The 72,089-nt window shown below is 35.9% G+C and overlaps 1 protein-coding gene and 2 long non-coding RNA genes across 5 annotated transcripts; 2 read left to right on the top strand and 1 right to left on the bottom strand.

Moving 5' to 3' along the window:
• Positions 1-40,489: 40,489 nt before the first annotated feature.
• Positions 40,490-42,399, bottom strand: LOC132277713 (uncharacterized). The gene is made up of 2 exons (XM_059779557.1): positions 41,572-42,399; positions 40,490-40,546 (listed from the first exon to the last, which is right to left on the bottom strand). Exons 1-2 carry the CDS (start codon positions 42,397-42,399, stop codon positions 40,490-40,492), a joined length of 885 nt encoding a protein of 294 aa, XP_059635540.1.
• Positions 42,400-47,825: 5,426 nt separating this feature from the next.
• Positions 47,826-53,350, top strand: LOC132277263 (uncharacterized). Of its 2 annotated transcripts, none has more exons than XR_009471001.1 (2): positions 47,826-48,181; positions 49,317-53,350. It is a non-coding gene; the product is annotated as an uncharacterized LOC132277263 (long non-coding RNA). The 2 variants fall into 2 exon arrangements; XR_009471000.1 differs by having other exon boundaries at positions 49,296-53,350.
• A 4,749-nt stretch (positions 53,351-58,099) lies between these two features.
• Positions 58,100-68,177, top strand: LOC132279512 (uncharacterized). 2 transcript variants are annotated; one of them, XR_009471338.1, is made up of 3 exons: positions 58,116-65,057; positions 67,110-67,349; positions 67,584-68,177. It is a non-coding gene; the product is annotated as an uncharacterized LOC132279512 (long non-coding RNA). The 2 variants fall into 2 exon arrangements; XR_009471339.1 differs by having other exon boundaries at positions 58,100-65,057; positions 67,110-68,177.
• Positions 68,178-72,089: the final 3,912 nt, after the last annotated feature.

Raw genomic sequence — 72,089 nt, 5'->3', positions numbered from 1 at the left:
AATTAATGTTTTTACACTAATGGATTTAATAGTATGAAAGTTTAAACAATCTTGCATGCTGTTAACGAATAAAAGATATAATTACTTAATTTTATTCTAGCAATTTAACGGACTGTAATATGATGTTTAAATCTGCATTGGTTGCATAATAGGGTCATATACTTATTAGATTTTTTTATGCTTATTATGGATTGTATGTATCAATTACATGGATGTTATTCGGGATTTTAATTGATGAACCATTAACTTTTGTTCTGTCAATTTCATGGATGTATTTTGGATTCTAATTGCTGAACTATTAAAATTGGTTCTGCCAATTACATGGATTAATGTTTTGGATTCTAGTTGCTGAACTATTAAACTCGGTTCTGTCAATTACATGGATTAATATTTTGGATTCTAATTGTTGAACTATTAAACTCGGTTCTGTCAATTACATGGATTAATGTTTCGGATTCTATTTGCTAAACTATTAAACTCTTATCTGTCAATTACATGGATTAATGTTTTGGATTTTAATTGCTGAACTAGTATAGTATGTTCTGTTAATTACATGGATGTTATGGATTGTATGCATCGGTATGGGATGGTGGCATACTAAGGATGGATTAGTTCAAAACGCTAAGTCCTACCTACTTTGGAATAAGGGAATGGATTATAAAATTAAATCTTACTTATATTTAAGTCAGATCAATTGAGTAAGTTGAGTGACTACCTGGATTAATTGTTATTGGTGGTTAAGTCAGATCAACTGAATAAGTTGAGTGACTAATTGGATTAGTTGTTAGCTATGTCAGATCAATGAACAAGTGAATGACATACTCTTGTTTTGGATGGATTTTAGATATATACTTATGGTACCACGATATGAGCTTGAGTCTTAGGATCGTTGGTAGGGAGCGTATATGCATTGGGATGCATAGCTGGATATGTTGGTAGAGGTATACCCTGTTAGGTCTTGGTACTCATGCCCACCTCTGGTGCGTTTTGTATGTTGTCTTCTATTCAGGTTGAGACCCCCTTTGTAGTCCAGTGAGAGTCCCTTAGTGTCGATATATATATGTATGGACTAGATAGATATTGTTGAGATATATAGGATGTATCTGCGTATCGAGTCTCTGTTTGGATTATAGTTAGAATAGAACTTGTTCGTGGGCCTGACCCACTATCATTTTTCAAGTATCGGACGGTTCCAGTTTTAGAGCTTGTTTGGGCTGAGCAGAGACGGTCATTCACTCTTCTGACGACGTAGGATTTCCTTTCATGTGTAGTTTTGGATGTTTTTTCATACTTTACTTTATATTAGGATATTTAGGGGTCCACTAGATGGATTCCCGAGTTGTACGTATTGAAGGTTTTGGGAAGTTTGGATTATATTAATCTTTAACGGTTGAGGATTTTATATTAGTAATTCTTTCAGCTTTATTATTTATTTCTTAAATCTTTTTGTATTTTGTGTTCAGTTAAATATTAATTGTCTAGTATCCCTCGCATCTGTGCTCGGACTTGATCACCCGTGGCTCTAGAATTGAGGGGTATCACATCATATTCTACTCAAAGTGTCTCCTATGAAATGAGTAATGCACTTTGGGAAGAAAGGGAAGTTGTCACTACGATTTATCGGTCCATTCATGATTACGGATCGAGTTGGAGCTGTACATATCGGTTAGCATTTTTGGATCATTTGGAGCGTGTACACAATGTGTTTTATGTGTCCATGTTACGGAACTTTCTGTGAGATGAGGATTGGTATTAGCATATCGATGTTGGGGAGATTGAGTTACAGTCGGATACAACATATTTGGAGAGTTACAGTCGGATACAACATATTTGGAGCCACCGTGTCGTATTGTCGATCGTCCGGATCAAATTCTTCGTAATAAGGTTATCCTTTTGGTGTGTGGTCAGTAGAGTCACCACAATGAGGCTGAGTCTACTTGGGAACGGGAGGATGTCATTCGCTCGCAATTTCTTGAAATAATGGAAGAAGGTAAAAGCAAATTTCAAGGACGAAATTCCTTTTGTTAGGGGGGGGGGGGGAAATGTAATACCCCTAATTTTAAAAGGACAGTCTCGGTATTTATTTTATTGTTTTATTACATTTTTATTTGATTAGCTGATTATTTGTCTAATTGTTTAATTGTTTATTTGCCTAATTGAATTCTTTGTTTTAATTGCATTATATGCTTATGTGGATGTTCATTAATGGTTTAAATTAATTTATTTGTTTAACTTGCCTTTTTGTTTAATTGAAATTATAAGATAGGTGACTTGAATTAAATGTTCATTATTTGTTTAAAGTAAAGTGTTTAATTTTATTAAAGGATGGGATTGGACGGGTTGGATTAAATGGGTACGGTTAATACCTATGATTTTATATACATGTATATATGGGTATATATGTATATGTGGATTAGTTTAATTATTATTAATTATTAATAATTGAATTAAAATTTTATCGTTATATAAGGTGTAGTATAAATTCTAGGGTTTTAGATAGTTTCACGGATTACCGACTTAGTGGTATTTTTTCTTTTATTTTTCTTTTCCTTCTTTTAATGTAATTAGGGTTAGAGTTGTATACGCCTATAAAAATAACCGTATATATCTGTCTAAGGTTAGAAAACCATATTCACGTATATAGCAACTTGAGAGGGAAAACAGAGGGAATATTGAAAAGAAAACAGAGCGAGACTTGAGAGAAAACCAGAGAGGCTCAAGGAGGAAGGAAGGGATTGTTTCTGGATTGAACCAAGAGCAACGGAAGTGTAGAACGGCGGTCTAGGAATTTGTCGGAAAACTCAGAGACAATGGTTTAAGGTTTTAAAACTGAAACTGAAGGCAAGTTTTTATTATAACTCCTCCCCTTAGACCTGTGTTCTGTGCATGCCTAAGTAGTCTCGAGGGTTTAAATTGATGTTAAAATATAACTTTTAAGCATGTTTGAACTGAGTTTAACTGCATTGAATTAATCTGTATTATGGTTGATTGATGTTCATAATTAAATCTTGTGTTCATTAATTATAAACTTGTTTTAGTTCATGTCGGTAATGCATGACACATTCTTCTAATTTATTTGGGACATAAATTGAATCCTAGGAACTGTATTAGACATTATAGAGGGTTTTGCAACATTGTCGGAGGTGAAGAAGACGAACAGAATCGGAATACGGCTCTTAAGGGAGAGGAGCCGGCTCCCTAAAGGAGGGAGCCAGCTCCCTCATGGACAGAGCCGGCTCCTACATGGAGGGAGCCGGCTCCCAGTACCTTAGAACTGGCTCCCAAGAGTGGGGAGCCAGCTCCCAAGAGGGGAGAGCTGGCTCTCAAAGTCCGAGAGCTTGCTCTCGACTTGGACCACACAGAAATTGATTTTTAGGCTTCTGTTTGGCCGTCTGGGGTATTTTTAAGTTGTTTAAGTTGAAAAAGATGATTTAAATAACTGTTATGGACCTATAAGAATACTGGGAAGCATTATTACATTAATGTACTAAGGAATAGAATATCATGAAGTTAAACAGTAAACTTGCATGTGGAGTATTGGATAGTTGATTTAATTGCTTACTGAAATTTAGCAATTCTTCTATACATGATTTGATAGCGTTTAATCATGTTTCAACAGTGTTATAAGTGTAGTTGATTATCTGGAAATAACTATGCTTAGACTGGATTTATTGATATTTTAATTTATTGTATATTGTATCAATTATTGGATTATTTGAAGGATTTAAATGTTTAGTCTTTATTTAACAATTTAAAGGACTGGAACATGTTTTGTAAATCTTATAATGGATACATAATATGGTCATATACATATTATACTTTATTTGTGCTTATTTTGGAGTATGGTTGATGATTAAATTTATCATTTACTGCATCAATCATTTGATTTGTGAATTTTATGCACCGGTATGGGACGGTGGCATACTAGGGACAGATTAGTTCAAAATACTAAGTCTTACCTATTCTGAAATAAGTTGGATTAACTATTAAAGTTAAGTCCTTCTTATATATATGTATATGCACCGGTATGGGACGGTGGCATATTAGGGATGGATTGGTTCAAAACACTAAGTTCTACTTATTCTGGGGATGGATTAGTTCAAAACACTAAGTCCTACCTATTTTGAAATAAGTTGGATTAATTATAAAAGTTAAGTCCTGCTTATATTTATGTCAGGTCAATAAACAGTTGAATGACATACCTTACTTTTGATAAATTATTTGTATATATACTTATTGTACCGTGATATGAGTTTGAGTGTCAGGATCATAGTTAGGGTGCATATATTGCCTAGGATAGATAACTGGACCTAGTTGTTGTTCCCTGGTAGGTCTAGGTATACATGCCCACCATGATGTGTAATTTGCATGTTACTTTCTACTCAGGCTGAGATAGACCTGTGGGCTAGTGAGCGTCCTATAGTATGTATTTATATCTATATGGACTACTTTAGTTATTACTGAGTTATCTAGGATGTATCTGCGTATCGGGTCTCTGTATGAATTGTAGTAGAGTAGAACTTGCTAGTGGGCCTGACGCACTCTTATTTTTCAGGTGTTCGTCAGTTTCAGGCTTAGAGTTTGATCATGCTGAGTAGATATAGTCACTTACTCCTCTGACTACGTAGGATTTCCTTTTATGTTTTAGTTTTGGATTTTGATTCTGTATTTTATCTTCATTTGGGATTATTAGGGGTCCACTAGATGGATTCCCAAGTTGTACGGATATTGGAAAGTTTGGATTTTATTAGTTTTAACTTTTGAGGATTTAATATTTAGAATTCTTTTCAGCCATTATTATTTTATTCTTAATTCTTTTTGTATTCCTGTTTCTTTACATATTAATTGTCTGGTATCCCTCGGATCTGTGCTCGGATTTGATCACCCGTGGCTCTAGAATCGAGGGGTATGATTGAATTCTAGTGGGATTGATTATTGGAGTTTGGTCCCCTTGGGGTTCTTATTTCCAACCCTGCACCAGCTCCGTTCTGGCTCGAGGAGCCATCTATATATAACTCCCATCAGGGGTTTTTTGTGATTGGTTGTTCTTCTCCTGGATCAATATCCAAGAGGAAATGTACAACCACTTGTCCCTTTTTTACAGTGCGTAATTCATACTGAATGTCAAAGGAGCTTAACTCAATTACCCATTTTGTAATCTGGCCTAAAATGTCTGGCTTACTAAGAATTACTCTGATCGGATATGTCGTGGGGACTATTATTGATGAGTTTCGAAGTAATGCCGGAGCTTTTTTTTTGCTTGAACCAAAGCAAGGATGACTTTCTCTGCCATCGAGTACCTGTTTTCTGCTTCAGTTAGGGTTTTGCTGGAATAGAAGACTAGGTGTTGCCTCTTACCCACTTCTCTTACTAGTGCCGAACTGGTTGCTGATTGAGATACTACCAGATAAAGGTACAATGGTTCTTCAGGTTCAGGGGTAAATAAAATTGAGGGGTTCGTGATATACTCCTTGAGTTTTTTAAGAGTTTCTTGCTGCTTTGTCCCCCAAATGTTTCCCTTTCGTGCCTTGATTGCACTAAAGAAAGGCTTGCATTTGTCTGTCAGCCTGGATATGAAATGGCTAAGAGCCGGTTGTAATGTTTCTGATTTTTTTTATCATTTTTCATTTTCTGGAATTTTTCTGAACTTTGAGGGTATTTTCGTCTTTTCTCGTTTTGCATATCGGAAACCGTGGGGTGTGTCCGAGAGTTGGTTGGGGGTATTTCATTGAGTTCAGGACTTTTTGAAATGCAATGGTTATCATTTCAACATTTTTTCATTGTTTGGGTCGGACAGTTCCAGGTGGGACCCGCTACTGGAATTGTTATGTACAGGAATTGTGTCACGGGTCCATTGCATATCATGTATATTTATTTTGTGTATAATTTTAATGTTGTGAATTGATTTATGTGGTTGCAATAATTAGAGTATGTATATATATATATATTGTGGTGTAAATTAAAAATGGTGGATTTTTCTTAGTGGTGCGACCCACCATTAAGACTTTTATTGGCCAAGAGGCCAATTTTGGCCTCTTTTTCTCTCCTTCCCCGGCTAGCTCTTTGTCCCTCTTTTTTTTTTTCTTTTTTTTTTTCTTTGCTTTAAAGCTTCAAGCTTTGATCTTTCTCGCACCAATTGGAATTTGATAGCACTTCCTTCGGCAAAGTTGTAGAGCTCATCGAGGCCGTCATTTTGATAGGAGCCAAGCACCATTTTGGCCAACCTTTGGATTTCAAAGTTAGGGATTGATTTTGGGAATTTTGGGGGTTTTCACTTCCATTGAGGTGTTTTAATCCACTCAATCTTTGATTTTTGTGACTTATCTTCTTATATTTGATATATAACATGCTAAATTGGGGCAGTCCTTTCAGTAATTACTATAATGTTATATATATTTTGTATATCCATGTGAGCTTTCATGTAAAAGTGACTTGTGAGTTTATGGTTGTTAAATTTAATTGAGAATCATGCTTAAATGGTTGTGTTTTTAATTACATATGTTTAGTTGCTGAAATTTGAGTGTTCGTAAGCATGTTATATTCTATTTGAAATTTCCTTGTTAAAAGGAGGAAAAGTGTTTTAAAAACAAATGAAATTGTTTTGGGGAAAGGTTTTGAAAAGTGTTTGTGAAAACCGGACGTCTAGGAGGGAGGTAGAGAGAGACTCTAATGAGGTTGAGCTACCTAGGCCCAGACGACGCCAAGAGGTGCCATGTGGTTAGGGAAAGCTAGCCAATCCTTCCCTCGTGGCGCCATAAAGGTGCTATGGGCCAGATTACATTAATGGTTTGGAACAGCAAAAAGGAATTGTTTTGGAAAAATGGGGAGCGACATTGGCATGACATTGCACCTCATTAGCATATTTGGTATATTTGTGTTTTGATGACATTATTATATACTTGTTGTGGCTATTGATGTGTATCCCGTATAGCACGATCCCGTATACGTTTTCCCCTATTCTTTGTATGGATTCATGGGGTCATAAGAAGTCTGTCTTAGACACTTCCTACTGAGCTTATGCTCACCTCTTTATTCTTAACATTTTTTAGGTTTAAGAAAAGAAATGGCGGACAACAATCCACCACAAGCCTAGTTGGGTTAAAAGAGACTTGGACTTCTTTTGTGCTTGATGTGTATATTACCCTTTTGTTGTAAATTGTATTAGGTGCCATTTTGTATCTCATGGTCTAATTAAAATTTTTGAAACCCATGTAAGGCTTTTAGGCCATATTTTGATGTATTACGGACTTATTTAAGTTTAGACAATATAATGGACTCATGTATGGTTTCATTTGAATGTATTGATATCTAGTTGTGTTAATTTCATCGTTATATATATGATTTGGGGACAAGTTTAGACTTACCGGTTCAAGAGGCGTTTTGGTTCATGTTTGGGAATTCTGCCCATGTGGAACCAGTACCAAGATTTGGGAACTGGTTCAAGTCCTCCATTGGACTTTTTGCCCTTCACAGTTTTGTCAGCTTGGATCACCTGACTTCATTTAGTCATAACTTCTTCGTTCCAAACCCAAATAGGGTCATTCTTGAGTCCATTTTCAAGGATTTTGAGTTAAATTTCCAATAAGACCAACCTCATCTTCAAATTTCATTCATATTGAGAGTTATGATTGTTTTAGTGGAACAGTGTCGGAATTGCCCTTAAACCGGTAAGGGCACTTTTGGGAAACCATAACCAATGACCGTAGAACCCCATCAAACATTATGGAACGATTAGAATGGTTGATTTAAACTTCAATTAATGAGTTTAAAACAAATTAACCTCTTATATTGTAAAATGACCATTTTACCCCTAGTGTGTCCTCGGGTTTGGTTAAGGACCCGGTTAACGATTCGGACCCCCGGTTCGGGTTGTTACATTGCTATTTTCTCGATGAGGATTTGGACTTCCTTCAGGGTTGGGTTCTTTATTCTATAGCAGTTTTGTCAATTGAGCAGAGCTTGCCTCTATTCCTCTCTTATTCACCAAATGGCCGACGAACTGACCTAAGGATACCCCGAATGAACACTTTGCTGGATTTAGCCTCATTTTATTTTCCCTAGGAGTGTCAAATACATCTTGCAGAAGTTATAGATAATCTTTCTTGTCTTTGCTTTTTACAACCATGTCGTCTATGTAAGCCTCAACTGTTCGGTCGATTTGCTTTTCGAACACTTTATTGATTAGCCGTCGGTAAGTTGCCCCTACGTTCTTCAATCCAAAGGGCATTACTTTATAGCAGTAGGTCCCACGTTCGGTAATAAAAGAAGTCTTCTCTTCATCCAAATGATCCATCGGGATCTGGTTGTAACCTGAATAAACATCAAGAAAAGTTAGTTTCTCATACCCAGTCGTAGCGTCCACCATCTGATCGATTTTGGGTAGTGGGAAGCTATCTTTCAGGCAGGCCTTGTTCAGGTTAGTGAAGTCAATGCATACCCTCCACTTGCCATTTTTCTTCTAGATAACAACTACGTTAGATATCCACTAGGGGTATTGGACTTCTCGGATGAATCCCGCTCCCAGAAATCAGTCGACCTCTTTAGCAATGATTTTATTTCTTTTAGGGGAAATCTTCTTTGTTTTACTTCATTGGGTGGTGGCTTAGGTCCACGTTTAGGCTATGACATGCTATCCAAGGGTCAATTCCTGGCATGTCCCAGTGAATCCAGGAGAACATATCATCATTCAGCCTTAAGATTTTTGTCAGCTCTTTCTTTTCCTAGGCTGATTGGAGCGTCCCCATGTAGGTTAGCTTGTGTTTATCCCTTGCGACTATCTATACAGCTTCTAGGGGTTTTTCGGTTGGATGTTCTTCTTCTGGCTCCTTATTCTTTTCGGGAGAGAAGGAGCCTGGCAATTGCTATTTAGTAATTACTTTCCTTTAGTTTAAATAGTTGTGTGGTAGCACTCCTTTGTCGCCACCTGATCCCCCCATATATCGATAACTTCTTGACCGTTGGGGCTAACGCATATCATGACCTGATGTAGAGTCGATGGGACTCCTTTCATACGGTGGAACCATCCTCGACCCATTAAGAGGTTATAGGTCGGGTGGATATTCACAATCACAAAGTTCTCTTTTAAGGATCTTTTAGCTGCAGTGACTGATAGCGTGATTATGCCTATGGGTTCCACTCTCCTTCCATCAAACCTTACCAAGGGGTTTCTGGTGGGGCTGATCTAATCCGTAGCCAACTTCAGTTGTTCGAATGTTGTGATACCCCTCGTTTCTAGAGCCACGGGTGATCAAGTCCGAGCACAGATCCGAGAGATACCAAACAATTAATATTTAACCGAACACATAATACAAAATGAATTTAATAAATAAAAGATTAAAAGCTGGAAAGAATACTAAACATAATCCTTGAAATTAAAATACTTGAGATCCAATTATCCAAAACCTTCTTAAAAAGAATTCTTCAATAATTTTACAACTCGGGAATCCATCTCTGGTGGACCCCTAATCCCAATCCCAAACTGAATGTAATAAAATAACTGAAGATAAAAACCCAAATCTAACATAAGGAATAAAGTCCTACATCGTCGGTAGAACGGGAGATCGTCTCTACTCAGCCCGAACAAGCCCTAGACTGGAAACGTCTGATACCTTGAAAAAATGATAAGTGGGTCAGGCCCACTAGTAAGTTCTATATTACTACAATCCAAGCAGAGACCCGATACGCATGTATATCCTAACCCATCCAACAATAACTAAATAGTCCGCAGATATATATATATATATATATATATATATATATATATTCACACTACAGGACTCTCACTGGATTACAAGCCCGTCTCAACCTGACTAGTAGGCACTATGCAAAACGCACCTGAGGTGGGCATGACTACCTAGACCTAGCAGGGTACACATCCAACCATCATAGCCAGCTATGCATCCCAATGCATATACGCTCCCTAGCCAACGACTCTGAGACTCAGGCTCATATCGTGGCACCATAAAAATATATTTAAATTCCGTTCCAAACCAAAGTGTCACTCAACTATTTAGTGATCTGACACAAAATACAAGTATGACTTAACTTTTGTAGTTAATCCATCCATTAATCCAGAGTAGGTAGGACTTAGCGTTCTGTTTGAGCTAATCCCCCTAGTATGTCACCGTCCCGTACCGGTCCATACAAACCATCCATCCAGTATTGATAATATAAATGACAATATACATTTCAATATCAACATCTCCAATATAAGCATAACAACATTTATCTAATTATTGATAATACATATATGACAGTATAACATATCAATATTAACATGTCCAATCATAAGCATAACAAGAATGTTTAACTAGCATGCTTGTTCAATACATCTAGTACTTTATTCTCTAACAAATTTATTATGCAGAGAATAAATATAACTATTCTGTATCTCACAATAAGCATATTATTAACATTAACAGAATTAACATGCTTACATATAACCACTCCACAACATCCCATAAGTTGATATATATAGTTCTTTAAATAAAATATCAACTATCTTCTTATTATGCATTAACTGAATTCATATTAGTTAACACGCTTAATCTCATACCACTGATACATGATTTAAATATCAAACTCCTAATTCAATTGCTAATTTAAAATTAAACAACTTGAACCATCCACCACAAAGTTAAACCTGAAAACTTCTCTAAGGAGTAGACTGTGACCCTATTTAGCTTCCTATGGTATCTTATGAATTACCATTGTAATGACCCGGATTTTTTGGATAAATTTTTTTCCTTTATCTTTTCCCTTCTGAATTTGGTTTCTTGTCGATTAGTGTCGTCTTGAGTGCTCTGGAGTGATTTTTGAGACTCTTTTCTGTGGATTGACAACTTCCTTTGAGGACCAAGTCATTCCCACATTTTTCGTTTTTCGACACTATTCACTTTTTGTCTTTTTCCCTATTCCGTATTTTCCTCATTTGTCACTCTGTTTGCGTAACCACACTTCTTGTGTTTGGAGTTGGTTTCTAACTTCACATATCTTTATTCCCAATGATTTCTATGAGATACGTATCTTTATTTCGTGATAAAGTACTCTGGTTGCTCCCGGTGTCCATAAGGGCATAAATACAAAGTTCTTTGGAAACTTTTTCTTTTCTTGGGGTGTTTTTCATAAATATCTTTTGAAGATATTTTATTTCAGTGGTATCTAAGAAAATACCTTTTGGAAAATATTTTCATTCTGGGGCAGTTTCGCAGTTTTCACTTTTTGGAAGGGTCATTGTGCAATTAATGAAAGTTATTGCTCAATGCCTTGTATTGAGTCTGGATTCTCGAATGCGATTCATTTTCACATTTCGTCGAGTCGTAGACTCTTAGAATTTCCTCCTGGACGATGTTTTCCAGTTTCAAGGTTTCTGGCCCCGGTTTGCGCCAAACTTGTTTTAGGTATAACTCTCTGCTCGGGACTTGGTTTTCGACGCCGTTTCTTCCGTTATTCATATTTTCTCATTTGGAATCTTTTTTGTTCACAGAGTTTTACCATTTGAGAGCGTCTGCTCAGATTTCACTTTTTCGGACCCAGCGGGTTCGGGACACTTTTTGAGTTTTTCTATAAATGGGGGCCTTTAAGTGAAAAATCAGATTTTTGCTCTCTCTCTCCTCTCTCTTGGCCGGATCTAGAGGCAGCCGTCTTCTCTCTCTTCTTTTGAGCTTCTTCCCTTCAATGAAATACCTTAATGCCTTAGTGTTTATTGTCCCCCTCGGCGAGGCCTTCGATTCCAACAGATTGGAATCTCGTTTTGGCCATTTCTTGAGTTTGGGTTTGAAGTCAAGTTGTGTTTTTGATGGGGTTTCCTTGGGATTCACGTTCGTGGTATTGTCCCCGACAAAACCTAAGAGTTTCGTCGGATTCGGAGCCGATTTATTTTGGTGGGGATTTGAGATTTCATCTCAAATGGAGGTAAGGAATGTTTTAGGCTTTTGTGTGTGTTGTATTGAGTGTTTAACATAATTATACAACTTATATATGTGCCTTGTATCAAATCTAAAAAGTTAGTAATTTTTAATTCTTTGTATAAAATTTAAAATTCATGATGATATATAACTTTGATTTGAATTGTGGCATGGTAGAAAATCTTGTTTTAACATGTTGGTTAACATATATTAAATTTGGATTAATTAAATAAGAATTGTTCTTTTTAATTAATATTTATCTTTTGTGAAAGATTAAAGTTCATGGCCGTACCTTGCATGAAATTGAGTTGTAATATGCTTTTAAATTAAGTCATGACATGTTCTTTAACATACTTTAATTTGAGAGCATTTGGTTGAGTTTGGAAATCTAGAGACTTTAATTAAGAGAATTAATTAAAATATATTTTTGTAGTTTCGTGGGCCTAATTAAGCTTTTGTGTGAATATATGTAATGACCATGATATGTCTTTTATCATATATTAAATTGAGGCCATTTGGAAATGATTTGAAATCTAAAGAGTTTAATTATTTTGATGTAATTAAATTCTATCTTGTTTATTCATATATCTTATCATGTTTTAGAAGTTGTTTCTATTTTAAGAGTATGGATTTAGACTTATGAAGTATTCACTTGATTGTGTTATATGCATTGAAGGGCATTGTTGTTAAATTTATATTCATGAGATTATGTTTCTATATGAATATATTGTTGGCTGGTGATTTCGTAGCATTATGGATATGAAATGCTTATTATGCACAATTGAGAGTTATATTGTTAACTTGTTACTATGTAGTAGTAATATGTATAAGTTATGAACTTATTTGGCTTATTTTGGAATCTTGGAACATTGTTGAGTTGAGATGGCTCTAGTACGGGGACGTGAGTCCTCTAAGTCATTGAGATAGTGCGCATTTAGGGTGGTCTTCCCTGCGGGTTAGTGCCCAGAATAACCATTGAGGTCTCGGCAGAATTCCGAGCATGATGTCCAAGTCTTCCACTTTTTGTTTTTGCATTCAATTCCAAGTTGACAATCATGTTTACCTTGTTGACTTGTGGTTTTGGCTATTGGCAATTTTGATGTTGTTAAGTACATCCATACTAAATTGCTATATTTAGTTGATTTCACACTTTTAGATTTCTAGTTGATAACCTGGAGAATCTATGTCTTGATGTGTGGTATTAGATATTCTAATTATGCTAAATTGTTATATTTAGTTGATGTTGCATTTTAGACTTCAAGTTGATTACCTTGAGAATCTATATGTTATTGCTTTGTGTAAGCATGCTCCTGTGTTGTTGCTTTGTGTAAGCATGACCTTATGTTGCTAAAATTGCATGAATGAGGTGATTGATACTAGAAATGATCTTAGGTAGCTAGGATGCTCCTTGAGTCTCACCTTTGACATAAACGTTAGGTGGAATGAACCGCATAATTAAATCATGCAAACTTATAAAACGTAGGTCGATGCATGCTCATTTTAGGTACTCACCCCTACGATATTGGGGCATATTTCAGGTACAAGAATCAAAGTTGAGGTTCTCATTACGCTTGGATGGTTTGTGGACTTTGAGACTTCCATTTTTGTGAAAGTTGGCTTGGAATGCCAATTGTAGTCTTATATGTCAACATGTGTACATTTGATTCCATATATGTAGTGTGTACATGAGTACACTCTCTACAATGTATTTGACATGTATGAGATGGGGCCGAAGGCCAATGACATGTAATTTGTATCATGTGTAATTTTTGACTTCATGGAATATTATGAAAGTATTGAAAAATATTGAGTTTTTACTTCACCATGTTTGCATTTGGTGTGGGAATTCCATTTTGATTCTTTCATTAGCATTCATTAATCATGTATGAAGTGTGGCCAAGGGACAAACGGCATTTTGAAACCATCTCATGATTTTAAATTCCAAGTGTTTGTTCCAAACTTTGTTTTTGGCATTTTGGCCGTTGGAGGGTCATATTTTGTATCGGCCATATTTTTGAGCCACGGACCATTGTAGCACATCTTATTAGGTAAGTTACGTTTGCGTGCATGATCGTTTCCGGGCAAAACTTCTTCTTTGGTGAAATGAGCCTCCTACGGACTCATTTTTACACTTTTGTTGCATATTCTGACCTAAGGGTATTTTGGAAATTTTCTTTGGGAAATAAATTCCGTTCTTCATATAGTCACTTAGAAAATGTGATTTAAGGGGGGGTTTCTTCTTTGTGTTTTTCCAGAAAATGCCATCTTGGTATCGGAAATCGATCGCAAAGTTCAGCTTCTGTTTTTCCACTTAGCAGCTTTTTGGACCCTCTGGACCAGTTTTCTTGGGAGGGCATTTTGGGCATTTTATAGTGCGTATTTTTTAATTTTTCTAACATGTTTGTAGAAAACTCAATTTTGATGGGGGTTTCTTCTTTGTGTTTTTCCAGAAAATGTCATCTAGGGCCTCAAAATCCTATTTTTTCCGGAAAAACCCCTGCTGCCAAGTTTTCCTTGCTGAGTATTCTGCCCCCTTTACATCTAAACGGTTACGAGAAGTTTGGTAACCGGTTACATGTGCTTGGGCAGTGTTTTGGTCAAGTTTTTTGGTCTCCTAACCGGTTAGGAAGGCTTGGTAACCGGTTAGATGACCTAGGGTTTGCACTTTTGACCGTTTTGCCCATTTTTCTTCCGTTAGCCATATCTTTTTCATCCGGACTCCGAATCAAGCGATTTTTGATTCTAAATTGATTAATTTTTTGTTGTCTTTCCAATGGTGTGCTCGGTGGCACCCACTTTTAAGCTGGAAATAACGTTTTTGCCCCTAGGTTCATTTTTGTTCATTTTTGAAACGTTGCTTCCGCATTTGATTCCTTTGGGTTCCGTGACCTCGTTGAGGATCACATTGGCGTCTTAGAGTTATGTTGTATCTCTAGAGACCATTTTTTATCTTTTGCTTCCGCATTTCAGATCCGTTATCGGGTTATCTTTCGGTTCATCACTGACGCACCGAGTTAAAAAACTTGGGCCATCACAACCATGGCTTCTGCCCATTTAACAAGGGTTTATACCTTACTGAATAACTTTAAAAACACTATATTTTCAGCCTAGAATATAAAGAATTCAATCCCCGTAGCCCAGGTTTCGCAGAAAATCAAACCTGGAAGCAAAATCGAAGGAGCCAGCTCCACATAAAGTGGAGCCGCCTCCATCACTTAGTAGAGCCGGCTCCACACAAGGTGGAGCAGCCTTTAGAGCCCAAAGAGTAGGCTCTACCCTTTTGTTGAGCCTGCTCTACTCAAATTAAAGCAGGCTCTTCCCCTGTGCGTCTTTTTCTGTAATTCCGGCGGTGTCCGGCAACTGTGTTCCTCCAACCAAGTTTATTACTGATTAAAACTAAGTCCTAAGGAGTTCCAAAGTTGATTAAATTCATTACTTATTATTCGAAACCATATGGAACAAGAATTATGCAAAACAGTTTCTAAGTGGATTAAAACCCATACAAGAACACATTCTGTTCAAGTATCTAACCCTGCGCTCCAGATTAATTTTAAGATTTCCTAATATGTTTTAGAACTAAGAAAATTCTTAATCCATCAATTGACATCCTTTGAATCATGAATTATGTAAAACAAAACTGTAAAACAAACAAAACTGTAAAACGAACAATTTAACAATTCATGAACATATGTTTATTAAACAATGCAAACATGCGAACTAGATTGATTTTAAACCTTTATCTGTTCCTGGAATTGAGTTAGAGATGCAAAGAACACAAGTCAAAGGGATAGAGTTAGTTATAAAACTTGCCTGCGAAATTTTGAATTAAAATTTCTACGTCTTTCTCCTAAGCTCTTCCGGTGATCCTTCAGTTTTGTCCCAAACCTCTCTATACGTTTCTTGTTTTCAGTATGCCGTGAATAGGGTTTTTGATCTCTAAACCCTAAGTAGTCATCTAATGCTATATTTATAAGCTTAAGTAAAACGTAAACCCTAATTCTAATCGGAAGAAAATTATACAATCGATAATATAATTAATCCTATACTAAGTCGGCTATATCGTGAAAGAAAATTGAAACCAAACCCTAAATTTTAATTAACCATTCACCTTATCCACACAATTATACCCCGGAAAAAATATACATCCAATTAACGTAATGACAGAAAATATAACACAATCTAATAATTAAATAAATTAACAATAAAAAACTAATCAAATAACAATTAACTAAAATAATTAACCAATTAAATAAATCAATTAAAACAAAACAATTAAATAAACAAGTCATTAAATAATTCACAACAATTCACAATTAAATAAATTAAAACGCAATTAAATAATTAACTAAATACCAGGACTATCCTTTTAAAATTAGGGGTATTACATTCTTCCCCCCTAACAAAAGGAATTCCGTCCTCGGAAGTCGCTCTTACCTTCTTCCCATAATTAAGGAAACTGCAAGCGATTGACATCCTCCCGTTCCCAAGTAGACTCAACCTCAGTGTAATGACTCCACCAAACCCGAACCAAAGCAATAACCTTGTTACGAAGGATTTGATCCCGACGGTCGACAATACAACACGGTGGCTCCAAATAAGTTGCATCCGGCCGCAACGCAATCTCCCCAACATCGATATATTGTTATCGACACAGAAATTTTTCACGACATGGAAACATGGAACGCATTATGTACGTAATTCTAAAGGATCCGGAAGTGCTAACCGATAAGCAACAGCACCAACTCGATCTGTTATCAGGAATAGACCGACAAACTGCGGAGACCACTTCCCTTTCTTCCCAAAGCGCATTACACCCTTCATAAGCAACACTTTGAGGAGAATCTGATCCCCAACCCAAAACTCCAAAGCACGTGTGCGACGATCAGCATAGCTCTTCTGCCTACTCTGGGCAGTGCGCATCCGATCCGTAATAAGAGTGATCTTCTTAGAAGTATCCTTGATAAACTCAGGACCCAAGAATCTGCTCTCACCAAACTTCATCCAACAAATAGGCGATCGACGCGGGCGGCCGTATAACGCCTCAAAGGGTGTTATCCCAATAGTCTTTTGGAAACTATTGTTATAAGCAAACTCCACAAGCGGTAAGTAATCCTTCCAGTGGCCCTTGAAATCAAGAACACACAATCTAGGCATATTATCCATGATCTGAGAAATGAGCTGATTTCACCAATCTGTCCACAATGACCTAAAAGAATTTTGATCATTGAAAAAATTAGGCAATCCCTCCACAAAATCCATAGAAATGCTCTCTCATTTCCACCCCGGTATCAGTAGTGGCTGTAGAGTTCCTGGCGGCCTTTGATGATTAATTTTGACCATCTGACAAGTACTACACTGCGCAACAAAAAGAGCAATGTCCTTTTTCATACCTGCCCACTAAACTACTGCTTCATATCCTGATACATCTTGTCTCATCCTGGATGAACAGAGAACTCATAATAGTGAGTCTCAGTCGTCACATCCTTCCTCAAACCATCAGCAGAAGGTTCCACCAAACGACCTTTGTACCTCAAACCTCCATCAGTCCCAACATAGTAGAATGGAACCTCTCCAGAAACTATCTCTGTAATTTTGTCAATGCACTGCTAATCTGTTAGTTGTGCCTTCAAAACCTTGTGAATAACAAAAGGTGTAACTACTATGCAAGCCATGAAAGCTGTAATGACCCGGTCATTTGCCTCCCTTTTCTTTTTCTTGAAATTTTACGAATGAATTTTTTTCGTTTAATTTTCTATTCTGAGCTCTGTTTCGTGTCGCTTAGTGTCATCTCGAGTGCTCAGAATTGGTTTCTGAGACTCTTTCATGTGAATTGACAACTTCCTTTGAGGACCGAGTCATTTCTGTATTTTCACTTTTCGGACACTATGCACCTTTCGTCCTTTTCCCTATTTTGTCTTTTCCCCATATGTCACATTGTTGGCACAACCTCACTTCTCATGCTTGGAGTTGGTTTTTGATTTCACGTGCCTTTATCTTGAGTAGTTTCCTCGAAATACGTATCTTTACTTTTGCAAGAAAGTACTCTGGTTGCTCCCGATATCCATAGGGGCATGGATGCAAAGTTCTTTGAAATTATTTTCTTTTCTTGGGGTGTTTTTCGTAAATATCTTTTGAAGATATTTTATTTCAGGGGTTTTTAAGAAAATATTTTTGGAAGATATTTTCATTCTGGGCCATAAGTGCAGTTTTTACTTTTTGGAGGGGCCATTGTGCAATTAATGAAAGTTATTGCAAAATGTCTTGTTTTGAGCCTGGATCCTCGTACGGGATTCGTTTTCACATTTCGTCGAGTTGTGTACTCTTGGAATTTCCTCCTGGTCGATGTTTTCCAGTTTCAGGGTTTCTGGCCCCGGTTTTTGCCAAACTTGTTTTGGGCATAACTTTCTGTTCGGGACTCAGTTTTTGACTCTATTTCTTCCATTGTTCATATTTTATCATTTTGAATCTTTTTCGTTCACAAAGTTTTGCCATTTGAGCGCGTCTGCTAAAATTTTACTTTTTTGGACCCGGCGGGGCCCGTTCGGGGCACTTTTTGAGATTTCTATAAAAGGGGGGTGAGATATTTCATTTTTCATCTTCTCCCCTCTTCATGCACGACCTGGAGCTCCTATGGAAGCCCAAGGGGTGTTGCCATCTTCTCTCTCCTCTTTTGGTTCACTTTTCCTTGATGGAAAGTCTTCGGCCTTAACGTTTGTTGTTCCCCTCGCCGTGCTCTACCTTTCCCCTTATTAGAATTCAGTTTTGACCATTTCTTGAGTTTGGTTTTGAGGTCAAGTTATGATTTTGATGGGGCTTTCATGGGGGTTATGTTCATGGCGTTGTCCCCGATAAAACCTAGTAGTTTCGTCGGATTCGGAGCCATTCCATTTTGGTGGGCCTTTGGGATTTTCATCTCAAATTGAGGTAGGGGATGTTTTAGATTTAAATTCTTGTTACATAGCATGCTTGTGATGCTTATACTACTTGTTTGCACGATTAAATATAAAATCTAGAGATTTTATTATTTATTTTTCTTATATCTAATTTTTCCGGTTGCTCATGACTTGGTTTAAATATGTAGCATGATTTTATATTGCCCCTTGATATGCTCATTGTCGTGTATTAAAATTGGAACATTTGAATAAGTATTAAAGATTTTATTTAATATTTATCTTAGGTGAAAGATTAATTCACATGGCCTTAACTAGCTTAAAATCAATATGTGTTAGCATATTAAATTAGGCCTTAGCATGCTCTCCAACATAGTTGAATTTGAAAGTGTTTGGAAGTGTTTTGAAAATTAGTAATTATTAATTAATTTGATTAATTAATTTGCCCCGAGTGCACTATTCACTCTATTTAAATTCCGACTTGATATTCTTGATTTACATGCCATATAGTTTCACATATATTTGATTTAGAATATTCGGTTAGGTTTTGAAATCTTTTATTTAATTATATTCCATGTTTAAGATTTAATCCTCATGGTGATATACAACTTGGAATTGTATTGTGGCATGCTAGACAATTAAGTTTTGGTATGGTTGTTCACATGTATTAAATTGGGATTTATTGCATGAGAATTGCAACTTTTGTTTTATATTTAACTTTAGTGAAAGTTTAATTCACATGGTCTTAAATTGAATGAAATAAACTTGTAATATGATATTACATTAGTCCTTGGCATATTCTCTAAGATATGTTAAATTGAGAGCATTTGGTTAAGTTTAAAAATCTAGAGATTTTAATTAAAAGAATTAATTTAAATCTATTTTGTGGTCCCATTAGCTTAATTAAGGTTTTAACTTGATGTTTATATTGGCCATGACTTGTTTACTAGTATATATTAATTGTGGACCATTTGAAGTTGCTTTAGAACCTTAGTAATTAAATTAGCATGATTTAATTAGAGTTCTACTTTGTTGTTCCAATAACCTAATTGAGTTTTAGAATGGATATAGGTAATGACCATGCCATGTTCTTTAATATGTATTAATTTGAGGTTATTTGGAATTGAATTAGAATTTAGGGAATTTAATTATTTTTATTTAATTAAATTCTATCGAATTGAGCCATGGATTTAATTGTGTTTGAAAGTCGTTTCTATATCAAAATAATGGACTTGGACTTGCTGTATATTCATTTGATTATGTTTTGAACATTGGATAACATAGTTGCTATGTTTGTATTCATGAGAATATGTTTTCCTTATTGAATATATTGTTGCCTTGTGTAATGATTTGCACACTTCGTGTTTAACATCTTTCATGCATAGCGTGTAACGAATCGCACACTGAAGATTCGACATTTATCATATCATATTAGTTGTGGATTTAGAGCATGTATTGTATATGTTTCCAAATTTTGGTTGTGCTTAGTAGATAGTTGATTATCTTGCATATTCTTGTTGATATATGCGTTGTTGCACAACTTGTTGATTTTGGAAACTTGGGGATGTCGTTGTTTGACTATGGCTAGGACGTGGTTCTAGTACGGGGAATAGTCCCTCTAAATATGGTCTAGTGCGCACATAGGGAGGTTACCCATGGGCTAGTAACCCTAAAGTAACTATGTTGTCGGTCTGATCCGGCGTGACGTCCGAGTATCCACTTTGTTTGATTTCGCATTTCATTTTTCAAGTTGATAACTAGATGATGTTGTAACTTGTTGTTTCTTATTTGTTGTTCCATTTTAAGTTACAGGATGTTAACTTTGCGAAATTGTGCTTTATGCTTTGTATTGGAAGTTCCAATGTTAGTTAAATTGCATCGATATTGAAAATCGTGTTTTGACGTTCTAATAAAGCTTAGGATTGATCCTATTGATTCATTTATAACATAGACGTTAGGTGGCATGAACCACTACTGTTATTTTGTGCTTTAGATTCTAAGTTGATGGCTTTGAGAACTTAAACCTTGTTGCATTGTATAACATGCTCTTTTGTTGTCGAATTACATGGATAATGTGATTCTTGTTAACTTGTATTCAAATATGTTTTTGTTATGTTGTATGGATTACTCTAGACCTAGTTTAATTGTATTGAAAATGCAATTCATGTTAATCTATGCTCAAGCATTCTTCTTGTCGTGTTCTTTGGATTATCCCAACCATGATTCGTTTCATACACGTATGTATATCATGATTCTTGTTGCTTAGACTCTAAGGTAGCTTAGGATGCTCCCCGAGTCTCACTTGGACATAGACGTTAGGTGGCATGAGCCCCTTTAACATGTTTCACCTTAAGGTGATAAATTTGTAAAATGCTAGGTCGATGCATGCTCATCTTCTACAAGTAGCTTTATGTTACTCACCCCTACGATACTGGGGCATATTTCAGGTACAAAGACTTAGTTCGTGAAGCCTAGCATTCCTTGAATGTCGAGTAGCTTTCAAGTTTCCATTTCATGCAAATGTTAGCATGAAATGTCATTTTGTAGACTTATATGTCAAAATATGTATGTTTGATTCTATGTATGTAATGTGTACTTAAGTACACTCCTTTCAATGTATTTGATATGTATGAGATGAGGCCGGAGGCCAATGACATGTATATTGTATTTTATGCAACTTTTTAATTTCATGAAATGTTATGAAAAACTTGAAAAATTGCAAGTCATTCCTTCACCACGGTTGCATCGGGTGTGGGAATTTCATTTTCATTCTTTTATAGGGTCTTATTAATCTTGTATGAAATGTGACCAAGGGCCAAATGGTCATTTGACTCCATTTTACATTTTTGGATTCCATGTTTTCCATTCCAAGTCCATTTTTGCCTTTTTGCCCGTTGGGAGGTCGGATTTTGTATCGGCTATATTTTTAAGCCATGGACCATTGTAGCGCGTCTAAATAGGTAAGTTACGTTTGCGTGCATGGTCGTTTCCAGGCAAAACCTTATCGTTTGTGTTTTGAGCCTCTTGTGAATTCATTTCGCATTTTTTTTGCATATTTTGATCTAGGGGCATTATGGACCTTTCACATCAGTTTTATTTTCTTCTTTTAACATGGTTGAATAGAAAACATGATTTTAGGGGGGGTTTCTTCTTCGTGTTTTTCCAGAAAATGTCGTTTTGGTACCGGAAATCCCTCGTGAAGTTTCAGTTTCCAGTTTTCATTTAGCAGCTTTATGACCCTCTTGTTCAGTTCTGATCTAGGGGCATTTTGGGGATTTCACAGTGAGTTTTTTTCGATTCCGTCCACAATGTCGGGTAGAAAACTCGATTTTAGGGGGGGTTTCTTTTTCGTGTTTTTCCAGAAAAACTCGTCTTGACCTCCGTTTCAAGCCTCAGTTCTGGGCAGATCAAAAAAAATGTAACAGCAGCCAAGGGCTGCCACCAGCCATGTCTTTGGGCGCCTGCGTGCACACCAGTGGGCTCGCGCATGGGCGCTGTGTGCGCCACCCCTCGTCGGGCCGCCGCGACGTCAATTCTTCTTTTGGGCTTTTCTCCTTCGTCCGGACTCCGATTCAAGTGAAGTTTTTTTTTAACTTGACTTATTTTTCGCTGTCTTTCCAACGGTGTGCTCGGTTGCACCCGGTTCTTCCTGAATAATTACCAGTTTACCCTTTTTGCTTTAAGTGCTCATTTTTCTTCGTCATGCCGTTTCTCCTTCATTCGGACTCCGAATCATGCGATTCTTGAGTCCATATTGATTAGTTTTTCGTTGTCCTTCTAGCGGTGTGCTCGGTGGCACCCGAATCTATAGTTTTTCAGAAATGACTATTTTACCCTTAGGGCCTTATTTGTCATATTTTCGATATTTTGCTTCCGCATCAATTCTTGTTGAGTTCCACGACCTCATGAAAGGTCACTTTGACTTCTTAGAATCTTGTTTTCTGTTTTCGCTTTTGCATTCGGATCCGTTATCGGATCATCCTTACGATTCATCACAGGACACGCTGGCCTAAAAACCAGGGTCGTCACAAAAGCATCTGACAATTCTTCCACCTTCTTCAACGCTTTCCACTCAGTAGTGAATAGAGCGGAAAGACTACCAATAGGTTAGCGAATGGGTGCATCCGCCACCACATTCGCTTTCCCTGGATGATACTGTATAGTGATAGTCCTTTATAAACTTCAACCATCTGCGCTGTCTCATATTCAGCTCCCGCTGAGTGAACAAGTACTGCAAACACTTGTGATCGCTAAATAATCTGAAGGACTCGCCCAACAGATAATGCCTCCAAATACGTAAGGCAAAGGCCACAGCTGCCAACTTCAAATCATGTGTTGGATAATTAAGCTCGTGAGGCTTAAGCTTCTGAGATCCATACGAAATCGGTCGCTCCTCCTGCATCAAAACACATCCAAGACCCTGCAAAGAAGCATCCGTGTAAACCAGATACTCTATTCCACTCTATAGGGTAGACAAAACCGGTGCAGAAGTCAACTTAGTCTTCAGCTCATCAAAAGTGATGTTTCCCGAATGTGTGCACAAAATAGTGCACAACACTTTGAGTTTGGAAATTAGTGTCAAGTGGACATCATACTTAAATTTATAAATCGCTTAACACTTATACTATGTAGTATGAGTGAGAAGGGGTTATCCCAAGGGATTATGAGGATCGAGCAATGTTGTGGAATCACAATTAGGACTAGTAGGTCGAATGATCAAACAATTGGTTGATTGGTTGATTAAAAAGCAATTAAATTAAACTAAGTGATAGCAAAATAATGCAATTAAGAGTAAGTAAAAGAGAGAGAGATCTTGGGGTTTAGAGATCACCACCAAGCAATGCATTTCTATATCATTGACAAATGATTAATGAAGGCAAATGGTGTGTTACAATATTGGTGTGTGTGTGTTTGGTTGATTTAACAAGCAAGGATGATTAGTTAAGCATGTATTGTCTAAACATCATGTGAAAGGCACAATATATCTAAGCAATGAAGCATATATTGTCTAAACAACATGTGAAAGACATAATAAATCAAAACAAGTCATTAATCCTATCATTAAGCTCACAATCCAAATACAACACAAGGATAGAGACATATGCTACTTGCACTCAAAAGCTTGGATCATCAAACAACAAGCATAGATTGTTCTCCCATTTAACATTACACTACAACTACACTACATCTATACTACTAGCATGAAAATAAACTAGGGGAGAGGCACAATCCATCAAGGTATAAGCATGAACCATCAAGAGAATCACAAGAGCATTCCTTTAAGCACTATGTTTTGACAATCTCCAAATATATAGCATCAGTACACATAGACATGCATCAATAACACAAAATCTAGAGACAAGCACATGAACATCTATTCTAACATACATAGACATATGGATAGAATGAAATGATCAATTGGAAGCATTAAACCACATAAATCATTGAATAAACAAGATCTATATATATCAAAGTGTCAAAACATCAATTACAACACTAATCCCTCAATAATACACAAGATTAAGATATAGAAAGCATGCTTGGGGCTAACTCTAGCCCCAAGAGGATGTCTAGCCACTCATGGTGATGATGCTCCAACCCTCAAGGGCTAACTCCATGGTTGAAATCTGCTCCTTGTTGATGAAGAACTCTAATGATGTCTCTAGCCTCCTCTTTCTCTAAGCTTCCTCTCCAAGAGATGATATGAAAACATTGTTTTCTCCTTTGTAAAAAGTAATCCTTATCCTTATATAGGTAGGTCAAAATGACACCCAAAATGAGCTGGGGTCGTGCACACAATATTCCCTAATGATTGGATAAAGGACAACTTTCAATGAGGTGGAATTTTAACCTTTTTGCACTGGAGGAAGTTCGATCGATCAAACCTTGAACTTGGATCAATCGAACCTATCGAACTTAGGCTGGATCGATCCAACTGGCTGAGTTTTTTTGGAAAAAGACAAATCCGAGATATTTTTGGGAGATATTTATGGGAAAAGGACGAAAGTGGTTAGTGGGTGGCACAGCTGTGGATAAGATCAATCGTTTGAATAAGGATAAAAGTGTTTGATCGATCGAAGGATGGTGTTAGATCGATCGAACTTTTGGAACTTTATGCTTTTGGGTTAAGGCTTGGATCTATCTTGAAGTGCTGAGATCGATCATTGTTCGATCGATCGAACCTTGAACTTGGATCGATTGAACTTTGCTGCTTATCACCTTTGGCTTCATTTGCTTCCCTCTTTCTCCACTTTGCTCCTTTCTTTGTTTAATCTCATAATTGCTTCAATTAAGCTCTTATTTGGCTGAGTTAGCTTATTTTCGGGATAAGTGCCTGAAAAAGGAAATAATACGAAATCAATCTAAAATGGTAAAGTAAGATAGATAAAGGTATTAGAATGCCTAAGCTTAAAGGGTTTAAATACGCACTTTTCAGTGCTCATCACACCCCCAAACTTAAATATTGCTAGTCCCAGTCCCTAGCAATGAACTAGAAAGTAAAGTAATGAAATAAACAACTATACAAGTATGAATCTAGAAAACAATAAATGGAAAATGCCACTTTCGTAGGGAACACGATTGCACTTAGCATATGCAACAAGCATTTTAAACCCCTAGGTTACCCCTAGTAGACGAGTGAAGTCTCGTGAGGGTTTCCAAAAATGGTACCCACAAACATTAAGCTCATTATTTCAAAAGAGGCACCAATATTGCAAACAAGCATCGGGAGAAAACTACCTCAAGTATGCAATTTTTCAAACATTTCCAAGCAATCTCTCAAAATTTCAACATCAAGCAAGCAAGTATGGTCCTCCACACATCAAGAAAATGATCGTGAAAATAAAAACAACTCTAGAATCCTTTTTGAGTGGATCGGCATCAAATGTGTTGCTATCTAAACCAACTAAAGAATTAATCACATCCTTACCCTCAAACTAGCACACAAATCTACTACCGATCATTAAGACAAAAAGTGGATCTTTTATTAAAGCTTTATTCATCTAGGTGCGCTTATTCTTTTCACTCATTTTTTTTTTTTTTTGAATAGGATCAAAGATGGAAGCATGGTGCAATGTGTTGATCGATTAAGCTTTCTAGCGATTCATGAGGTCGAGCGTTAAGTCAATGACTCCCAAACTAGACGGCTTTAGGGCATTAGGCATTCAAATACCCCTATGGACTTACAAGCTCAAATCAACTAGGCTACAAATCAAGATAATAACCATCTAATCATTTCCCACTTCTCACCTTTTGGGAGAAGTCCTCACTTTTTTATTACTTTTGCATTTCTTTTTTTTTTTTTTTTTTTTTTAAAGCAAGTTCAATTATTAACCTAGAGTTTGGGCCCTCCACCTTTCGGCGCGAGAAGTTCAGTGCTTGATGAGGCTAGAATCCCGACTACTTAGTGAAAAAGGGTTGTTATCCACCTTTATCAAGAATGAAAGTTTTCAATGCACTATTAGCTCAATTGGGATATAACCAATTCAATAATTAATAAAGTATGTACCCCACAAATGAATGCTAGTGTGCGCCTGTGCTAGTGTAGAAGACTAGAGTGAATCTCAAAACAATCACAAAATCAAGATGATGTGGACCACAAGTGCAAGCATGATATTCATTTTTCGAAAAATTTACTCATAAATGGCATTCATAAGGCATACAAGGAGTATTAGACTCTCAAGTCAAGCAATTTTTAAATTTTAAGCAATATAGTCCTCAAAAGATCAAAATCATAGCTAGAAATGGACCAATAATAGAAATATCCCTCAAGTACACAAGTCATGCTCAAAATTTGAATTTAAAAGTAACACTGTAAAACACTAGTCACCCCAAACTTAAATTGCACAATGTCCTCAATGTGCAAAGAGAACAAAAGAAATAGTATACCAGTGCAACTAAGCAAGAATGATCGGGACTGAAGTATCCGAAGTGGGTGGCATGCCCCCCCCCCCCCCCCCCCAAACTTGGGATGAACTGTGGTCCTGAAAATTGGCACTTGGATAAACTTATCAGATAATAAAATGGGATAATCAGTGCACAGTGGACATGCAAGTGTAAGTGGGACAAACAGATAAAGAAATGAGAGAGGTATAAGGGTGGTCCTGGAAATTGGGTAGCACTCTCTCACTGAAGTCACTGTAATGCACCTGATGGAGTCAAACATATAGATTTGAGAATACAATCATATGACATCCATAACAAAAATAGATATATATATATAACGGATAAAGTGCAGGTACAACAAAAATATCAAAGCCAACAGACCGGCTGTAAAAATAATAATGTACAGTGACAATAGTAAAGTATCAAAAGGAGAGAGGGATCATAAGATAAAAAAGACTTGGAGCTCAGGAGGATGAGGTAGGACGGGCAGGTCTGGCTCCGCGGATGTCTCTAGATAGATCTCTGAACATGGTCACAACATCTATGCGGAAGGCAGCAAAATCAGCTCTGTGGGCTGTGAGGTCAGCTCGGATGGAAACAACAGCATCTTCAAGCGTCTGCAGACGTACTCCAAAGCCAGGGGTCATATCTAGAGTCTCAGACATAGATGAATCAGAAGAAAGCTCCTGAGTCTACTCCTGCTCATGAATGGGCGACTTGGCTGGAGAGTCATGCTCTGCATTGTCTGCAGGGCGCTTTAAGTCTATGTCTAAATGCTCGGCAGCTGGATCGACTGGGGCGTCATCCTCTACGGGATGTGCTGCTGCTGCCTCTGCCTGGGCCAGGGCCTGTGCCTGTGCCTCCTCCAGCTCCAACTCCGCTGCAGCCAGTACCGCGTGGTCCTGAAGCCTGGTAATAATAGAGCGGTAGGTCTTGTTCCAGTCCTTCTTGAGGTAGTGACAGGAACCTCTCTCGGGGTGCTCCCGAGGATGGATGGGGTAGCGCTGATCGATGAGGATCTGGGTGATGAGGTGGCTGAAAGGAAGAGACTTAGCCCGTCTGGGCGTCTCCTTGCTGATGTACTCGTCATACAGCTTCCTCATCACTCTTCAGATGAGCGCGAGAATGGACACCCAGTGCCCGGTGTAGAAAGAGTAAAGGGCTATCAGATAATCGACCCTCTTTTGAATCTTGTGCCCTACCATGTATATATTCCAATAGAGAACGGAATCAATAAACCATAGGTCGTCTGGAAGGAATGTCCGGTTGGCGAAGGTCTCGCCACTGGCATGGTGACCTGTAAGGAAAACTGCCATGTCAGCATATGAAGGCCTGAATAGCCTCGGATATGTGTCCTGAAGCTCTGGGGGACATCTGTGTGGACAGCTGCAAGAGCGGGCTAAAGTGTCCACTGTAATGGTGATCGGATGGCCATCGATAGAAATGACCATCTCGGTTGTGGTACGCGGCGATGTTCGGAGGTTCTGGTAGAACAACCGAACCAGCCGTGGGTAGACCAGCTCTGTAACGGGGGCAAGAATAGCGGCTAGGCCCCTCTGAATAATATCCTGGTAGGCGGATTGGGTCAGCACCGATCAAGAGAAGAAGGCCGTGTCAAACTCTGACTCATGGTCGAGCATCATGTGCGCATATCGAGGCGTGGGCCTATCACGCCCAGATGAACTGGCAGAGTAGGCTAAGCTGGCTGAGGTGGTTTATGTGAATGCTCAGCTCCAGTCTGCGGTGGAGATGGTGATGGAGTGAAAGCAAGATGAGCCGCAGAAGTGGATGGTATGTGGTCATCCTCAGGCTCATGAGATGGGGACTAAGGCGGGGTAGCCTGTGCTGGCTCCCGCTGTGCATAAGAGGGCTCTGCTGGCTCCTCTATCCGTGGTCTAATACGTCGGGTAGGCCCGTGTTGCTTGTTGGTAACGGTCTTCCTTTTTACCATGGCCTGCAAAAAGAAAAATAAAAACTTGCAATAGGAGTTAGTGCCAGAATAAGAAATTTAAAAGCACGAAATAGAATCATATATGTCAAGTAAAATAGACAAAACAAATATGACATGAATCTATGCAAGTGGTAGAATATGAAACATGTTAAACAATGTAAGTATGAAATACATCCAATGTGGAATATCATAGGCATTAGGCATAGATATGATAGCATGAACATAAGATATGATAAATGAAGTGTGTGAGATCTGTGAAATTCGATCGATCATAAAAAGAAGTGAGATCGATCTCAAAAGTTGGATTGATCGAAAGTAAGTGAGATCGATCGAAGACATGAGTTCGATCGATCTCTCAAGATCGATCGGAGATACTAGTTCGATCGATCGAACTGTGCGACGTTGAAAACTCAAAGGTCACAGATCTATGACTTTGGAAGCATGGGGCCTATACGAACGTGTTCGTGGGCCCAACAACACATCAAATCAACAAGTATCCATCACAAATCGAGGCCCAAACTCCCAAAGATAGATAAAAAAACGCATATATATACATAGAAGCATACACATATATATACATATAAAAACTCGGGGCTTCAAAGCTTTAAAAATGGAGATTCAACCATCTAAGCAACCTAAATTGAGTATGTAAATCATTGAATCATCAAATCGAAGATCAAATCTCAAAGTGGAATTCGGTTCTTACCTTGAACGAGTGAGAGAAGTGGATGCGAGAGGGGAAGATGGAATCTGAGATGAGAGAGAGATGTGAAGCTTGGAAACTCGCCGGAGAGCTTCGCCGGAGATGGTAAAGTGGTTGGACAGTGACGACAACGAAGAGAGGTTAAGGTTTTGAGGATGAGGGTGAGTTAGATCGGATCTTTGTAATCGATCTTGCAAACCCTCGGTTCTATTTTTAAAAATATTCCTGACAGAGTTCGATCGATCGAACTCAACTGTGATCGATCGAACTTTGATGAACTCTCTTCAAAGTATTTTTCGATTTTTTAAATTTTTGAAAATTGCAAAATGAAAATTAAAAATTGGGATTAAAATTAAAAAAAAAATTGGAAAAAAAAATAAAATATTTTTGTTTTTTTTTTTTTGTTTTGATTAAATTAAATTGAATAAACACTAATAATTAAAAATTAATTAAAATAGAATATTTTTGAATTTTTGAAAACTTTTTGAAAAATAAAATAAAATGAAATACAAATGCAAATATTTTTGGATTTTTTGAAATTTGAAAAGTCAAAACAAAGTCAAAATAATGAAATGAAGATTGAGATCGATCAAAACAAGAGTTTGATCGATCAGACAGAGAGCAAAAATATGCAGGTTTTTGGCTCAGAAAATTGGCTAAGTGTTAGAACTTGAGATCGATCGAACTGGGAAGTTAGATCGATCAAAGAACTTTCAGATCGATCTTGGAATGTTTCGAACGATCAGACAGAGAGCTGAAATATGCAGGTTGATACAGGCTCAAAATTTTTCTAAGTGTTGAGTCATGAGATCGATCAAACTTGGAAGTTGGATCGATCGAAGGTCTTTTGATCGATCTAAGAGTTAGTTTGAACGATGGGACAGAGAGGTGATTTGGATGCAGGTTTCTGCAGGTCGAAAATTTTTCTAAGTGTTGGATGCAAAATGGAGTTCGATCGATCGAACTCAAGTTTGAGATCGATCGAACTATGCAGAATGCTCAATAATGACATGAAAGCTTATGCAATCCTCACCAAAGTTCCTTGAAATGCATATGAACCAAAAACAAGTATCTAGACTTCGCAAGAAATGAAATGAAAGATAGAAATGGGGGAGGAATAGGGTTTTGATACCCTACGAATGCTTTTACTAGTCTTTAACGTCTCTAGCAACACATTGGGCTCTTTTAGCCCGGATCAAAGATCTTATAATGCATCCCCTTCTTGTTGGTGTGATAGATGGTTTGAACTCCACCCAACAAATGGTTCTTTGAAGAACTTATTGGATTAAGCTCAAAAGAAATCTTTAGTCCCTTGTCTATGCAATTACAACCTTTGGGCTTCCATGCCCTTTCAAAGCAAGAATTTGAAACAAGATTTTGAGAATGCAAGGTTAAAGATGATCCTTTAGAAGTTTTGGTTTTACACAAAAGCTCATTTCCTTGACATTAAAGATCATGGTATTCATCTACAACATTAACCTCTCCTTCATATTTGTCAAATGAATTGGGTGTGGGATTAAAGATATTCAACTTCACCTTCATGTGGCCAAATGAGATCTTCATTATCCCCGTCCTACAATTGATGTTGGCATTAGCGGTTGCCAAGAAAGGACGACCAAGGATAACGGGAATTTGGCTCTTAGGATTGGGAACCGGTTCCGTGTCTATGATAACGAAATCAACCGGGAAGAAGAATTTGTCAATCTTTATCAAAACATCCTTAATTATACCCCTAGGCTTCTTAATGGATCGGTCGGCAAGTTGCAAAACTACCGACATCGATTTCAATTCACCTAAGCCCAATTTGACATAAACCGAGTATGGAAGAAGGTTAACACTTGCTCCTAAGTCAAGAAGTGCTCGATTAATGACATGATCACCAATAATGCTTGATGTAGTGGGTGAACCGGGGTCCTTAAACTTTGAAAGAGTGTTATGTTGCAAAATTGAGCTTACTTGCTCGGTCAAAACCACTTTTCTTGGTGCTTGGCTCTTGTTCTTCCACTTTTGGGTGCACAAGTCCTTCAAGAATTTGGCATAAGCCGAAATTTGCTTGATTGCATCCAACAGTGGAAGATTAACTTTCACTTACCTAAACATTTTCATGATTTCATTGGGTTTTACCTTTTGCTTGTCTTTTGAAATGGATCCTTTTAAGGCATCCGGAAATGGAACATTTGGTTCAAACACTTTTTCAAAATTCTCTTTTGAACTCTTTTCAACACAAGAAAATTTTAAATCATTTTTCAACAAAACCTTTTCAACATTATTTTTCAAAACTTCTTTTTCAAACACATCTTTCAAAACTATCTCATTTACAAGGTCATGTATATGCAATGAAGGAGGAATGGGATGTGAAACGGGACGGGTGACAACTTGAGGTTGCACTGGTTCACTCTCTTCATTGGACATTCCAACTTGATTGTCCACAATCCTACCACTCCGTAAGGTAGTCACCGCATTAACATGTTCAATGGTGTGGCCTTCCGATGAGGAATAGGTTTCCATAACACATTGTTGCTTAGGTGGGGCATTTATAGGCATTTTTCCCTTCTCTCTTGCATTGAGAGTGCTTGTTATTTGCCCTACTTGGGTTTTTAACTTTGCAATAAATTGAGAGTGAGAATGAAGCAATTGAGTGTTAGCCTCTAAAGTGCCCAAAGCATTCAAAACTTTCTCTTTAAAGGCGGGACTTCTAGTATTACCTTGGGAATAAGATTGGTTGGGAAAATGAGAATTAGTAAATTGATTCCCTTGTCATTGATAAGGTCTATAACCTTGGGATCCTTGGTTTTGAAGTGGAGGTGGAATGTACTTCCCTTCAAAACCACCTTGGGAAGGGTTTGAGCCCTCTCTTTGGTTTTTTCAAGAGAAATTCGGATGATTCCTCCAACTTGGATTATAATGAGTGCCATAAGGATTGTTCCCTTGGTTCACAAAAGCCGCATTGACTTGTTCATTAGGTTCACTTTACATTTGTCCGTGAGGACAATGAGAAGTAGAATGAAGAATACTAGAACAAGTCATACATGTTTCATTTGATGCACAATGAGAATGGTTAGGGAAGGAAGATACTTGGTTCGCCGAGTTTTGGTTAATCAAAAATTGATTAAACCTTTGAGATATAGACTTCATTTCGGCGGCTATTTCATTTGAATGGTCGACTTGATGTAAGCCAACACTCTTCCTACCTTGTGAATTTCTACCATTCTTGGATGATAGTGTTCTATGCAAAGAATTTTCACTCATGCTCTCATAGAGACGCCACACGTCATCCTCACGCCTATCAATGTATGAGCCACATATGGAAGCATCAACCATGCCCATATAGTTGTCCGATAAGCTCTCAAAGAAGTATTGAACCAATTGCCATTTGAGCTTGTCATGATGTAGACACTTCCTAAGCAATTCATTGAAGCGTTCCTATGCCTCATGAAACGTTTCTCCATCCCCATGTGAAAATTCTCGAATTGAGGTTCTCATAACATTGGTCTTAGAAATTGGATAGTACTTCTTCAAGAACTCTTGTTGTATTTCTACCCAAGAAGTGATTGAAAAAGGCCTAAAATTGTTAAACCAATACTTTGCCTTGTCTTTTAAGGTGAATGGAAAAATTTTGAGTCTTAAAACCTCTTCCGGCATGTCCGTATATTTTACGGTGGAACATATTTCAAGAAACTCATCTAAATGCTTGTAAGGTTCTTCACTTGGAAGTCCATGATAGTTAGGAAGCATTTGAATGGTTTGTGGCTTAATTTCATAATGATGTGCTCTAAATGGAGGCAATTGGATGCATGTAGGTGCATTATACTCATTAGGCACATAATGGTCTCTTAAAGCAAGAGGTGGATTTGCTACTTGAGGTGCAGCATGAACACCTTGGTGTTGAATTCCTTGATTGTTGATGGGAGGTTGTGGAGTATACATTGGCCTTGGCATTCTATATGGAACTTGGCCTTGTTGTGGTGGTGGTTGGTGAATGAATGGTCTAGGCATGCCTAATAGTACTTGTATGTTCTCATTGTGCACATTGGGATGAATGATACCTTGTTGGTCTATGTGACCAAGGTCTTCAACATGATTGTCGTTATGGTCATCCATTGATAGATTGGCTCTATTTGAACTTCCTCTTCCCCTAGGATTTCTAACGATAGATTCAAGATGCAAATCAATAGGGACGAGAATTGGTCTCAATGAACGACATCCATGCATGCACAATGCAAAACACAACAAACACAAAGAATGACAAACATTATGCCTTCACAACAATGCAATTAGACTTCTTCCACAAACATTTAATTCATACTCCCATGCTTTAACAACAATGATGCAAGACAATTAAAAATAAGCCTCCATGCGGGCCGACGATTTAATTAGGGGATTGAGTAAAGAAAGTCTCACAAAGGTCCTTTAGCACTTCAACTCCAAATTTAAAGCTTAGCTTAGCAAATTTTTAGAATTTTTAGCTTTTTACTTTCTTTGCTTGCTTGAATGCTTGATTGCTCTTTTGTTTGCTTCCTCTCCAACAATGCACCTAGTTAAGTAAGAACAACACAATAAGTAACCAAAAAGAAAAATAGAAATAAAGTAAAGACACACATGATCAAAAGAGTTCTAATCTTAATCAATTCCACAAATCCGACGTTGCCTAATCTAATCAATCAATCCCCGGCAACGGCGCCAAAAGCTATGATGTGTCCTGAATGTGTGTACAAAATAATGCACAACACTTTGAGTTTGGAAATTAGTGTCAAGTGGACATCATACTTAAATTTATAAACCGCTTAACACCTATACTATGTAGTATGAGTGAGAAGAGGTCGTCCCAAGGGATTATGAGGATCGAGCAATGTCGTGGAATCACAATTAGGGCTAGTAGGTCGAATGATCAAACAATTGGTTGGTTGGTTGATTAAAGAACAACTAAATTAAACTAAGTGATAGCAAAAGAATGCAATTAAGAGTAAGTAAGAGAGAGAGAGATCTTGGGGTTTAGAGATCACCATCAACAATACATTTCTATATCATTGACAAGTGATTAATGAAGGCAAATGGTGTGTTGCAATATTGGTGTGTTGCAATATTGGTGTGTGTGTGTGTTTAGATTCAATCTTTACTCATTAAAACACTCTTCGCGACTTCATAGAGAACTCGAATAAGTTTAACTCAAAACTCTTATTTTCTTTCAAAGATGTAATCTTTATACATTTAAAAGGTCTAGTGACATAATAGATACCCTTATTAAGGTAATTTCATTCAAAGATTCAATCTTTACTCATTAAAACACTCTTCGTGACGTCAAAGGGAACTCGAATAAGTTTATTGTCTAAACATCATGTGAAAGGCACAATATATCTAATCAATGAAGCATATATTGTCTAAACAACATGTGAAAGACACAATAAATCAAAACAAGTCATTAATCCTATCATTAAGCTCACAATCTAAATACAACACAAGGATGGAGACATATGTTACTTGCACTCAAAAGCTTGGATCATCAAACAACAAGCATAGATTGTCCTCCCATTTAACACTACACTACAACTACACTACATCTACACTACTAACATGAAAATAAAGTAGGGGAGAGGCACAATCCATCAAGGTATAAGCATGAACCATCAAGAGAATCACAAGAGCATTCATTTAAGCACTATGTTTTGACAATCTCCAAATATATAGCATCAATACACATAAACATGCATCAATAACATAAAATCTAGAGACAAGCACATGACCAACTATTCTAGCATACACAGACATATGGATAGAATGAAATGATCAATTAGAAGCATTAAACCACATAAATCATTGAATAAACAAGATCTATATATATCAAAGTGTCAAAACATCAATTACAACACTAATCCCTTAATAATACACAAAATTAAGATATAGAAAGCATGCTTGGGGCTAACTCTAGCCCCAAGAGGATGTCTAGCCACTCATGGTGATGATGCTCCAACCCCCAAAGGCTAACTTCATAGTTGAAATCTGATCCTTGTTGATGAAGAACTCCAATGGTGTCTCTAGCCTCCTCTTCCTCTAAGCTTCCTCTCCAAGAGATGATATGAAAACAACGTTTTCTCCTTTGTAAAAAGTAATCCTTATCCTTATATAGGTAGGTCAAAATGACACCCAAAATGAGCTGGGGTCGTGCACACAATATTCCCTAATGATTGGATAAAGGACAACTTTCAATGAGGTGGAATTTTAACTTTTTCGCACTGGAGGAAGTTCGATCGATCGAACCTTGAACTTGGATCGATCGAACCTATCGAACCCTGGCTAGATCGATCTAACTGGCTGAGCTTTTTAGAAAAAGACAAATTCGAGATATTTTTAGGAGATATTTATGAGAAAAGGACAAAAGTGGTTAGTAGGTGGTACAGCTGTGGATAGGATCAATCATTTGAATAAGGACAAAAGTGTTCGATCGATCGAAGGATGGTGTTGGATCGATAGAACTTTTGGAACTTTATGCTTTTGGGTCAAGGCTTGGATCTATCTTGAAGTGCTGAGATCGATCATTGTTCGATCAATCGAACCTTGAACTTGGATTGATCGAACTTTGCTACTTGTCACATTTGGCTTCATTTACTTCCCTCTTTCTCCACTTTGCTCATTTCTTTGTTTAATCTCAGAATTGCTTCAATTAAGCTCTTATTTGGCTGAGTTAGCTTATTTTTGGGATGAGTGCCTGAAAAAGGAAATAATACGAAATCAATCTAAAACGGTAAAGTAAGATAGATAAAGGTACTAGAATGCCTAAGCTTAAGGGGTTTAAATGCACACTTTTCAGTGCTCATCAAAAAGCTTTATGACAATGTTTATCCCACACGAACCGTACACCCTTCTTAGTCAGATGAGTGAGTGGTCCTGCTACCTTTGAGAACCCCTGGATGAACCTCCTGTAATATCCTGCCTAACCGAGGAAACTTCAAATCTCAGTAGGTGAAGTAGACTGTCCCCACTCAACCACCGCTGAAATCTTGGCTGGATCCACCGCTATTCCCCTCTCTGACACCATGTGCCCAGAAATTTCACCTCCCGCTACCAAAATTCACACTTCTCGAACTTGGCATACAACTGGTGCTCACGAAGCGTCTGCAAAACTATCCGAAGATGTCTAGCATAATAGTCATTAGACCTAGAATAGATCAAGATATCATCGATGAAAACAATGACAAAATGATCAAAATAGGCTTTTAAGACCATGTTCATCAAATCTATGAAGACCGCTGGTGTATTAGTCAACCCCGAACGGCATCACCCGAAACTCATAAGATCCATATCTAGTGAGAAACGCTGTCCTCAGAACATCCTACTCCCTAACTCGAAGTTAATAATATCCAGACCACAGATCAATCTTAGGGAAATAAGTAGCTCCCTTCAACTGATCAAACAAGTCATCAATCCTGGGCAAAGGATACTTGTTACAAATAGTAACCTTGTTCAACTCCTTGTAATCTATACACAGGCAGAGCGAACCATCCTTCTTCTTCATAAATATAACTGGTGTTCCCCAGGGTGAAGTACTCCTACGAATGAAAACCTGGCTGAGTAGCTGCTGAATCTGATCCCTCAGCTCGCGCATCTCTACTGGTGCCATCCTATACGGTGCTCTAGCAATAGGCGTAGTGCCTGGAGCTAAGTTGATCACAAAGTCGATCTCGCAACTAGGTGGCAATCCCTGGAATCTCCTGAAATACATCCGGGAAGTCCTGTACAACTGGTATGCTATCCAATGATACAGTAGTCCCCACCTCCGTTTCCTACTCTATCCGAAACAAATAGGTGCTAATGTCTCAGTTAAAATGTGGCATAATAATGGTATAAACATCCGGACTAGGTATGGTAACCACAATAGACCCATCCAAAAACAAATAACTTGAGCATGGTAGTGATAACCAATCCATCCCAAGTATCCCGTCATAAGTGTGCATGTCCAGGACAAAAGATTGGCTAGAAATTCGAGTCTACCAATATTTAGTGTCACAGTGTAATACCCCGGCACATCACTCTCATGAAAATTGGCAATATTGCCCAACAATATAGAAATATCCTGAGGTCTACTGCATACGTGTGTCACCAACCAATCCGTGAGAATCCCATGTTTCGAAATACTCCGTAGTGCAAAACACATAAGGTAAAACGAAATGCTCCGCAATCGTCCCATTTTTTAGATTATGGTTCTATCCTGGGAATGCCTCCTTCTAAACCAAACATATCATATTGATTTACACAAGTTCTCTTATAAATTTCTTGGTAATCAACCTGTCTCCATACCATGTATTTACAAGCAACTATTTGTTTGCCTGTTCCACAAACCCCAATCACTCCACTGGGATAATCATCTATTAATACAACATAATCATCCCAACATAATTTAATAAAAACCATATATACCACAAAAATACTATCACACAACACAATTCAAAAATAGCTAAAATCGCTAGTTTACTTTATTAAGAACTTTTTCAAACCATAAACTGTCAAACGAATAATCGAAAATATTCTTTAACATAATCCTAGTGTATGTGATTAAATCCGTACTACATTCTTCTTAAAATCTCCTCTACTACTAATAACCAAAAAATCATTCTTAAAAGAGCCATCCTCCTTGTGGTTTGATAACCCTCTACTGGTACGGTCCGATACCTCTTCGTCTAGGACACTGCCTAGCAGTGTGACCGTACTCTCCACAAGTATAGCAAGTACCCCTAAAAGTACCAAATGGCCTCCTCTGCTGGTTAGACCGTAATTGATCCCGTTCTGCCCGTGGTACCCCATTCTGCTATCTCTGGGCTAACTCAGGACATTGGTTGGATGTATGCCCATCTTCTCCTTAGCCAGAACAATGAACTTTAACCACATTCTGCACCACTGGTACTGCTTCAAGTGTTTGTTGCACATGTAGCTGACTCTGAAGTGCCGCTATTACGCCTGCAGCTACAGCATGAGCAATGATGTAAACTAACTGAGGAGAATCCTCTAGATCCCAGCCCTGATTGTAGGCCTGATGCTGAGACTCCTGAGTATGTTGAACTTCCTCATGCTCTATCTGCAACTGGCCATCTTCCTCCTGAAACCTAGGCACTTGCTGCTCTTCCCCCACTTGCCGACGCCGCAGGCGTTCTTGCTGCCTACGTGCCAGTCTCCTCAGTCGACTGTTCATGTTCTATCCTCTTCTAGCGTTAACCATACTGTTAACATAGAAAGACAGACATCAGTACGATTGTAAACGGACCGTAAAGGAATTCAACGAATCCTAATCTTAAAACTCTAACCAAGAGAAAACGCTACGCGGAAGACTTAATACGAAACGCCCTATAGACACTTGAACCTGGAGTGCTCTGATACCAACTATGATACCCCTCGTTTCTAGAGCAACGGGTGATCAAATCCGAGCACAGATCCGAGGGATACCAAACAATTAATATTTAACCGAACACAAAATACAAAATGAATTTAATAAATAAAAGATTAAAAGCTGAAAAGAATACTAAACATAATCCTTGAAATTAAAATACTTGAGATCCAATTATCCAAAACCTTCTTAAAAATAATTCTTCAATAATTTTACAACTCGGGAATCCATCTCTAGTGGACCCCTAATCCCAATCCCAAACTGAATGTAATAAAATAACTGAAGATAAAAACCCAAATCTAACATAAGGAATAAAGTCTTACATCGTCGGTAGAATGGAAGATCGTCTCTACTCAGCCCGAACAAGCCCTAGACTGGAAATGTCTGATACCTTGAAAAAATGATAAGTGGGTCAGGCCCACTAGCAAGTTCTATACTACTACAATCCAAGCAGAGACTCGATACACATGTACATCCTAACCAATCCAACAATAACTAAATAGTCCGTAGATATATATATATATATATATATATATATATATATATATATATTCACACTGCAGGACTCTCACTGGACTACAGGCCCGTCTCAACCTGACTAGTAGGAACCATGGAAAATGCACCTGAGGTGGGCATGACTACCTAGACCTAGCAGGGTACACATCTAACCATCATAGACAGCTATGCATCCCAATGCATATACACTCCTTAGCCAATGACTCTGAAACTCAGGCTCATATCGTGACACCATAAAAATATATTTAAATTCCGTTCCAAACCAAAGTGTCACTTAACTATTTAGTGATCTGACACAAAATACAGGTAGGACTTAACTTTTGTAGTTAATCCATCCCTTAATCCAGAGTAGGTAGGATTTAGCGTTCTGTTTGAGCTAATCCCCCTAGTATGTCACCGTCCCATACCGATCCATACAAACCATCCATCCAGTATTGATAATATAAATGACAGTATACATTTCAATATCAACATCTCCAGTATAAGCATAACAACATCTATCCAATTATTGATAATACATATATGACAGTATAACATATCAATATTAACATGTCCAATCATAAGCATAACAAGAATGTTTAACTAGCATGCTTGTTCAATACATTCAGTACTTGATTCTCTAACAAATTTAAAATGCAGAGAATAAATATAACCATTATGTATCTCACAATAAGCATATTATTAACATTAACAAAATTAACATGCTTACATATAACCACTCCACAACATCCCATAAGTTGATATATATAGTTCTTTAAATAAAATATCAACTATCTTCTTATTATGCATTAACTGAATTCATATTAGTTAACATGCTTAATCTCATACCACTGATACATGATTTCAATATCAAACTCCTAATTCAATTGCTAATTTAAAATTAAACAACTTGAACCATCCACCACAAAGTTAAACCTGAAAACTTCTCTAAGGAGTAGACTGTGACCCTATTTAGCTTCCTATGGTATCTTATGAATTACCATGGCTTCTGCCCATTTAACAAGGGTTTATACCTTACTGAATAACTTTAAAAACACTCTGTTTTCAGCCTAGAATGTAAAGAATTCAATCCCCGTAGCCTTGGTTTCGCAGAAAATCAAAACTAGAAGCAAAATCGAAGGAACCTGCTCCACACAAAGTGGAGCCGCCTCCACCACTTAGTAGAGCCGGCTCCACACAAAGTGGAGCTGCCTTTAGAGCCCAAAGAGCCGGCTCTACCTAAGGTAGAGCCGGCTCTACCCTTTTGTTCAGCCTGCTCTACTCAAATTAGAGCAGGCTCTTCCCCTGTGCGTCTTCTTCTGTAATTCCGGTGGTGTCCGGCAACTGTGTTCCTCCAACCAAGTTTATTACTGATTAAAACTAAGTCCTAAGGAGTTTCAAATTTGATTAAATTCATTACTTATTATTTGAAACCATATGGAACCAGAATTACGTAAAACAGTTTCTAAGTGGATTAAAACCCATACAAGAACACATTCTGTTCAAGTATCTAACCCTGCGCTCCAGATTAATTTTAAGATTTCCTAATATGTTTTAGAACTAATAAAATTCTTAATCCATCAATTGACATCCTTTGAATCATGAATTACGTAAAACAAAACTGTAAAACAAACAAAACTATAAAACGAACAATTTAACAGTTCATGAACATATGTTTATTAAACAATGCAAACATGCGAACCAGATTGATTTTAAACCTTTATCTGTTCCTAGAATTGAGTTAGAGATGCAAAGAACACAAGTCAAAGGGATAGAGTTAGTTATAAAACTTGCCTGCGAGATTTTGAATTAAAATTTCTACGTCTTTCTCCTAAGCTCTTCCGGTGATCCTTCGGTTTTGTCCCAAACCTCTCTATACGTTTCTTGTTTTCAGTATGCTGTGAATAGGGTTTTTGATCTCTAAACCCTAAGTAGTCATCTAATGCTATATTTATAGGCTTAAGTAAAACCTAAACCCTAATTCTAATCGGAAGAAAATTATACAACCGACAATATAATTAATCCTATACTAAGTCGGCTATATCGTGAAAGAAAATTAAAACCAAATCCTAAATTTCAATTAACCATTCACCTTATCCACACAATTATACCCCGGAAAGAATATACATCCAATTAACGTAATGACAGAAAATAAAACACAATCTAATAATTATTTAATTAACAATAAAAAAACTAATCAAATAACAATTAACTAAAATAATTAATTAATTAAATAAATCAATTAAAACAAAACAATTAAATAAACAAGTCATTAAATAATTCACAACAATTCACAATTAAATAAATTAAAACGCAATTAAACAATTAACTAAATACCAGGACTATCCTTTTAAAATTAGGGGTATTACAAATGTCCACTTTGTTATGATGTTGGCACTGCTGCCAAGATCAATCAGTACATATCTGACCAAGCAATTGGCTGCTAGTAGACTGATCATTAGCAAGTCTTCATGTGGATGTTGTATCTTCTTGAGATCCCCCTCATGGAAAGAAATCTGCGTAGAACCTAGTTTACACTTGACTACGTTGATTTCGCCAACCCTTCGTAGCTTATGGGCTTGCTTAAGTTGAATCCTATAAGAATTTTCTGGTTGTTCGTCCTCTTCCGGATGGCCATGGATCGTATTAATTACCCGAACGGGATGGTTATCTCCTGCGGCTTTCGAAGTTAGCTTGGCTCGCTCGGGTTGCCTTTGTTGGCCTTTGTTAACCAAGTAGTCCGCCAATTCACCTTTGGTTATCAATGCCTCGACCTGTCTTCTCAGACTCCTGCAATCATTGGTTAGGTGGCCGAAATCGCTATGGAATGCACAGTGCTTACTTTGGTGTCTCTGTTCCATTGGTTGTCTGATCGGCGGAGGGATCTGAAAAATGTTCCTGCCCTTAGTCTCCTGATACAATCTTGCCCGTGTTACCTTGAGAGGTGTGATCTTCTCAGTTGTTCGAGAATTTTTCTCAAGGGCTCTTCCTTCGATGCTCAGGGGTTCCCGTTGGGCCCTTGAGGTGCTCGGGCGTTCCTTCGGTCGGCTTTCAACTGTGACCATAGTTGCCATTTGCTGTTTGGTTACTTCATTTTCTTCGAGTCTGATGTAGTTTTGCGCTTTTGAATTCAACTTTGACATGTTAGCCGGAGTCTTTTTCACCAGAGAAGAATGAAAACGTGAACCTTGCACCATGGCTATCTTGAATGCCTATATGGCATGGTCCTGGTTATAATCCAGAATACCTGAAGATTCCATGTTAAACCGAGTGAGAAAGGTTTGCAAACCTTCTCCCTTCATTTGTCAAATCGTGAAGAGACTATCAATAGTCTTTTTCTGTTTCTTGTTCCGGCAATACTGGGCTAGAAACGCGATGCATAGTGTCTCGAAGTTCGAGATTGACTTGCACGGGCGATTTTTGAACCATTCCAGGGCTACTTCTGTTAGGTTGAACGGGAATATTTTACACGTGAACAGATCATTGTGTGCCTCTAGAGTTATCTCTTGAGTGTAATGATTGAGGTGTTGGAGTGGGTTTCCAGTTCCATTGAACTTGATGAACTTCGACATTGTGAACTTCTTAGGTCGTGTAACTCATTCTATCTCATCCGTAAAGGGAGTTTTCTCTATTGATGCAGTGAACTCTCTCGGCATGTTCACGGGAGTTTAAGCCTTCAGCCCTTTGATTCGCTCAACTATTTCCTTTTCGGAATCTAGCGATAAAATCATTCCCTGGCGATTGTTGATCACCAATTGGGATCCATGCCTCTTTTCTTCTTGAATTAGCATCATCTAAGGCTGGGACCTTGGTGGTTCGAGGCCCTCCTATCGTGGAGTTTCCCGGGATACAGGATTGACTTGTTGTTTCCTCGGCATCTTCCCGATCCAATGCTTCGTCGTGCTGCTACCATGGAACCCTATGCTGGAGAGAAGGGTTATTGAGTCCACGTGTCAAAGGAGGATCTTCATTCTGACGTTCCAACTGACAAGCAACAAGTTAATTTTACATCTTTTAGTTTATTTTTCTTGATTTTGTACTTCTTTAAAAAAATATTTGTTTATAGTTTTATTTCAGCATGAGAGCGAGATAGCATTGAAATTTTCTTGAAACATTCTAAAAGACTTTGAAAATATATATTTTTTTCTTCCTCCCTCTTTTCCCTTCCCTCCAATTAAACACGAAAAAACTTTTTTATCATCCCTCTCATTAATCCCTCCTCAATCCTTCTCTCCAACCAAAAATAACATAAATTCATTCATTAAACAAAATAAGTACAAAACAAGAACTAAAATTTTATAGGAACCGATAAAAGTCACGATTGATATGTACATTCTTTTTTTTTAGTTAAACAGTAAGCTTGAATAAATGAAGAAAGAATGTACATCGGGTACCAAAGGACAAGACAAAGCCTAAAGGCAACAAACAACATAAGAGCTGAGAAGAACAAAAAATAATAGCCATCACACAGACCAAACCAAAAAGAGCAAAAACTAAATATAATGATCAGCTAAGAAGTGATTGAGCAGTTACAAACCTGCATCCTTGCATGAACAGATGTTATAGATCTTCCCAGCTAAATAACAACAAAAAAGGTTAGTAGAGTATCTTAGTTTAATTGAGGCTAGTCTTCATCTAGTGCAGTTTTTGATCTGCTTGATGATAATATGATAAGGTGATGACCTGTTTTTAAAAGCTCTTGAATTCCTTTCTAACCAGATAAAATGAACAGCAGCTGAGAGGAGCATTTTGTGCAGTAAGAATCTTTTAGAACATTAATTTGAGGTACACCAAGAAATTAGATCCTACCAGCAATTAAGTTTGATGTAAAATCCTGCAGTAGGTTGAACGAAGTTCCAAATTTTCTCTGAGAACTTGCACTTGAAGAAGAGGTGATAAAGAGACTCCCCACTAGCCAAGCAAAGGTAGTAAGCATTGATGTAATGCTTCTTAAGCATTGGTTTAGAATTCAAAGTATATTACCTTCTTCTTATAGCAAGCCAAGCAATGAAACAATATTTGGGGACATGATGCTTAAACCAAATAATCTAGCACTATGGGAAAATAAAATATACCAGCAGGTAGTAACTGATGGTATATGAGAGGGAGAAGGTTTTAGTTGGTGATGGTAGCCATAGTGCATCTTCTGGTAGAGTGGATGGGAGAGTCAAGTTATGTAACTGGGAGAGGAAATCATGGGATTGGAAAAATGGGATATGAGCCAAGGAATATGGGATAACCCATTGGCAATTGGAAATTAGACTATAAACTTTGATAAATCTATCCAGTTGAGAAGTTTTCACTTCAGTGAGGTTGAGATGTGAAGTAATAGGGCCATTGGGTAATCAGTAGTCTAACCACAACATAATATCAGTGTCATTACCCACACTATACATTAGAATCCCTTTTGTCATATCCCTCAACTTTAAAAGCCTTCTCCAGAAACCAGAATTTAGTGCAGATGCCTTTATAGTCCAAAAACTCTTTGTCTTAATTAAGTACTTGTAGGACCAAGCAACCCACATAATTTCTATCCTTCTATCAAATAACCTACAAATGTACTTTAAATTTGTAATTACATTTGATATTTCCAGATTTGGAAAGCCAATACCACCAAAGGGTTTTGGTTTACATACCACATCACAGGCCACCGTGGCCCTTGAATTCTGTAACTCCACACTAGACTACAAAAAACACCTCAGAACTTGGTTCACTTGATTAATCACCTTATTAGGAAAGATAAATGTCCAAGCCTAATAAGATTGAATAGAGCATATAATGAACTTAATTAGCACCGATCTACTTGCAAAAGATAAAAATCTAGAAGTCCATATCTTAACTCTAGAGGTGATGCTTTCAACCAAATATTGACAACTAGTAGCATTAATTGCTTTTTAGGACAATGGTAAATCCAAGTATGTCATAGGCAAAGTCCCAGTTTCAAATTTGAGAAGAGCTAAAATGTCAGCCTTAGTTTGGCTATCCACCCAGCAAAGAAGGCAAAACTCTTGGAAGAGTTGATGTTTAATCTTGAGAGAGTGAAAAACCTATTATGGGCTTCAAAGTGTTATGACCTAAATCTGTAGGATTCGAGTGATGAATCTGGAAGGGATATAAATCGGGCTCTTACCCGAGCCCCAAAACCAACTACAAGTAAAATGGTCATTCCAAGATAAGTGAGAAGAATGATTTGACTCTAAATGAGTCAGATGGGATCCTTTAGGTCTTCATAGGCATTCAAATCCATTCTATAGGGTTCTAGATGCAAGAATATTGTTTTCCCACAAATAAACCTATTCAGTTTAGGAGATTTTCGGAATAATCCTTACTAAAATGATCATAACTTCTTCTATGGTCTGAATATTGGAATGGGTTGGTACCATTGGAAAGTTGAATCAAAATTTTTGAAATTGAACTCAAATTTGGTCCAATTTGGAGTTAAAATGAAAAGGTTATGACATTTTAAAGTAGGAAAAATTATGCTAGTGACTAGAAATTTCAATCTTATAAAATTGGAGTTTCAGTCTGCCGAAACTTGAGTTTCAGTCGGCTACAATTCTAATTGTATTCAGTTGAAACTCCAAGGCAGTGGAATTTCAAGATTTAGCTCTCGATTTCTCACCATTTGTGTTACGACCCACACCAAGGGGTTTGGATCGCTAACCGGGTATCAATCTGACCCATAAACTTCCAAGAGTAAAATGGTCAATATGACCCGTACAAGGCATTAGGAGCTTACATGAAGTCCTGAGGGCTAATTCTAACAATTTTGAATTGCTTTTGAATGAAAATTTTAATCCCAGTTATTATTCTGGTCATTTAGGGTTAAAAGGGTAAATCGGTCGTTTTGGATTCTGGTCATTTAGGACATATGTGGTCACTTTTAGGATCATTTAGAAATGAAAGAAAACAACTTGATTCAAGGACGCCCAATTTAGGGCTAAAAAGGGCAAAAGATGCATTGTATGTAAACGTGACCATTCCGGATCGCGTTGATTTTCGCTTCAACATTTTCAATAAAGGAGTAAACAATATAAATTATTGTAGTTGATTATTAAGTTTATTTTCATTAAAAAAAAAAAATTCAATTAAATTTATATTTTTGTGATATAATTTTCTATTTATTTTGGAGGGCGAAATATCGTGAGATTTATATTTCATATGGTAGGAAATAATTTTTATTATTTGGTAGAAGAGAAAATGACCTCCCCTTTGTACAAAAAATAAGTTTAAAGGGTCTAAAATGCCCATAATAATGTAAAAAGATGCTATTGCCCTTATAATGTAAAGGGTAAAGGGCAATAAACCCCCCTCAAACTATGCTCTCTTTAGCAAGAAACCCCCTTAAACTTTTATTTTTACAATTAACCCCTAAACTATCCCTTTTTTTGCAAATATCCCAATTCCGTTCAAATTTCGGTGAATTATCAACGTTAAAGTGGTGTGTGACATCACATAAGCTAAGCATAAATTTTAAATGGCAAGAATAACCTTATTACCCATTTAAATCGGGTTGTCTTTTGACCCGATTTAAAACCCATTCCAACTCCCAAATCTAGTCAACTTCGTCAAAGAAACTCCTTCTCTCTACCAGACTCTCTCTCTCTCTCTCTCGTTCTCAAGCAGATCGTACCTGCAGATCTGATGACGGCAAAGATCAGCCGAGGAATATAACAGCAATAGATTCTGACGGTGACAGCAAGAATCAACACGGTGGCGACAAGGTTGAAAGTCTGAACTAACGACGATAAAGCCTGATAATCGGCGATCGTGATGGCGATGGTGTTTCGACTGCGAGGCCCACCAACGTGCCTGTTGCAGCGGCAGTGGTTTCAGTGAAAGTTCTCTTATATGGGTTTGGCGATGATGGGTTGAGAATTTTACGGTCGCGATTGGGTTTGCCTGGTGATCACTCTTGGGGTTTTTCGATTGGTTTGCTTGTTGATCGACGACAACATATTTTTTAGATTTTGCGATTAGGATTACTTGATGATTGACAACATATTCTTGGGTTTTGTGATTGGGTTGGCAACTTTTGTAAATGGATATTGCGGCTAGAGTTTGGGATTTTGTGATTGGGTTGCCGATGATTGCGATTCATAGCCAGAGATTGTATCGAAGGAAAGATAACACTGTGATGTTTGGGATATTTTTAGTTGCTGGCTTTCGTGTAAATTTGCCCTGTTACTTTTTTTTTTTTTAGGCTTTTCTTGTTGTGCATTTGGTTGCTTATGACTATTTGATTTTGGCAAATTTAAGGTTTCAATGGTCACTGGTCAGAGCAACATATTTAGGGTTTCAATGATCAAAGAGATGGGGATTGTCTGGCGCGAATTTTAGCAAAAAGCACACATAACAGTAATATGTGATAAAACTTGATGTGCTGTCAATGTTGGCAAGAGGGATTACATCAGCAGATGAAGGTTAAAAAACAACAAAATGACATACCAGTTTATTATAAGGGCAAAATGGTCAATTCATTTTTCTGGCAACTGCTGTTAGACTACTGTCCTTAAATTGCACATTTTTAGTAATTGAGGAGGGGCAATTGTTAATATAGGGGGTTTTGTGAAATGCTCTAATAATTCAGCGGGTTTGTTGCCTTTTACCCTAATATAAACAAATAACAATAAAATTGGACCAAACTACTCTCAAACCACTGACTCTCCATTCTCTCTCTCTCTCTCTCTAGCACTTCACCACTCCTCTGCCACCATCCCATCTGCGATCAAATTCATGTTCTTTTTCTATTCCGAAGTGTCACACCTCTCTTGTCTCTCACTATTTCCAAGCATCAGGTTGACGCGCACCCAGACGCAGCCGCTAGTAGATGGTATTGTCGGTCAACAATTGCCAAACCCTAGAATGCATTTTTAAGCCGCAGACACACACCTAAGTTGTTCCGTCTATATATATATAGCGAACCAAATGATACTCGTAATCTCTATCGTGGGGGAAGTGATGAGCAACTTCATACAGGTATGTCATAATTCATATATATATGTTTATATATGTATGTATGTATTTGTGTATATTTTGCCTCTCCTTTCAGCTGCAAAGGCATAGATCTGATGATCTGTTTCTTGATGGCTTTGTTCTAGAGGCATATATATCTATATATATATATATGTATGTATGTATGTATTTGTGTATATTTTGCCTCTCCTTTCAGCTGCAAAGGATAGATCTGATGATCTGTTTCTTGATGGCTTTGTTCTAGAGGCATATATTTTATCTCCAATGTTTGAGGGGTTTAGTTTAAACCAAGGGCGGATCCAGGATTTCTCAATGGAAACTGAAAGATATGGGTTTTGATTTTTTGAACAATCTGAAATGATATGCCCATATGGGTTTTGAACTTTTGATTCTTGCAGACAGATAGATAAACTGAAAGATATGGGTTTTGAACTTCTGATTCTTGTAGATTTTGTAGTTTGCAGTTGCAGAGAGAGAGAGAGGGCAAGTTCATAATATATTCATTCAGCTTTTGATAGCCATCACACACAGTGACACACACAAAAAAACCCTAGTTTGGAAGCTACTTTTCACTATTGGAACAAAGGTAAAGGCCCGAATCAAACGAACCAAAGTTAGAACAATTCAAATGATGAGATGAACGAAAGAAAGAAACATATATAAAAGATCCATTCATGCAAAGGGAGAGAGAAGTGAGAGAGAGGATGAACATACCTTGTCACATGAGGTAATAGCGGAGGCTGCGCCCTGCGGAGTGTCGAAGATGATTGTGTCGTCTGAAACTTGCCCTAACTTAAATTTTTTTATTTCCATCCCCTATGGGCCTCAAAATTTGCCCAAGGCGGCGGTGGCACTCCAATTTGTTGGCCTTCAGCAGTTTAGCTTGTTCAAGAGTCAAGACTCAAGTTCAAACAAAAAAATTTTTATTTCCTCCCCTACATCCGCCCTTGGTTTAAACCAAAGTTGTTCTTGCTACTCTGGTCTCCCCTTATTTGGTACATTTCCATTGGAAAATTAATTTATTTTGGTTTTCTGTAGTAGCTTTGTGTTCCGTTTGGTTGCCTAGATATTGATATTGCATGAAATTAATATTTATACTAATTTTATATCTAAACAGAGTTGGTTTGGCTTGTTTTAGATCGTCTTCTTGGCAACCATACGAATTCTACGAAGCATAAGATTAATATTGATCTTTTGTCTTAATGTCTTCCCTAAGACAATTATGTTTTTCATAAGTTGATATATTTGTAGCATTAGTTTGATTGCATTGGATCTAGTAATTTTGATTAATGGTGGTCTTGGGACAGGCAAAAGAGACGCTTGCTGCAACATGTAATTTTGATTATGTTTTTATTATTCAAGGTTGTGACATTTAGGCAAAGCATGTAGTAAAGATTACATTGTTACTTTTTTGTTTATACAGAAATGGTAGGCGCAGTTGTTTGGCAACAATGGTAGCAACTTGTTGCACAAGTGAATGGAAGCTTTACACTATTTGAGTAGTTTATTGTAAACAAAAAATTAAACTGAGATGCCCTTTCATGCTGTGTTCTTGGGTGGTTTGGGACTATGTGATCTTTGCCAATCACAAAATACACCAAATGTGTCGGCTTTTGTGATTGGCCGAGACCACATGATTACGTACTACCTAATACTTTCTAGATCCTCAATATCTTTATATACCTAATACTTTCTTGATCCTCAATATCTTTATATATGAAACTTTTTCAAGATCTACACATGGCATTTAATGTGATAAATTAACTGAAATTCTAGTAAAGAAAATGATTCTTAGTGTTATGCCAATTTGTCTAACTTAAGGATTCTTATCCCTTCGATGTAGTGGATAAGACCCACATTTGAGTTTATCCACCATATCAATGGGATAAAAACCCCTCAGGCTTGACAGTTCAGCCTAACAAATAGACCCCTCAGGCTTGACAGTTCAGCCTAACAAATAGGCTGAGTATCAGTACTCTTCTAGCAAAGCTTGTCCCACTGTCAATAATCAACTTCACTTATTTTTCATTACAGTCATACAAGAAAAGTACTAAAACATTAACAAAAATAATAATAATAAAATTAATGTTACTATTATTAATAATATCGTGGAGTGGATAGATAAGGCTATTTATTTATTCAATTTGTATATTTACATTTTAAAAAAGAAGTATACAACATAAATTATTGTGGTCTACTCATAATATCGTCTCTAGTTGTTTACTTTTCTTTATCTTTGATTATTAAGTTTATTTTTCAGTTTTAAAAAGTATTTTCATTTAAATTTCTACTTTTGTGGTCTAATTTTCTATTTATTTGGAGAGTGAAATAGTCTGAGATTTTTGTTGCATATGGTAGGAAATAAGTTTTTATTATTTGGTACAAGAGAAATTGAAAAGAAGAGTTGAAGAGAGAATAAAGGAAAATTATAAATACAGTATATTAGTTAAAATGTTTATCTCTTTACTATGATTATTTCCATCTTCCAAGCATTAGGTAGACGAATACCCGAAAGCAGTATGCGGTATTTTTGGTCAACAATTGCAAAACCCTAGACTGCATTCGGTCAACCATTGCAAAACCCTAGAATGCATTTTTAAGCTGCATTCACATAGCGAAGTTGTTCTGTCTATATATAGCGAACCAACAGGTACCCGTAAGTCTCTCTCTCTCTCGTCGGGGAAGTGATGAGCAACTTCATACCGGTATGTCATAATTCATACATATATATGTTTATATATCTATGTATGTATTTGTGTATATTTTGCCTCTCCTTTCAGCTGCAAAGGCATAGATCTGATGATCTGTTTCTTGATGGCTTTGTTCTAGAGGCATATATTTAATCTCCAAAGTTTATGGAGTTTAAACCAGAGCTGTGGTTCTTGCTACTTTGGTCTCCCCTTATTTGGTACATTTCCATTAGAAAATTAATTTATTTTGCTTTACTGTAGTAGCTTTGTGTTGCCTAGATATTGCATGAAATTAATATTTATATTAATTTTATATCTAAACAGAGTTGGGTTGTCTTTGTTTTACATCCCCATTAATTTTCTAAGTCTTCTTGGCAACTATATGAAGTATAAGATTAATATGGATCATTTGTCTTGATGTCTACCCTAAAACCATCATGTTTCTCATAAGTTGATATATTTGCAGCATTACTTTGATTGCATTGGATCTAGTAATTTTGATTAATACCTGTCTTGGGACAAGCAAAAGAGACACTTGCATCAGCATGTAATTTTGATTATGTTTTTATTATTCAAGGTTGTGACATTTAGGCAAAGCATGTAGTAAAGATTGCATTGTTACTTTTTTGTTTATAGAGAAATGCCAGGCGCAGTTGTTTGGCAACTATGGTAGCAACTTGCCGCACAAGTGAATCGAAGCTTTACGCTATTTGAGTCTTTTATTGTAAACAAAAAATTAAAATGAGATGCCCTTTCATGCTATTCCTAAAATCCTTAGTGAGAAATTATTAGGTGGTTTGGGACCATATGGTCTTTGCCAATCAGAGGATGCACCAAATGTATCAGCATCTTGTGATTGGCCAGGACCACATGATTCCGGATTACCTAATAATTTCTATATTCTCAATCTTTATATATAAACCTATTTGTTAGGCCAATTTGTCTATCTCAAGGATTATTATTCCTTTGATGTAGTGAATAGGACTCACATTTGAGTTTATTAACCAAGGATAAGAATCCCTTTAACTTGACAATAATCAACTTCACTTATTTTTCATTACAGTCATACAAGAAAAGTGCTAAAACACTAACTAAAATAATAATAAAATTAATGTTTTACATAATTGTATTATTAATAATAGGCTAAAAGCATAGAGTGGATAGAGATAATTTAAATGAGTATTAAGTCAATCCGTACACAAATATTCTAGGAATAATGACTATTTTAATGTGTTCTTTTATGCAGTTATTTGCAAACTTATTTGACTAATGCCATGCACTCCTACATTAAAAAAATATATATATCATAATACCTGAAAATCACATTAAATGCCATGAGTGTTCTAAACTATTTTATGTTTGATAATATCTTTTAGAAATAATATTTGATTAATTATTGTAAATTTAAAACCCTGTTATTGGATTTGGTTGGAAGGTAGAATTTAGAGAGAGAGTGAAGAGTTAAACACAGAATGAACGTGTGTTGAGCTATCTTTTACAATGTTAGTAATGGTGGCAGTATATTTAATTTATCAAATTGAAAGTGCATGTCAATTTTGAACTTTTGTTTTATTCATAAACTCAAAGTAAGGTGCTTGTGTTCTTAACTGGTGTTGCGAGTGTGATGCCACCGTTGTTAAGCAATTCTGGCTAGCATTTCTCTTATTTATAATGCAAAATTCTATGAACATCTTTGCCTTGTTTTTAGATTTGTGCTTTCCCTGACATTGTGGATTTTAATTCTTTTCAAACATAAGCCTATGTTAGTCTCAAAGTCACTACGTAAACTGTTTGTTACAACATAAAAAAAGGACCGGGATACATAAAATTGAAAGTCCTTGAAATTCTCTTAAGTTGATCCATTATCAATTTATTCTTAATGTTGTTACACAAGCCTCTCCTTTCGGCTGCAAGGACAGAGATCTGAGTAGGATCAATTTATTGATGGCTTGTTCTGAAGGCATATATTAGTCTCATCCAAATTCTTGCGGTTTAATTTTATCTGGAGTTTGTGACCTTCCTTTTGTTTCTTCCCTTTATTTGTTATTAATTTTTTAATAGATATATGGTTTCTCTTGTCTTTTTATTTTTATTTTTTATTATTAGATATATATTGATAATTTTTAGTAAAAACATTTCTCTGTCTACGTTCTACTCATAGTTGCCGGAAAGTTGGAGTAATATGAGATCTTGAAGCGTTTTAGTATGTCAAGGAAGTTAGCATGTCAAGTTAGCCTTAGTTTTGGATAATATGATTCTTGATGTTTGCTTTCCAGGATATAATGCTAAATGTTAGTTTGGAGAATATAAAGCTAAATGATTACGTTTAATGTTTATTACCATAATAGTGTTTTGGTAAGTTTCTACCTTGTGTGGTTGTTTGGGTTGGAAACATTTGTTTCCTTAATATATGTAATAGTTTTTGGAAAACATTGTCTTCATGAATCTATCTTACTAGCCTACTATTCTATTGAGTTGGTAATGACAATTGTGGAAATAATACGATAATAACTAGGGTAGTAACAGTCATGAACTTCACATTTTCTTTCACCTTTCTTTTCTATCCCATTCCCAATCAAAATGATCTTTGTCTATTTATGTTTTAAGAATATATGTTACATGGACTCATAGGTGTGGAGGGTGCAGGGATGGGTTTATTTATTCTGTATTTTTTTTTCCTCATTGCAACTAAAGAAACATGTTTTTTTTTTTTTTTTTTTAACTCATTTTTCTAAGCACTAGCTCGACTTAATACCCAAGCACAACTCCTAGCAGAGGGTAGAATTGTCGGTGTAGTTTATTTTAAAAGGTTGTTTTTCACTTTAGTCTAATCAAGTAAAATAATTACATACCCTCTAAATTATTATTCCAAAGTACCAAATTATCTTTAAATAAAATAGTTGACAATATCATTATTATAAATTATGTATATTAAAAAAGAAATTTGAGATATATATTTTTTATTTCATTTTAGTTGACAATATCATTTTAGCTGCCAGTAATGGCGTTCAAGATTCAAATTATAATAAATTAATGTTTTTGTGTTTGTGAATAATTGTAAAAACAAAGGAATCAACTCAAACATGGCTTTAATTCAATGATTTTGGGAATAAATACGTGGAAATGTTTGTTTTTTTAAATTGGTTTTTCAAATTTAGATATTGGCTTCTATTGAATTTAATGTGAAAATTGCGCGGCATATCTTGATTAACTATGAAGTAAAAATTTCAGCAAAAGTATGATTAATTATTTACGCATGGTTTAAATTGTTCAAAATAACTGTTACTGTAGCAATTGTGAAGTTTTATGTACAACAATAAATAAATAATAAAAATAAACAAAAAATATTTTCAAAATATGTAAGAATGATTCAAGATTTCAAGAAAATTTCAGTGCCTTCTGGTTATGTCCATTTATGTTTTCTCAGTCTCTTACTGAAATAAAAAAGGAAGAGGAAAGAACATGTAAAATTAAGATTTTTTTTCCCCTTGGTTTTCATGATTTATTCTCTTTATTCCTATTTTTCATGGTAATAACAATAGAGAGTAGTTTTCTTTATTTTCTGAAAAACCACAATGCAAAAGAAAACAATTTTTATAAATGGAAATTACTAATTATTCTTTCTTTCTTTCTCCTCTTGCCCCCAATTTTAACGGGCAGAAAATACAAAGCAAGTAGCCGATTTCAACCTTCTCAAAAATTATTAAAAAAAAACAAAAAAATTCCAGTGTCACTCATTCATCTTTAAATGAGCGAGTTTCCTATGAATGTCTCATGCATCTTTCCTCTTCTTCATTTCATCTAATATTTCATTCCTCCAGAGCCAAATGGAGAAGCAAAATTATTTTCTTTTGTTTTTTATTTAGAAAATAAAGCAAATTGCTTTCTATTGTTTGTTTGTCATGAAAAATACGTATGAAGAGAAAATATCAAGAAAAGCAAAGAGGAGAAAACTTAATTTTACATCTTTTAGTTTCTTTTACTTGATTTTGCACTTATTTAAAAAAAATCTTTATTTCTAGTTTTATTTCAGCATGAGGTTGAGATAGCATTGAAATTTTCTTGAAACATTCTTAAAGATTCTGAAAATAATTTTTGTTTTCTTACTTCCTCCCACTTTTCCCTTCCTTCCAATTAAACACGAAAAAACTCTTTTATCCTCCCTCTCATCCATCCTTCCTCAATCATTCTATCCAACCAAATTTAATATAAATACATCCATTAAACAAAATATGTACAAAACAATGACTAAAATTTTATAGGAATCGGTAAAAGTCACGATTGATATGTATTTTTCTTTTAGTTAAAGGGTAAGCTTGTATAAATGAATAAAGAATGTACATGGGGTACCAAAGGACAATACATAGTCCAGAGGCAACAAACAGAGTTGAGAAGAACAAAAATTAATAGCCATCACACAAACCAAACCAAAAAGAGCAAAAATTGAATATAGTGATCAGCAGCTGCAAAGCTGCATCCATGCATGAATAAATGTTGTAGATCCTCCTAGCTACACAGCAATGAAAGGTCAGTAGAGTATCTTAGTTTAATGGAGGCTAGTTTTCCTCTAATGCGATTTTTAATCTGCTAGATGATAAGATGAGGAGGTGAGGACCTGTTTCTGAAGGCTCTTGAATTCCTTTCTAACCAGATAAAATAGACAGCAACTAAGAGGAGCAGTTTTTGCAGCAATAATCTTTTAGAGCTCTAATTTGAAGTACACCAAGAACTAGATCCTGCCAGCAATTAGGTTTAATGTAGAATCTTGCAGTATGTCGAACGAAGTTCCAAATTTCCTCAGAGAACTTGCACTTGAAGAAGAGGTGATCTAGAGACTTCTCACTAGCCAAGCAAATGTAGTAAGCATTGATGTAATGTTTCTTAAGCGTTGGTTTAGAATTCTAAGTATATAACCTTCTTCTTATAGCAAGACAAACAATGAAACTATGCTTAGGGACATGATGCGTAAACCGAATCATCTGGTGCCATGAGAAAATAAAAGATGATGGCAGGTAGTAATTGATGGTGTGTGAGAGGGAGAAGGTTTGAGTTGGTGATGGTAGCCATAGTGCATTGTCTGGTATAGTGGATGGGAGAGGCAAGTTGTGTAACTGGGAGAGGAAATTATGGGATTGGAAAAATGTGATATGAACTAAGAAATATGGGACAACCCATTGGCACTTGGAAATTAAGCTATCAATTTTGATAAATCTATTCAATTGAAAAGTTTTCACTTCACTGAGGTTGAAATGTGAAGTAATAGGGCCATTAGGTAACCAATAGTCTAACCACAACATAATATCAATGCCATTACCCACATTATGCATTAGAATCCCTCAACTTTAAAAGCCTTATCCAGAAGCCAGAATTTAGTGTAGATGCCTTTACAGTCCAAAAACTCCATGTCTTAATCAAGTACTGTAGCACCAAACAACCCAAAAACTTGTTTTCCTTCTATCAAATAACCTGCAAATGTACTTTAAATTTGTAATTATATTTGATATTTTCAGATTTGGAAAGCAATACCACCAAAGGGTTTTGGTCTATATACCACATCCCAGGCCACCATGGCCCTTAAATTCTTTAACTCCACACCAGACTACAAAACACTCCACATAACTTGGTTCACTTGATCAATCACCTTCTTGGGAAGAACAAATGTCTGTGCCTAATAGGATTGAATAGAGTATATAATGGACTTAATTAGCACTAATCTACCTGCAAAAGATAAAAATCTAGAAGTCCATATCTTAAACCTAGAGGTGATGCTTTTCACCAAATATTGATAGCTAATAGCATTAATTACTTTATAGGACAATGGTAAATCCAAGTATGTCACAGGAAAAGTCTCAGTTTCAAAATTGAGAAGAGCTAAAATGTCAGACTTAGTTTGGCTATCCACCCCAGCAAAGAAGGCAAGACTTTTAGAAGAGTTGATGCTTAATCCTGAGAGAGTGAAGAACTTATTGAGGGCATCAAAGTGTCACGACCCAAATCTTTAGGATCCGAGTTATGAATCCAGAAGGGATACGAATCGAGCTCTTTACCCGAGCCCCAAAGCCAACTATAAGTAAAATGGTCATTCCAAGACAAGTGAAAAGAGTGATTTGACTCTAAATGAGTCAAATGGGCTCCATTCAGGTAATCATAGCCATTCAAATCCATTCCATAGGGTTCTAGATGCAAGAACATTGTTTTCCCATAAATAAGCCTATTCGGTTTAGGAGATTTCCTGAACAATCCTTACTAAAATGATCATAATTTATTCTACGGTTGGAATTTTGGAATGGGGTTGATACCATTGAAAAACTGACTCAAAATTCTTGAAATTAAACTCAAATTTGGCCCAATTTGGAGTTAAAATGAAAAAGTTTTATGACTTTCTAAATTTGGAAAAATTACACTAGTGAATAGAAATTTCAGTCTTATAAAATTGGAGTTTCAGTTCGTTGAAACTTGAGTTTCAGTTGGCCACAATTCTAATTGTATTCAGTTGAAACTCCATGGCAGTGGAATTTCAAGATTCAGCTCTTGGTTTCTCACCATTTGTGTAACGACCCATACCCGGGGGTTCGGATCGCTAACCAGGTCTTGACCCGACCTGTAAACTCCCAAGGGTAAAATGGTCAATATGACCAGTACAAGGCATTTACATGAAGTCCTAAGAGCTAATTCTAACCATTTTGAATTGCTTTAGAATGAGAAAATCAATCCCGATTACTATTCAGACCACTTAAGGGTTATAAGGTGAATCGGCCTTTTTGGACCGTGCAACTCATTGGGGAGCTTATAATTGTCTTCAAGGACATATGTGGTCACTTAGAATCGTTTAAAAATGAAAGAAAATAGCTAGATTCAAGGCCGCCAAATTTAGGGCTAAAAAGGGCAAAAATGCTTTGTAGGTAATCGTCGACATTTGGGATCGCGTTGATTTTCACTTCAACATTTTCAATAAAGGAGTAAACAACATAAATTATTGTGGTTCATTATTAAGCTTATTTTCATTTATAAAAAAAAAATCAATTAAATTTCTATTTTGGTGTTATAATTTTTTATTTATTTAGAGAGCGAAATATTGTGAAATTTATATTTCATATGGTAGGAAATAATTTTTATTATTTGGTACAAGAGAAATTCAAAAGAAGAGTTGAAAGTGAGAATAAAGGAAAAATATAAATACAGTATATTATTCAAGATGTTTGATTTTTTCTTAAAATAGTGATAAAGAACATATATTTTTTCTATTTCCGAAGTGTCACCACCTCTCTTTTACTCTCATTATTTACAAGCATCAGGTTGACGCGTACCCGACCAGCCGCTAGTAGACGGTATTTTCGGTCAACAATTGCAAAACCCTAGAATGCATTTTTAAGCTGCAGACACACACCAAAGTTAGTTCCGTCTATATGAATAGCGAACCAAATTATACTCGTAAATCTCTCTCGCGGGGGAAGTGATGAGCAACTTCATACAGGTATGTCATAATTCATATATATATATTTATGTATGTATGTATTTGTGTATATTTTGCCTCTCCTTTCAGCTGCAAAGGCATAGATCTGATGATCTGTTTATTGATGGCTTTGTTCTGGAGGCATATATTTAATCTCCAAAGTTTTAGGGGTTTAGTTTAAACCAAGGGCGGATCTAGGATTTCTCAATGATTTTTTTTTAGTTCTGAAAAGATTTCCATCTTCAAAAAGTTTTAGGCATAGATCTGATGATCTTTTTCTTGATGGCTTTGTTCTGGAGGCATATATCAATGATCTAGGCATGTTGACAAAAATTGTTTCAGATTCAATCTCTGCTGATTTCTAATCCAATATTTTTTTTTTTCATGCCCAGATTCAAATTTTCTTATAGACATAATTGACCAAAAAATATATATATATATAGAAATAAAAATATATATATTTGTTTTGCTGAAATAAAATGTAGATGACGGTGATTACCTCAAAATGCAATGCAAATTTTGTTCCTTTATATTGTAATATATATATATATAAAAGATCATAAAAAATTTCACCAAATAGGATTTAGTTTGCAAAACAAGAATTACAGACCTTGATTAGTTGATTTAGAAAAAATTTTGAAACAAAACCCATACATACAGAACTGGAACAGCGGGCGATGGAATTTTGAACTTTTGATTCTTGCAGACAGATGGATAAACTGAAATATATGGGTTTTGAACTTCTGATTCTTGTAGATTTTTTAGTTTGCAAGTTCAGAGTTGAGAACGAGAATAGAGATGGAGGCGATTGGGGAGGCTGAAATGATTTGCCCTAAAATAATTTTTTTTTCTCTGGTGGCCCATCATACATGGGCCTATAAATTTGGAGGCCCCATGAATTCGCAAGCTTCAGCCACTGGCCCGTGTCTCTCAACTCTCAAGCTTGCTCCCCTCTCTCTCTATCTGCAACTGCTAACTTGTATGTATGGGTTTTGTTTTAATAATGGGGTGACTGAGTTGACTTGGGCTCGATTGGGTGGGCTAATACTATTAATAAATTTTTTGTTTTTGGGCTGGGCTACAATAAGTATAGTAAATATTTTTTTTTAAGGTCCGCCCTTGGTTTAAACTAGGAGTTGTGGTTTTTGCTACTCTGTTCTCCCCTTATTTGGTACATTTCCATTAGAAAATTAATTTATCTTGCTTTTCTATAGTAGCTTTGTGCTCCGATATTGACATTGCATGAAATTAATATTTATACTAATTTTATATCTAAACAGAGTTGGTTTGCTTGTTTTAGATTGTCTTCTTGGCAACCATACAAATTATCTTTTGTCTTGATGTCTTCCCTAAAACATTTTTGTTTTTCATAAGTTGATATATTTGCAGCATTAGTTTTGATTGCGTTGGATCTAGTAATTTTGATTAATGGAGGTCTTGGGAGTTGGGACAGGCAAAAGAGACACTTGCTGCGGCATGTAATTTTGATTATGTTTTTATTATTCAAGGTTGTGACATTTAGGCAAAGCATGTATTAAAGATAATTTTGATTATGTTTTTATTATTCATGGTTGTGACATTTAGGCAAAGCATGTAGTAAAGATTGCATTGTTACTTTTTTGTTTATAGAGAAATGGTAGGCGCTGTTGTTTGGCAACTGTGGTAGCAACTTGTTGCACAAGTGAATGGAAGCTTTACACTATTTGAGTAGTTTATTGTAAACAAAAAATTAAACTGAGATTCCCTTTCATGTTGTTCTTAGGTGGTTTGGGACCATGTGATCTTTGTCAATCACAAAATACACCAAATGTGTCTGTATTATGTGATTGGCCGGGACCATATGATTAAGGACTACCTAATACTTTATAGATCCTCAATATCTTTATATGTGAAACTTTTTCAAGATCTACACATGGCATTTAATGTGATAAATTAACTGAAATTCTAGCAAGGAAAGTGATTCTTAGTGTTATGCCAATTTGTCTAACTTAAGGATTCTTATCCCTTTGATGTAGTAGATAAGATCCACATTTGAGTTTATCCACCATATCAAAGGGATAAAAACTCCAGGCTTGACAGTTGAGCCTAACAAATAGGCGTGAGTATCATAGTGTTCTAGCAAAGCTTGTCCCATTATCAATAATCAACTTCACTTATTTTTCATTACAGTCATACAAGAAAAGTACTAAAACACTAACAAAAATAATAATAAAATTAATGTTACCATTATTAACAGTAGCGTAGAGTGGATAGATAATAAAGCAAATGAGTAATTAAATCCAACAGTGCACAAATATTCTAGGAATAATGACTTTTTTTAATTTGTATTGTTTTTGAAGTCAGACACTTTAGGCAATTATTTGCAAACTTCTTTGACTCTATTCTACTAATAGGTAGTACACCCACATTAAAATAAATGATCATAATTCCTTAAAATAACATTAAATGCCATGCACTCCTACATTAAAAGAAATTATCATAATTTCTGAAAGTGTGTTGAGCTATCCTTTACAACATCTATAATGGTGGAAGTATAGTAAATTTGTCAAATTGAAAGGGCATGTCAATTTTTTACTTTTGTTTTATTCATAAACTCAAAGTAAGGTGCTTGTGTTCTTAACTGGTGCTGCCAGTGTTGGCTAGCATTTCTCTTATTTAAATAATACAAAATTCTATGAACATCTTTCCCTTATTTTTAGATTTGTGCATTCCTTGATATTGTGGATTTTAATTCTTTTTAAACATATAATCAAAGTCACTACTTAAATTGCTTTTTTCGACATTAAAAAAGGATCAAGATACATAAAGTTGAAAATCCTCGAAATTACCTTAAGCTGAATCGTTGTGTTTATCCATTATCCATTTATTCTTAATGTTGTTGTGACACAATGCCTCTCCTTTCGGCTGCAAGGACAGAGATCTGAGTAGGATCAATTTATTGATAGCTTTGTTCTGAAGGCATATATTTGTCTCATGCAAAGTCTTGGGGGTTTGATCTTATCTGGAGTATGTGACCTTCCTTTTGTGGCTCCTCTTTCTTTGTCAAGTTTTTTAATAGATACATGTTTCTCTTCTTCTTTTATTTATTTATTTATTTTTATTAGAGAAATGTTGATAATTTTTAGTTAAAACATTTCTATATGTCTAGATTCTACTCATAGTTACTGAAAAGTTGAGGAATATGAGATCTTGAAGCTTTAGTATGTCAAGTAAGTTAGTATGCAAAGTTGTCCTTAGTTTTGGATAATATGATTTGATGTTGGTTTTGGAGGATATAATACTGAATATTAGTTTGGAGAATATAATGCTAAATGATCATGTTTAATGAATTGCTTACTGAAAAAATTGCTTATTACCATACTAGTGTTTTGGTAAGTTTCTGTTTTGTGTACTGATTCATAGTTTAGAATCAGTTGCTTTGTTTGGAAACATTTGTTTCTATAATAGTTGTAATAATTTTTGGAAAATATGGTCTTCGTGAATCTATCTTACTAGCCTACTATACTCTGAGTTGGTAATGACAATTGTGGAAATAATGGGATAACTAGGGTAGTAACAGTCAGGAACTGCACATTTCATATCACTTTTCTATCGGATTCCCAATCAATATGATCTGTCTATGAATTTATGTTACATGGACTCAGATAAGTGTGGAGGGTATAGGGATGGGTTTTATTTATTCTTTATTATTATTATTATTTCCTAATTCTAAGTAATAGAAAGTATCGCATTTTATACGCATTTTTCTAAGCATTAGCTTGACTTATACCCAACCACGGCAAATTGTATTGTTGTTTAACAATAGCAAAAACCCCAAAATGCATTTTCAAGCGGCATACGTAGCTCAATTGTTCATGTTGTATATAGCCAATCAAAATAATAATAATATTGATAATGTCTATTTTGAGATGATTTTGTGGTTCATATATATATATATATATATATGGTGTGTATTTGTGTATTTTTGCCTAACCTTTCAGCTGCAATGGCATAGATTTGTTGATCTGTTCCTTGATGGCTCTGTTCTGGAGGCATATGTTCAATACCCCAAAGATTTAGGGGCTTATTATTAACTAGAGTTACTGTTCTTGCTACTCTGGTTTCCTCTTCTTTTGTAAATTTCTATTGTAAGATTAATTTTCTTTTCTATAGTAGCTATGTGCTCCATTTGGTTGCCTAGAAATTGCAAGAAATTAAAGTTTATGCTAATGTTAAATCTATTCAGAATTGGTGTGGCTCTATTTTAGATTCCTTTCAGTATACAAGCTTTCCAAGTCTTCTAGGCAACCATAAGGGTCGGATGGATCATTTGTTGCAAGTTTGTGGCTTGATGTCAACGTATATCCATCATGTTTCTCATAAGTTGATCCATATACAGCATTAGTTTGATTGTATTGGATCTAGTGAATTCATCAATGGTGTATTGGATTTAGTAATTCATCAATGGTGGTCTTGGCAAAGGACCTTTGCTGTATCAAGAGAGGAATTTTGTCACTAGGGTTATATTTTATTACTAAGTATGATTGTAATTTACGCTATCGATAAAGAGAACCCTATTTGTGTCAGCATCATTTTGAACTATCGATAAAGATGCCAAATGTGCCAGCGTCATAGGTTGAAAGGCAGTGTTAATGATATGTCTTGCAAACTTTTTAAACTTGATTCTACTAATAGGTTGAAAGGCTGTGACGGAATAAATAAATCATAAAAATACAAAAAATATTTTATTCAAATAAGTCATAAAAATACCAAAAAAAAAAAGTTCATTAGAATGTTTCAAGACTTCATGAAAATTTAAGTACATACTTGATTGAAAAATGAAATGAAAGAACATATAAAAATAAGATTATATATTTATTTTTTTGCCTTTGGTTTTCATGATTTATTCTCTTCATATCTATTTTTCATGATTAAAGAAAAGAATAGTTTCTTAAAAAAAATAATAATAATAATAAAACACAAAACAAAAGAAAACATTTTTTAGAAATGGAAATTACTAATTATTTCTTCTCTCTCCCTTCTTTATGAAAAAAAAAAAAAAAACGTAACCTATTTGAATTACTTTTGAATGAGAAAGTCAATAAAATTATTTATTTATTTATTTGCCTTTGGATTTCATGATTTATTCTCTTCATATCTATTTTTCATGATTAAAGAAAAAAATAGTTTCTTCAAAAAAAAAAATAATAATAATAAAATACAAAACAAAAGAAAACATTTTTTAGAAATGGAAATTACTAATTATTTCTTCTCTCTCCCCTCTTTAAAAAAAAAAAAAACAATTGTAACCTATTTGAATAACTTTTGAATGGGAAAATCAATAAAATTATTTATTTATTTTTTTGCCTTTGGTTTTCAAGATTTATTCTCTTCATATCTATTTTTCACGAGTAAAGATGTTTCTTCAAAAAAAAATAATAATAATAAAACACAAAACAAAAGAAAACATTTTTTAGAAATGGAAATTACTAATTATTTCTTCTCCCTCTCCCCTCTTCAAAAAAAAAACGAACAAGTGTAACCTATTTGAATTACTTTTGAACGAGGAAATCAATCCTGATCACTACTGTCTTTCTCGTGCAACTCGTTGGGGAGCTTATAACCGTCTTTTAGAACATGTGTTCCCGCAGGACAGGTTGATTGAAGGCCGCCCAATTTAGGTCTAAAAAGGACAAAAATCCTTTGTAGGTAAATGTCGGATCACGTTGATTTTCGCTTCGACATTTACAATAAAAGAGTAAACAACATAAATTATTGTGGTTGATTATTAAGTTTATTTTCATTAAAAAAAAGTTTTTTCAATAAAATTTTTATTTTTGTGGTATAATTTTCTCTTCAACATTTTCAATAAAGGAATAAACAACATAAATTATTGTGGTTGATTATCAAGTTTATTTTCATTTGAAAAAAAGCTTTTTCAATTAAATTTCGTTTCTACATTTTCAATAAAGGAGTAAACAACATAAATTATTGTGGTTAATTATTAAGTTTAGGGCAAATTGCAAAAAAAACTCTCTTTGACTATTACTCATTTGCAATAAATCTCATTGTCAATGTTTTTGGCAAGAACTCCTCAATTACGAAGAGGGGATGATTTAACTTAATTTCGTCTGCCAATCTTGCGAGGTAATTTTTTTTTTATAAAATTATAATGGAAGTATGTATTTAGCTTATTTCGAATTTTCAAATTACACACTTTTTTGAAACGTGAGGAGTGATTTAACATTCACTAGGGGAATTTCTTACAAATGAGTGATAGTCAAGGGATTTTTTTTGTAATTCGCCCTTAAGTTTATTTTCTTTTAAAAAAAGTTTTTTCAATTAAATTTCTATTTTTGTGCTATAAATTTCTATTTATTTGGAGAGGGAAATATTGATTTATATTTCATATGGTAGGAAATAATTTATATTATTTGGTACAAGAGAAATTATAAAGAAGTGTTGAAAGTGAGAATAAAGGAAAAATATAAATACAGTATATTATTTAAGATGCTTGATTTTGTCTTAAAATAGTGATAAAGAATATATATTTTTTCTATTTCCGAAGTGTCAGCATTAGTTTGACGCGTACCGCTACTAGACGGCATTTTCGGTCAACAATTGCAAAACCCTAGAATGAATTTTTAAGTCGCAGACACACACCTAAACACCTAAGTTGTTCCGTCTATATATATAGCGAACCAAATGATACTCGTAAATCTCTCTCGTGGGTGAAGTGATGAGCAACTTCAAACAGGTATGTTATAATTCATATATATGTATATGCATGTATATTTATGTATGTATGTATGTATTTGTGTATATTTTGCCTCTCCTTTAAGCTGCAAAGGCACAGATATGATTATCTGTTTCTTGATGGCTTTGTTCTGGAGGCATATATTTAATCTCCAAAGTTTTAGGGGTTTAGTTTAAACCAAGGGCGGATCTAGGATTTCTCAAATGTTATGATTTTTTTTTTAGTTCTGAAGAGATTTCCATCTACAAAAAGCTTGGCATGTTGATAAAAATTGTTTCTGATTCAATCTCTGCATTCAAATTTTCTTGTAGACATAATTGACAAAAAAATAAAAAATAAAAAATAAAAAACAGAAATAGAAGTTATAGAAATTAAAAATATATATATTTGTTTTGCTGAAATAAAATGTAGATTACGGTGATTACCTCAAAATCAATGCAATGGTTACCTCAAAATGCAATGCAATGCAAATTTTGTTACTTTATATTGTACAATATATATATAGGATTTAGTGTGCAAAACAAGAATTACAGAACTTGATTAGTTGATTTAGAAGTTGAAAACCCATACAGCGGCTGAAGCTTGCGAACGGCGAACTGGACCAGCGGGCGATGGAAACTGAAAGATACGGGTTTTGATTTTTTGAACAATCTGAAATGATATGCCGATATGGGTTTTGAACTTTTGATTCTTGCAGTCAGATAGATAAACTGAAATATATGGATTCTTGTTGATTTTGTAGTTTGCAAGTTCAGAGTTGAGAACGAGAATAGAGATGGAGGCGATTGGGGAGGCTGAAATGATTTGGCCTAAAATATTTTTTTTTTTTCTCTGGTGGCCCATCATCCATGGGCCTATAAATTTGGAGGCCCCATGAATTTTGAGGCGTGACTTGGGCAGCTAGGCTAATTTTGGGGTGGGCTGATACTATTAATAATTCTTTTTTATTTTTGGGCTGGCTAAAATTAGTGCAGTAAAAAAAAAAAATTAGGTCCCCCTTGGTTTAAACCAGAGTTGTGGTTCTTGCTACTCTGGTCTCCCCTTATTTGGTACATTTCGATTAGAAAATTAATTTATTTTGCTTTTCTACAGTAGCTTTGTGCTTGGATATTGATATTGCATGAAATTAATATTTATACTAATTTTATGTCTAAACACAGTTGGTTTGGCTTGTTTTAGATCGTCTTCTTGGCAACCGGTTGTCTTGATGTCTTCCCTAAAACATTTTGTTTTTCATAAGTTGATATATTTGCAGCATTAGTTTGATTGCGTTGGATCTAGTAATTTTGATTAGCGGTGGTAATTTTGATTATGTTTTTATTATTCAAGGTTGTGACATTTAGGCAAAGCATGCAATAAAGACTGCATTGTTACTTTTTTGTTTATATAGAAATGGTAGACGCGGTTGTTTGGCAACTATGGTAGCAACTCGTTGCACAAGTGAATGGAAGCTTTACACTATTTGAGTAGTTTATTGTAAACAAAAAATTAAACTGAGATTCCCTTTCATGTTGTTCTTAGGTGGTTTGGGACCATGTGATCTTTGCCTATCACAAAATACACCAATGTGTCGGCATTTTGTGATTGGCCGGGACCACATGATTACGGACTACCTAATACTTTCTAGATCCTTACTTTCTAGCAAAGCTTGTCCCACTGTCAATAATCAACTTCAATTATTTTTCATTAGTCATACAAGAAAAGTACTAAAACACTAACAAAAAAAAATAATAAAATTAATGTTACTTATATAATGCAAAATTCTTTGTACATCTTTGCCTTATTTTTAGATTTGTGCGTTCCTTGATATTGTGGATTTTAATTCTTTTTAAACATATAAGTTTCAAAGTCACTACTTAAATTGCTTTTTACGACATTAAAAAGGGATCAAGATACATAAAGTTGAAAATCCTCGAAATTATCTTTAACTGAATCATTGTGTTTAACCATTATCCATTTATTCTTGATGCTGTTGTGACACAATGCCTCTCCTTTCGGCTGCAAGGACAAAGATCTTAGTAGGATCAATTTATTGATAGCTTTGTTTTGAAGGCATATATTAGTCTCTGTTGATGGTAGTTCGTGATGATGTGAGAAGATCATTCCACGTCTGTTGGGGATGCTGAGATCAGAGGTTGAGTAGAGTTCCTAGCTAGCACAAGGGACTCTCCGTAGAGGAGCTTGAGAGAGAGAAGGCAGATTTGTTTAACACCCTATGGTAGCTCGAGCCCTAGAGGACCATTCTCAATGGTTATGGTTGTGCATATGTATATTTTTCAACTTCTCTAAATGGTGAGAGTTAAGCTCTATTTATACTACTTTTATTTGGGTAAGGACCCTTGGTCATAAGAGCCAACGCTCTCTTTACCCAATGGTCGCTTTACCTAGGTAAGGACCCCTTGGTAATGAGGGTAGCTCAGTCTTTATCCAATGGTCATTCTATGAGATATATATTTAATGTATTATGTGGTCTCTACTACCCGAGCTGAACTATTAGGTATTAAACATTCTCTTCCCCTTGTGTAGACCTCGAAATGAGGCGATTCCATGGAACTCAGCCACCTAACCACTGATACTCAGATTCCCGCAACTGAAGATAGGGAAAGAGCCTTCCTCAGGGTTCCTCCTTCTCGGCCCCGCGGGCTCTATCATATCCTGGATCTGTGCCTCGATGTCCCTAGAGTTAAAAGGGAGCTTGAGAAGAGAAAAATACCCGAGGTTATGCCTGCAGGAAGCAAACTCGGAAATGAAGGGAGGAGGGGTCCATCCGACTGGAGCGGGGCGCCTCCACAGGGGAGGAAGGGTAGCGACCCCTTCCTCGGTTAGTAAATTCAGTTGTAGAACGAGTAGCTCGAGGATACTTGGTCCTTTCAGGAGCCCTATTAGCCAAGTGTGCTTATTTTCAGAGATGGTGTCACTCGAGCAGACGTCGTGGCACGTATATCAACAGGCTCATGCAAAGTCTTGGGGCTTTAATCTTATCTGGAGTTTGTGACCTTCCTTTTGTGGCTCCCCTTTGTTAAGTTTTTTTTAATAGATGTATGTTTCTCTTCTTTTTTTTTTCTTTTTTTTTGTCTTTATTAGAAAAATTATTTATAATTTTTAGTTAAAACATTTCTATATGCCTAGATTCTACTCATAACTACTGAAAAGTTGAGGAATATGAGATCTTAAAGCTTTAGTATGTCATATAAGTTGGTATGCAAAGTTGGCCTAAGTTTTGGATAAAATGATCTGCCTATTTATTTGTAAAGAATTTATGTTACATGGACTCATAAGTGTGGAGGGAGCAGGGATGGGTTTTATTTTTTCTTTATTATTATTATTATTATTATTATTATTTTCTCATTCATACGTAGCTCAATTGTTCGTGCTGTATATAGCCAATCAAAATGATACTCGTCAGGGGAGTGATTAGCAACTTCATTGCACTATTAATAATAATAGTGATAATGTCTATATATTTTGTGGTTCATATATATATGCATATATGTGTGTGTGTGTGTATTTGTGTGTTTGTGTATTTTTGCCTCACCTTTCAGCTGCAATGGCATAGATTTGATGATCTGTTTCTTGATGGCTTTGTTCTGGAGGCATATATTCAATACCCCAAAGTTTTAGGGGTTTATTATTAACCAGAGTTGCTGTTCTTGCTACTCTGGATTCCCCTTCTTTGGTAAATTTCTATTGTAAGATTAATTTTCTTTTCTATAGCAGCTCTGTGCTCCGTTTGGTTGCCTAGAAATTGCAAGAAATTAAGTTTATGCTAATGTTAAATCTAATCAGAATTGGTGTGACTCTATTTTAGATCCCTTTCAGTATACAAGCTTTCCAAGTCTTCTAGGCAACCATAAGGGTCACATGGATCATTTGTTGCAAGTTCGTGGCTTGATGTTAACGAATATCCGTCATGTTTCTCATAAGTTGATCCGTATACAGCGTTAGTTTGATTGTATTGGATCTAGTAATTCATCAATGGTGTATTGGATTTATTAATTCATCAATGGTGGTCTTGGCACAGGACCTTTGCTGTATCATGAGAGGAATTTAGTCACTAGGGTTCTATTTTATTACTCAAAGCATGAACCGAAGATTGCAATTGCTTGGTGGCTTTACTTTGCACTATCGATAGAGAGATGCCAAATGTGTCTGCATCATTTTGAACCATCGATAAAGATGCCAAATGTGTTGAGCTATTTAATTTTATCGAGATCTACCTATGGCCGGAGAAGAAGGTAGACAATGTTAATGATGTGTCTTTGAAACTTTTTTGACTTGATTCTACCAATTCGTTGAAATTAATAATTAAGTCATAAAAATAAAAAAATATTATAATCTGAATCTAAGTACATACTTCAATAAAAAAGGAAAAGGAAAGAACGTGTAAAATTAAGATTAAATTTTTGGCCCTTGGTCTTCATGATTTTTTTCTATTCCTTTCTATTTTTCATGATTATTAAATATTAGAGTAGTTTCTTCAAAATTAAAAAAATAAATTTTAAAACACAAAATAAAAGAAAACAATTTTTAAAAATGGAAGTTACTAATTATTTCTTCTTTCTCCCTCTTTTCCCAATTTTAAACCGATAGAAAATAGAAAGCAACGCGTGGTCATTTTTACCTTCCCAAAAATTTAAAATGGATGTATAATTTTATATTATGAGGTTATATTGGTTAAAAGAATATAAAATTCTCTTTTGCTTTCTATTTTTGGGATGGGTATGTAATTTTATATTATGAGGTTATATTGGTTAAAAGAATATGAAATACTCTTTTGCTTTCTATTTTTGGGATGGGTATGTAATTTTATATCCTAAGGGTATATTGGTTAAAAGAATATGAAATTCTCTTTCCCTTTTTTCTAACAACAAAAAAAAAATGTCTCATACATTTTTTTTCCTTGTCTTCTATTTAATTTTTCATCCCTCCAACCAAAACGAAAAGGAAAATTGTTTTCTTTTACTTTTTGTTAGAAAATAAAGAAAAGTATTTTCTATTGTTAAGTTATAATGAAAAATAGGTATGAAGGGAAAATATCATGAAAAGCAAAGGTGGAAAATAGTAATTTCCCTTCAGTTTATATATATATATATATATATATATATATATATATATATATATATATATTTATTTATTTATTTATTTTGTTCTTCTTTAAAAAATCTTTATTTCTAACAAGATAGCGCTAAAATTTGAAAGTAGAAACATTTTTAAAGATTCTGAAAATAATTTTTGTCTCCTTCTTCCTCCCTCTTTTAATTTCCCTCTAAACAAATGCAAAAAATTTCTTGGGTAAGTATAATGACACCCCCTAAGATTTGGGGTAAAGACAAACATATACAAGTTGGCTTATTTTTGGATGATGACACTCCCTCAGTTAGTTTTAATAAAGATACATTCATAATGATGAATTGACGTTACTACCATTTGACATATTAAATTATCAATTTAAACCATACAACTCTTTTTTATTGACTTAAATACCTTTAGATCAAATAAATGTAAATGGATTACTTGGTGCAAATTATCTGAGAAACCCAAATTTTCTCTCTCCTCACACTCTTCTTCTCTTTCCCCTCTCAAACCTAACACAAACAAGCCGCCACATCCTCTCCCTCAAACCCACCATCGTCTCCATCCCCAAAACCACCCACAACTGTATATTCACAACTGCCACCACGACGATGAGGGAGCAGCAACAAAGCCCCGAAAAAATGGAGGTCAATCAAATCCGTACATACGGATTGACCGCAACAGAGTCCCACAGCAGTTCTGACGAGCAAGGAGTGGACGACGATGAAGGAACGAACATGACGACAGTGAAATGGAGACAGTAGAGACCTTTGAAGAACCCACCAGCAACGAGCAAGGATGTGTTTGGTCGACGGCGAGCAAGAAAGATAGCGGATTTTTGAGGGATCTTTAAGGTTCAGTTAAGAGTAAGGGTTAAGCATGGACGTGGAGACTGACGAATTGAGATGGGTCGCCGGAACTGAAACTAAGGATCACCGAAGCTTACCGTTGGGTACATTGGCAATACGCGCGAGGGAATCCATTTGCAAGGTGTGCTGGGTCGAAGGCTGTTTCAGGTCCGACAACTGATGGCGTTGGAGGAGGCCATTAACGATAGCATCGGCGTCATGTTAATGTCTTTTAGTGGAAAGATGGGTTGCAATCATCACCTTTGCCGCCAAACCACATCTCCAAAACAAAACCCACCACCAATAAAATCAACAACACCACCACCATCCTTGTCGCACAACCACCAGCAACAGACATCACCGCTGCTATCCTCATTCCGCACCTCACAACCACCACAACCATCATCCTTATAGTCAACAACAGCCGCCGCTATCCCCATAGTCCACAATTGTTGTCGATATCCCCATAGTTGACAACCACCGCCACCATCCCCATTGTAGACAACCATCGCCGCCATCTCCATAGTTGACGATGATTTAGAGCAGAGAAAGAATGTTGAAAGAAAGAGGGAGGGGATCGGGTTTTTGGAGTTCAAATTGGGGGCATTGCTCTAAGATTACATTAATGCCCATATGTTTGATAACGTGGCATGCTCTAGTGGTTATTTTTGTCCAAACAAATATGGTTAAAGTGTTTATATATATATATATAGAGAGAGAGAGGGGGGGGGGGGGAAAGGGTAATTCGGTCCTCCAATTATTTTGATATTTTACCATTAAAATTAATCAAATAATGAAGGGTAAAGTAGACTTTTCACATATTTTTGGGCTCTGTTTGGATTTCAAATCTTACCAGGGTATCAATGTCCAAAAATAGGCTAACTTGTATATGTCTGTCCTTACCCCAAACCTCGGGGTGTCATTGTACTTTACCCAAAATTCTTTTATCCTCCTTCTTAACCATCCCTCCTCAAACCTTTTCTCCAACGAAAAATAATATAAATCCATCCGTAAATATGTACAAAATAAGGACTTTTATAGCAGGCGGTAAAAGTTAAGATTGATATGTACTTGATAAGATAAACTATTGGGGAAAAAAATAAAAATAAGA

Source organism: Cornus florida, unplaced genomic scaffold, assembly GCF_030987335.1.
Source record: "Cornus florida cultivar Cherokee Brave unplaced genomic scaffold, ASM3098733v1 CherokeeBrave_3.0.0_Hap2_Chr10, whole genome shotgun sequence".
NCBI classification, from domain to species: Eukaryota; Viridiplantae; Streptophyta; class Magnoliopsida; order Cornales; family Cornaceae; genus Cornus; species Cornus florida.
Note: the sequence above shows the minus strand (reverse complement) of the source record. Positions and strands in the feature narration are given on the sequence as shown.

What these genes read in the sequence shown, in the direction of transcription:
- LOC132277713 (XM_059779557.1), bottom strand. Translation starts at nt 42,399, where the DNA reads ATGGTGCAAGGTTCACGTTTTCATTCTTCTCTGGTGAAAAAGACTCCG. An exon ending in TCATAACAAAGTGGACATTT is followed by an intron (nt 40,547 to 41,571) that starts GTAATACCCCTA and finishes GGAGGAACACAG; the next exon opens with TTGCCGGACACCACCGGAAT.